Genomic DNA, 60,194 nt, shown 5'->3' with positions numbered 1-60,194 from the left:
GAGGGAGGAGCGAGGGGGCGGGAGGAGGGGGAGGGGAGGGCGAGGCTGGGGCACCTCCCCCTTTATAACGCGCCCCCTCCCGGGCTCTCGGGCCGCCTCCTCATCGGCTCTTCCCGTCCGGCCCCCTCGCCCGGCCGCCCCGGGCCCGGGCCCGGCCAGGGAGCCCCCAGGCCGCGGCTCGGGGGCCGCCCCCCCGCCCCGCTCCCAGCGCAGCCTGGCGGAGGCGGTGCCGTCGGAGGAGGAGGAGCAGGGCACTGCGGCTGGCCCCGGATCGGGCGCCAGAGCGGCAGCGGCTTCGGCAGCGGCGGCGGCCCGAGCCAATGCAGCGGGACGGACCACCCCGAGCCCCAGCCCCGGCGCCCCGGCTCCCCGCGCCCCCGATCGGGGGCGCCGCCAGCAGTGGCGGCGGCGGAGGCGGGGGCAGCGGCGGTGGCGGAGGCGCCTCTGCAGCTCCGGCTCCTCCTGGCCTCTCGGGAACTACAAGTCCCAGGGGGCCTGGCGGCGGGCGGCGGGCGGAAGAGGTGGGGTCGGCGCCGCGAGGCCGGAAGTGGACGTGGAGGCGGAAGTGGCGCGGCCGCGGAGGGGCCTGGAGCACGGCGGCGGGACCCGGAGCGGGAGCAGCGACGGCGGCGGCGGCTGGAGGTGGCGGCGGCGCACTGGAGGCGGCCATGGCAAAGCAGTACGACTCGGTGGAATGCCCCTTTTGTGATGAGGTGTCCAAATATGAGAAGCTCGCTAAAATCGGCCAAGGCACCTTCGGGTAAGGCTTGGCCCCCAGGGACCGGGAGCCCTAAGCCTGCACCCCTCCGGGCAGACGTTGGGACGCCCAGGCCCGGGCCCAGTTGGTGGGGAAGCCATTTAGTCACAGACTTGTCCCGTGGTCTCGCTAGGCCGCGCCGCAGCCCGCCCGGGCCTGACAGAACTGGCTGGCGGGGAGGAGCTTGAGGCCCTTGATGGGGGGCAGGGAGGGGTTGCAGAGAGGAGCATGTGAGTGGAACGGTATCTCTCCGTGAGACTCCCGGGTGAGGAGAAGGGGCAGAGGGAAGGAGGTAGAGGCTCGGAGAGGGACCGAAGACACCGCGTGGTGGGGTAGCCGAGTGCCCTGGGTACCCGGCCCAGCCCCGCCCGGATTCCCTTTCCTGTTCTCCTCTGGTGGGGGAGGGGCGGGCCCTGCGGAAATGGCCTGAAGAGTCCTCTTGGGTCCCCCTCTCGGCCTGCAGGGAGGTGTTTAAGGCAAAGCATCGCAAGACCGGCCAAAAAGTGGCTCTGAAGAAGGTACTGATGGAGAATGAGAAGGAGGGGGTGAGTACGGGTGAGGTGGGCAGGTCGGCCAGCTCCCTTGGGCGTGAGGTTGGGTTTCCACCCTGCTGCTTCTGGGACTCTCACGTATAGGTTCAGTTTACGTGTTTGGAAATTTCCATATTCCAGGGAATTTGACTTCCAAGTTAAATCTTTTAATTCAAATGTTTTAAAGGCGCTTCATAGTTCATTCATAGGTGAATATGGTTGGTGGCAGGAGGGGGAGCCCATGCTTGCACGGAGTGCACCTTGGTTCTTGAAGTTAGGAAGGCTTTGAGCACTTTTTCTTTAGGGTTTAATTTTGTTGAATGTAAAATAATAATAAGTTATATGCAATGACTTTAAAAGGGTGACTGGTATTCATTTGAAAAACAACAGTGCCTTCCACCCCCCACCCCATCTTAGCTCTGGTCCAGCTTTCAAGAGACTTGCTTCTTTATTTTTGTATTTGTTAACCATCTCACAGTTAAGCACAGGCATAGAGCTAAAACTTATAAGGTTGAAGAAACTTACAAGGTTGGAGCATTTAGTAACTAGTAATAGAGCATTTGTGTGAAGTATCGCTATTTCAATTCGTTGTCTGAAACCAGCTCCTTGAGGGATGCATACTATTACACCCATTTTACAAATGTGGCATTTGAGACAGCTAATTTCAGAGCCTACGCTCTTACTCTGTCTCCCAACCTTTGACCCTTCCTGTGGACTCCCTGGCCAGTTCCTTGGTTTGTGGTGCGCTCACCCACTTCTGACCTTCTCCTGTCTTTTTCCCACCCAGTTCCCCATTACAGCCTTGCGGGAAATCAAGATCCTCCAGCTTCTAAAACACGAGAATGTGGTCAACTTGATTGAGATCTGTCGAACCAAAGGTAAGTTGTTCGGATCTCATCCCCATTTTCAGATGGAGGAAATGAGGCTTATTGCTTAAGGTTTTGTTTGCAAAAGTTGGAACTGGACATACTTACATTGCCTCTTCTTAACCCAGACCTACCAAGTGTGACTGCTTTCTGTGGCCCTTTCATCAGAGCAGGTGCCTCCTCGGGGCCTGCCGCAGTACCCAGTCCAGAGAAGGTGCTCAGAAAATATTTTACCGTGAAGGAATTCGCACCTGGATATCCAGGGGTCCATAGGTTGGAGAGGGTAGGAGCTGCTTGTGGGAAAGTGAGTTGCATATGAGATTTTTGATTTTTTTCTTGTCCCTCTCTGTCCCCCTCATTCTTCCGGTCTCAGCTTCCCCCTATAACCGCTGCAAAGGCAGTATATACCTGGTGTTTGACTTCTGCGAGCATGACCTTGCCGGGCTGCTGAGCAACGTCTTAGTCAAGTTCACACTGTCTGAGATCAAGAGGGTCATGCAGATGTTGCTCAATGGTCTCTACTACATCCACAGGAACAAGGTGGGGGCCAGAGTAGGGGAGGAGAGACCAAGGCTTGGGTTGGCCTTTGCTCTCACTGTGGGGTGGGTGTGGCTAAAGGACCCTCGGGAACCCTCGCCTTTGTGCTTCCTGCAGATCCTGCACAGGGATATGAAGGCGGCTAATGTGCTCATCACCCGCGATGGAGTTCTGAAGCTGGCAGACTTTGGGCTGGCCCGGGCCTTCAGCCTGGCCAAGAACAGCCAGCCCAACCGCTACACCAACCGTGTGGTGACGCTCTGGTACCGGCCCCCGGAGCTGTTGCTCGGTGAGGACTCTCCCGAGCTGGCAGAGGGAAGCAGGGGCTGGGCACTTACCCGGCCTCAGCCCCCCGCTGCCAGGGCTTCTTGAGCCCCCGACCCGGGGGCATTGCCTCTCAGGAGGCTGTCGGGCTCAAGGGGCCCTCCTGGTGTGCTCTTCTTCTCAGGGGAGCGGGACTACGGCCCCCCCATTGACCTGTGGGGCGCTGGGTGCATCATGGCAGAGATGTGGACCCGCAGCCCTATCATGCAGGGCAACACAGAGCAGCACCAGCTTGCCCTCATCAGCCAGCTCTGTGGCTCCATCACTCCTGAGGTACGGAGTCGGGCTGCAGACAAGTCTCCCTGGCAGGGGAGGGGTGGGTGCTGGATAGAGGAAAAGCTCTATTCTGGAGAGGTTGCTGGTGGTTGGTTGGGGTCTGCTGTTTAGAGCCACACAGACTGTTCAAGTCTCGGCTGCATCCCTTTAGTTCTGTGGCTTTGGGGAGAGCGTCTGAGCCCCTCACTTGAGAGCTGAGCTGCTCTGCTGTGAGACAACTGTGGTTCTATCAGGCTTGGTGCATATACGCCAGACAACTCGTGTCAAAGAGCCCGGTACTTGGCGTTTGCCAACTATGTTGTTCCTGCTGCTTTCACCTTGGAGGGGTCAAGTTTGCCTTCCAGGGGCGGTCTGGGAGCTTCTGAACGGAGAGCGTTTAGTCCCTTCAAGTGCTTGACCGGTGGACCAGCCTCGCACCCCCTGAACTGACTACATCCTCTTTTCCATGCCTCCCACCCCAGGTGTGGCCAAATGTGGACAAGTACGAGCTGTTTGAGAAACTGGACCTGGTCAAGGGCCAGAAGCGGAAGGTGAAGGACAGGCTGAAGGCCTATGTGCGTGACCCCTACGCACTGGACCTCATCGACAAGTTGCTGGTGCTGGATCCCGCCCAGCGCATCGACAGTGATGACGCCCTGAACCACGACTTCTTCTGGTCCGACCCCATGCCCTCGGACCTCAAGGGCATGCTCTCCACCCACCTGACGTCCATGTTTGAGTACCTAGCACCACCGCGCCGGAAGGGCAGCCAGATCACCCAGCAGTCCACCAACCAGAGCCGCAATCCCGCCGCCACCAACCAGACGGAGTTTGAACGCGTCTTCTGAGGGCCGGCCGCTGCTGCTTCTCATTAGGGCCGTTGTTTTATTTTTCCTTCTGCTCTGTGACTTGTGTTGTGGAGATTTGGGGGCATTTGAGTTTTTTCTCTAGTGCATATTTTATTTAATCCCCACCCTGGGCATCAGGAACCAGCCGAGCAGACTGGAGCAGAGCTTTGGCTGAGAGTCCGGGAAGGCACTTGGGCTGCCTCACTTCGTTCCCTGGCTTTTGGGGTGATGCCCAGAGGGTCTCCATTTACCTTAGGACAGGAGTGAGATGGGAGGAAAGGCGCACCCCACCGGTGACTTTCTAAGAGATCCCAGCATGCTGGGAGGAGGGGACAGGTCCCTCACCCATCCCCAGCCCTTCTCACGGGATGAGAAGCTGGCGTGGGGGACAGAACCAGCCTTGGGAATGGGCTGCTCTTGGCCTAACCCTCAGAAGCTCTGGGGCTGGCAGAAACTCTTGGTTTCTTCAATAGGACAATTTTATCGTGTTTGTTCAGTTGTTCAGAGACATTCCTGGATGCAGATTGGTCAGTAACAATTAAAGTTGACTCTTTTTCAGTAAATGACTGTGTGTTCTGTGCTATGTTCAGACCCCCAGCTCTTAACCCTGTAGCTGACCTTTGAGATTTGATCTGTCAAGTCTTGGTTCTTTTCTTTGACCCAGTTCATGTCCCGTGACGTACCTTCAGAGGACTTTGTCTTCTCTGTTTTTCTCTTGAGTACCTACCTTCCAGAACATTTGCCTTCATGCTCCCCGCCGGGCAGGTACCATGATGCTCCCTTGCTCCTCCTCTCCACTCAGTGTCCGAGGAAGCGGGGAGACATGAGAAATGGGGCTCAGTCTGCTGATGAGGGAACTGGAGGTGGCCTGCTGTGAGCTACATCTGCAGCGGTGACCGGGGTGGGGGGGGCGTGGGGGTGGAGGCACAGTCCGCTGTGGCTGACACACGTTCAGACTTGACTCACGAGCACGGGAGGCTGCGGAGGCTCCTACTCAGTGGAATGACAATAGTCAAATCTGTAACTTGCAAAACTTCTCAGGCTGCTGAACAGAGGGTGCAAGAGAGGAAATAACCAGAGAAGCTGAAGGATCCCCAGGGGCTTGGGGAGGTGGCAGTAGCCTGGATTAGGGTGGCAGGTGGGCAGGAGGACAGAATAGTTAGTGGAAGATTGGATCGTGAGGGTTCAGAGCTGGGACCCTTGGAGGAGCAGCACATTCTGGGGGATACATTTCCTGCGAGTCTGAGGTTGGGGACAGCCACGCATGAGGCAAATTCTACATTCTGTCGGGTGGGAGTCCTCTTAGAGGGACCTGGGAAGGAACGTTGGCAAAACCTTTTACCACAACTCTCCTTTGCTTGTAGGTATTAACTTAGACCACAGCTTCACAAAAGGCCAGTGAAAGTAAGAAAAAAAATCTTGACTAGTATTTGTTTCTTGGGGCTGCCAAACATGGTGGCTTAAAATAACAAACTTATTTTCTCAGATCTGGAGGTGAATTTCTGAAATCTGTAGGTGTCATCGGCAGGGTTGTTTCCTTCTGGAGGCTCTGAAGGAGAATCTATTCTAGCCCCAAGCCTAGGAAGCCTTCAGAGTACTCCACAGAGGGGGACACAATCATGATTTTTAAAAACTCACGGTGGGAAACAGTATGGAGATTCCTCAAAACTAAAAATAGAACTACCATATGATCCAGCAATCCCACTCCTGGGCATATATCCAGACAAAACTATAATTCAAAAAGATATATGCACCCCTATGTTCATAGCAGCACTATTCACAATAGCCAAGACACGGAAACAATCTAAATGTCCATCAACAGATGAATGGATAAAGATGTACGTATCTACAGTGGAATACTACTCAGCCATAAAAAAACGAAATGCCATCTGCAGCAACATGGGTGCAACTAGAGGTTATCATACTACGTGAAGTAAGTCAGGAAGAGAAAGACAAGTGCATATGTTATCACTTACATGTAGAACCTAAAAGAAGACACAAATGAACCTATCTATGAAACAAAAAGAATCAGGGACGTAGAGAATAGACTGGTGGTTGCCAAGTGGGCAGGGGTGGGAGAGGGTTGCATTGGGAGTTTGGGATTAGCAGATGCAAACTAGTATATACAGAATGGGTAGACAACAAGGTCCTACTGTATAGCACAGAGAACTATATTCAATACCCTGTGATCAACCATAATGGAAAAGAATATGGAAAAGAATATATACATATATATATACACACACATATATATATAACTGAGCCACTTTGCTGTACAACAGTAATTAATACAGCATTGTGATTCAACTATACTTCAATAAAAAATAAATTTAAAAAAATACCAATAAAAAATGAAAAAACTCACAGTGACTATGTTGAGAAAAACTAAGGAGGTAAAGATGGAAGCAGGGAGATTGGTTAGGGCTATTGTAATAATCTGGGCAGAAGATGATGGTGGCCTGGACCAAGCTGGTCATGAAGCTGGTGGTGAGGAGTGCTTGGATGTATAGGTTACTGTGAGGGCAAATCATTCAGATTGGATGTGAGCTTGAATGAATGAGGAGTTGAGAGTCCTAGGCTTTGGCTGGAAGGAGGACGGAGCTACCATCCTTGAGACAGAGAAGGCTGCAGCTGGTCAGGCTGGATTGTGGTTTTTGGGCAGTTTTTGTTTTTCTTTTGGCCACGCCACATGCATGTGGGATCTTAGTTCCCCGACCAGGGACCAGGGATCGAACCTGTGCCCCCTGCAGTGGAAGGCAGAGTCAACCACTGGACCACCAGGGAAGTCCCTGGAGCACGGTTTTTCAATGGTAAATGGGAGGTTGACAGATGGACATCCAGGTTGAGTTGGCAGGTATATACCTGAACTATATATATAATTCAGAGCCCCCCAGAGTCTAAACACACCTTTGGGAGTTGCCAGCCTGGTGGTTTTTAAAGTCCCAACACAGGATGAGATCACGTGGGAAGAGCGGAGTAGGGAGACGTGGTCCACTGGGACACTCCAGTGTTCAATGTCGTCAGGGAGTTGAGGACAACAGATGAAGTAAGAGACCACTGAGGGAATTCCCTGGCGGTCCAGTGTTTGGGACTCCTCACTTTCACTACCGGGGCCCCGGGTTCAATACCTGGTCAGGGAACTAAGATCCCACAAGCTGCACGGCATGGCCAAAAAAAAAAAAAAAGAGAGAGAGAGACCATAGGAAGAGTGAGTTCCAGAAGCTAAGGGACAGAGGGTGTTTTTGAGACATGGTAGTGATCACCTAGACAAGTGCTTTCGATGGGCCAGGAAGATGCGGGTGAAGACTGACCGTCAGGCTTAGCCACACTGACCTCAGTGATGACTTTGGCAAGAGCCGTTGGGTGGATTGCTTTGGATGAAGCCCTGCCGAGAGGAGTAGGCTCACTGGAGAACAGGAGGAAGGGGACCAAAGACAAGAAGTAGCAGTAATCTACGGTAAAGGAGGGTTAGGGAAGGAGCTGGTCTTGTATATTCTAAGACGGGAGCCAGCACGTCATGGAATGACCCACTAGAGAGGGCACGTGTTGATTCTTGTCCTGTACACAGAAGAGCCACGTGGCCCAGTGTACAGTGGCCACACCAGGACTAGAACCTGAAAGGCCATGCTCCAACCCTGTTCTCTGCTACCTCCACCCAGTGTGTCCATGATGTTCAGGGCAGCCTTGCTTGTGGAAAAGGTGGAAAAGCATAAACCTCCACCAGCTTCAATAAGTTAGAGCGTGCAGAGTCACTGCACATCCGACCCCTGACTCACAGGTCTGGGTGGGGCACCTCTAACAAGCTGATGGGCGATGCTGCCTTGCTGGCCAGGATCTGGGCGGCACAGGTAGAGCACGGCCCTGTGATGGGATGCTGGGCTGCCACGTGAAAGGACGAAGTATATACACTATGACAGAAAGACGTTCCAAAGACAACAGGTGGATTGGGACTTCCCTGGTGGTCCAGTGGCTAAGACTCCACGCTCCCGATTCAGGGGATCCGGGTTCCATCCCTAGTCAGGGAACTAGATCCCACACGCAGCAACTAAAGATCCTGCGTACCACAACTAAGACTTGGCACAGCCAAATAAATAAAATAAATATTAAAACAATAACAATAACACAAAGACAACAGATGGAAAGAGCAGGTTACAAAATATCTCCTGCTTCTGCAGGAGTGTGATGGAAGCAATCACACTGAAACGTTACCCATGGTTATTTGGGGTGGTTCTGTCCTTTATGCTTCTCTGTGTTTTCTTATATTTCCTGAATTAATATTTTTACTCATGCAATTAAACTGTATTTTAAAACGACCAAAACAGGCCCTAAACCCTGGAGCTTCTGGCTCTGAGCTCTCCCCAACCCCCCATCTCCCCATAGAACACCCCAGAGAGGAGGCTGGGACTAGCCGGGTAGGTGTGGGTATGACCCCTTCAGCCTTGCACCCTGGGGTGATGTGGTGTCATCCCCATCTGTGGAGGGAGGTGCGGAGCCAGGAATAAATGCTCCCAGAGGGCAGGGCCTTGTGGAGGCATCACCCGGAGGCAGCCTGGCACCTGGGAGTCTCCCAAGTGCAGGAGTGAGTCAGCTAGCGGTCACACAGATGGAAATGGGAACGGCCTTTGCCAGCTCGTCTGGACAGGCCCTCGATGTCACCCTGCAGGCCGAGGACTGGGTCTGTGTCCTGGCATCTTTTTGATCAAATGATTTGGTGACACAGCCCTCACCCTGGCAGGCTTGGACGCCTTAGGTCAAGGGCACCCCGTGTCCTATCCCCCCTCCCCAGGGATCCCAGCTCGGCAGGGCCAGGGAAATGGCCATAACGGTAAGGAGAGGTAAGGAGAGGGGTGGGCTGTGATAAGAGAGGCCAGATAAAGCCAGCCCCACTGGGCAGGAAGCCCAGCCCCAAGGTCCGGAAGTCTCCCAAGTGCCCCCTCCCTACACACCCCGTTCTGCCTGCTCACCTTTAACCTCTGCGGGTTGTTATTTAACTCACAGGGAGGTCCTGACTAGTCCTGCGCTCAGAAAACAGCCAGGGAGGCCGAGAGATCCCTGGGCTGATCCCGGGATGAGAGCAGAGACCTATCAGGGAAGACCTGCCTCCCAGCACACTCCCCACCCCCCTCACCCAACATCAGGGTGGGAGAAGGCTACGAGGTCTTAGGAATCCCCCCGACTTCCCCATCCCCTCTCTGGCCCAGCCCAGGGCAGGCTTGGCAGGCGTACCCACACCTATGAGTCACTTCGTGCCCCAGCCGGTCATGGAGCAGGAAGCCCAGGGATGAGAGGTGCCAGGTCCCTGGCTACCTCCTGGCCAGCGGCTGAGAAGCTCTGGTGGGAAGCACCCATGGAGTGGCTGGGCCCATGCGGGGGTCCTCTCTCAGCTAAAGCTGCCTCCTTCCAGGTAGGAGAACACGGTGACCTTGGACAGGGGGCCTGCCTCTCTAAACTCTTCCTTTGTACAAAGGGTGTAAATAGCCCCCAGGGATCCAAGGCCATTAGTGATGATAGTAACCCCACACTTTGCGGGGCCCCAAGGGAAAAATCTTGTCATCATAAGCCTTGTTCTGAAGGCCTGGGGTGGTCAAGGGCCGCCCCCCCCCACCAGGCCTCATAGCCCCCCTTCCGCCCAGCTGGAGGCGTCACAGAAGCTCCCACCCAGTGTGGGCGTGGGAAGCTCTGGAGGGAGGTCTCTAGGGGAGACCCGGCGGCCGGCGTGGGAGGTGGCAGAGGCCGTCTCAAGGGTCCTCCTGCGTGCCAGGCCCCGTACACACACTGGTTTTCTTCTGATTTAACTCTCCGGACTGATCCGTGAGGAAGGGCTGTTAGCTCCATTTTGATGATAATAATTAATAATGATAATAATAATAATGGCAACATTGATCGAAGTGCTTACTACCTGCTGGGCCCTGTGCGCATTGTCGTCTGCGTTTCATGGATCTGAGACCATTATTATCTGCATTTCATAGATGTGGAAGGTGCAGTTAAGAGCATTTAAGGACTCGGCCTGTTAAAGATTCCTAACCTCGCTCATGTGTGGAGACCTTGCTCTGTGCTCTGGGCCCAGCCCTCCCTCATTCACCTCCTCCGGCCCTCTGAGGCAGGAAGGACTGTGTCCACCTGCTTTACAGATGAGGAAACAGGGTTTCAGGGGGCGAGGAGACTGGCCGAGGCCGAGGCCCGCCAGCTGGGAAGCTGCAGAGCCAGTCCCTGGCGGAGACCAGCCAGAGCTGGAGATGGGAACCCTGGGCTGGGCTACAAGAGTCTAGGTTCTGTCAGACACTAGACAAGTTGCTTTGCCTCACCAAGCCTTGGTTTCCTCCTCTGTAGAATGGGCACCACGAGGCAGTGCCTCCCTCCCTCTTCGGGATGGCCGTCCGAGGCCCTGCAGCAGCTCAGCCAGCGTTCCCAGGGGCTGCACGCCTGGCAGGCCACTTCTCCCCAGACCTCGTGACAGACAGAGCCTTCTGCCCAGCAGCAGAGGAAGGGTAGCCCCAGAAGCCAGGGTTTGGGAGCTATGGCCTCTGCAAGTTCATCCAGGCCCCCTTACTCTAGAGGCCAGGACCCTAGAGAGGTGAGGTGACCTGTCACACGGTGTGACCCCCTCACCAGGGGGGAGAGAACTGAGGGTGGCCCCAGGGGCTGGGGAGGGTTGGCATTTCACAGGACTCCTCATCACCAGCAGGGCCACCCTCTGAACTGAGAGCTGGCTCGAAGCCAGAGCCCAGTTGACCAGATGACCAGGCACGTCCAAGGGCACAGGGCAGGTGGGGGCGGGGTCCAGGGGTGCCCTGGGTGCAGCGTGGGGTGTTACAGACTCCTGTGAATGACTAAGCCACTTCCCCTGTTAGGCCTTTGTTGCCTCCCCTGAGAAATGGGTCCTGCCCGGAACAGAACCTTCCTCACAGGGTGAGTGTGATGATCAAACGAAATATATGCGTGTAAATGTCTCCGCACAGCGCTGCTGTCTAGAAAGAATTCACATTAACTGTTATTTAAGAAAATCCATATTATATAAAAAAAAAAAAGCCAGGGATTCCCAGCTTGATCAGAGGGGCTAAGTGTGGAATCAAAAGGAGCTGGAGGGCTTCCCTGGTGGCGCAGTGGTTGCGAGTCCGCCTGCTGATGCAGGGAACACGGGTTCGTGCCCCAGTCCGGGAAGATCCCACATGCTGCGGAGCGGCTGGGCCCGTGAGCCACGGCCGCTGAGCCTGCGTGTCCGGAGCCTGTGCTCCGCAACGGGAGAGGCCACGGCACTGAGAGGCCCGTGTACCGCAAAAAAAAAAAAAAAAAGGAGCTAGAACTGAGCTGAATCCTTGAACCAACTTGCTAGTTGGTGACCTTCACAGGTGATTCCTCTCCTCTTGTCCTCAGTTTCCTCACCTGTAAAATGGCAAGGAAGAGGCTCAGTAAATCTTATACCCCAGGGAGCAGGTGCTGAGGACAATTGTGGTTGCAGAGTGTGATAAAAAATTGAGAAAAAATATTCCACACTTTTTTTTCCCTCTGAAAATTGGTAAGACACCTGCTCTCAGTTTGAGCAGAGAAGGGCTTGGCCAGCTTGGAGAGCATTTAGCCCCCTCGGAGAGGTGGCAGAGCTGAAACCAACCTTTCTGTGATGTGGCCCACCTCAAGACCCCAGGCCACATGTCCGGTGCCCTCCAAAGGGCCTTCTTGGCCATGAGTGGGGACCCCAGGAGCACCCCAGGAGCATCCAGGAGCCACACCTGCTTCCAGATCAATTCAGGCCCCTTGCTGGCCTCAGTGTCCCCAACTGCTGACCGAGACGGTTGGTCAAGGAGAGCTCTGAAGTGCCAGCCACCCAGTGTGGAAGAAATCATTCATTCTTCTTCCCACTTACGCATGTTCCCGGGGGAAGAATTATAAGACACATAAAAGTAAAAGGACGGTAAAAGTCACCTCTTGGGAATTCCCTGGCTTCCCAGTGGTTAGGACCCGGAGCTCTCAGCACTGTGGCCCAGGTTCAATCCCTAGTTGGGGGACTAAGATCCTGTAAGCCATGCAGTGCGACCAAAAAAAAAAAGTCACCTCTAAATAAATTTTTTTTTTTTTTTTTTTTTTTTGCGGTACGCGGGCCTCTCACTGCTGCGGCCTCTCCCGCCGCGGACCACAGGCTCTGGACATGCAGACCCAGCAGCCACGGCCCACGGGCCCAGCCGCTCCGCGGCACGTGGGATCCTCCCGGACCAGGGCACGAACCCATGTCCCCCGCATCGGCAGGTGGACTCTCAACCACTGCGCCACCAGGGAAGCCCTAAATAAAATTTTTAAAAAAGAAAAAAATATATATGTATATATTAAAAAAGCACCTCTAGACTCACCGCTCAGAGCTCATTACAGTTACCATCTGGGGAAGTAACACCCAGGCTGTTTTCTAAATTATAATTATTTTAACAAAAATGGGATCCTACTGTCCATACTGTCTCATCAGCAGGTTTGTTCCCTTAAGAGTCTTCTTAGATCGAGATTTATAACACTCTTAGAAAATGTTTATTTTGAAATACTAATACAATCACGGGGTTCAAAATTCAAAAGGTACAAAAGGGTAAATGGTGAAAAGAATGTGGCAAGAAGGTGCCGTTTGAGCAGAGACCTGGAATGATCATGAATCGGTCACGTGAACTTTGAGGGGAAGAACATTCCAGGCAGAAGGAGCCCCAGTGCAAAGGGCCTGAGGCTCTGTCACGCATTCACTCTGTGTGACCTTTGGCTGGCTGCGTAACCCATCTGTGCCTCAGTTTCCCGTCTTCATAAGGAGGATAATCACAGTACTCCTAAAGCTGTTGGGAGGATTAAATGCATACTTTTAATGCTAGGTGCTCACAGGTGTGGACTTTCACAAAGGGGGGCATGAGCTTGGCATGGTTGCGAATCAGAGGAGGACAGCAGGGCTGGGGGCGGCAATGGTTGGAGATGGTAAGATCAAAAGTGTGGACCTCATCCTAAGTGCAGTGGGAATCCACTGGAAGATTTGAAGCAGGAGAGACGAGATCTGGGTTTCTTTAAAAATGATGGAGAATGGTTATGGTTGTAAGGGTCGAGAGGAACAGCAGGAAGGAGGCTAGAGGGTAGACCTGCAGTGGCAGCCTGAGATGCCACTGGAGGGATGGGAGTGGCTCCTGGAGAGGCTGGGGTGGGGGGGCCTCAGGGGTGATGGGGAGGGAAACCCAGGGTGAAGTCCAGCTTTAGACCTGAGCCCCTTGGTGGATGGTGGAGCTGTCCTCTGTGCTGGGAAGGTCTGGGGAGCAGCAGTTTTAAGGCAGAAATGCCTGCAGACATCAGGAGGTCACCAGATGCTCATGTCGGTAGCTCAGCGAAGAGGGACATTTGAAAGTCAGACATCATCATAGAGCCAGGACAGCAGGGACCACCTTGGAGAAAGGCGTGAGCCCCTGGCCGCCAAGGTGAGGAGATTGGAAGGGAGAAGGCGGGGCCAGTAAGGCACAGCCAGCAAGGAAGAAGGAGAATGGGGAGGGAGGTGTCGGGGAAGCCCAGAGAACAAAGGGTTTCAGGAAGGAGGGCGTTGTCAGGTCATCAACCGTGTCACCTGCCACTGGAGAGCGATAAACAGAGCATGTGGGGCTCTGAGCACAGTTCCAATTGTTTGTTTCCTCAGGGTCATTTTTAGAAGTAGTAGAATTGCAGGGTCAAAGGGAGGCCCATTTCTAAGGTTCTCTGCCCTCCTAATAAACTAAATCCATTAAACACCTTTGTAGCCAGAGTCGGGGCAAGGATAAGGAGAGGCTGTGCCGCTGAGGATATGGAATTCTGTTTAAGGCAAGTTTCTTTTCACCCAGTGACAGAAAAGTGTTTTCTTGTAGGTCACTGGATATGAATTGATATTCAGAGGTGGGGAAGTCCTTATGTATATCGGAGGGACAGAACCCTGGTGTGGCCATCAGAAATGTACCTCCCTTCTGAATGCTAGGCTTCTGCGTAAACCTGCTTATGATCTTGAACCTCCCTTGGTCTCCATAGAACCCTGGATGGGGGTGGCGAAGGGGCAGCAGGACTCCTCTAGTCCAGGCTCTCCGGAGTGCGGTGGCCTTTGGAGGCTCTTGTCCTCATCAAGACCCCCCTAGAAATTATGACCTGGGACAGAACTCATTTCAACCCTTGTTCTGCTAAGGAGGAGACTGAGAGTCAGGATCAGAGAGAGGAAGCGAATTGCCCAAGGTCACACAGCGCATTGACAGCAGAGATTGACCAGACAAGTGGTAGAGAGTAGGGGCACGTGTTAGAGGCAGAAAACCTGGGTTTGTATCTTGGCTCTGCCGCATACTGGCTGTGTCACCCTGAGTGAGTTGCTTACCCTCTGTGAGCCTCCATTTCGTTACCTGTAAAGTGGGGATAATCTCTAATTCGTACAATTCTTGTGAGGATTTAAAAGAGATTGCAGGGCTTCCCTGGTGGCACAGTGGTTAAGAATCCGCCTGCCAATGCAGGGAACACGGGTTTGAGCCCTGGTCCGGGAAGATCCCACATGCCGCGGAGCAACTAGGCCCGTGTGCCACAACTACCGAAGCCCGCACGCCTAGAGCCCGTGCTCTGCGACAAGAGAAGCCACCGCAATGAGAAGCCCGCGCACCACAACGAAGAGTAGCCCCTGCTCGTGGCAATTAGAGAAAGCCCATGCACAGCAAGGAAGACCCAACGCAGCCAAAAATAAATAAATAAAATAAACAAATTTATTAAAAGAAGAGAGAGATTGCAATGCCAAGTACAGGGATAAGTGCTTAATAATAGCTAAGGGCTTCCCTGGTGGCACAGTGGTTGAGAGTCCGTCTGCCGATGCAGGGGACACGGCTTCGTGCCCCAGTCCGGGAAGATCCCACATGCCGCGGAGCGGCTGGGCCCGTGAGCCATGGCCGCTGAGCCTGCGCGTCCGGGGCCTGTTCTCCGCAACAGGAGAGGCCACAACAGTGAGAGGCCCGCGTACCGCAAAAAAGAACCCACCCAATAAAGCAAAGAGGGAGAGCTTAGGGGAAGGGTGTTTCAGACAGAGGCAAATGGAGGTGGAAGAGGCCAAGGCCAATTTCTGAAGTCCTTTCCAGCTGTCATGATGAGGCAGGAGAGGGGATAGTAACTCAGGCAGATCTGAATTTAGAAAGCCCAGCATGGTGCCTTTGCTGACCTCTTGTGTGGCTCCAAGCTGTCTCTGTCCCTCTCTGGGCCTCAGCCTCCTGCCCCTACAGCCTCTAATCAGGGGTTGCAAATATTCGTTCTTCACAAGTTTCATTCTTTACTATTCTCTTGCCCCCTGGACAGGGCACTTCGAGAGCAGAGCCTTGTCATCTGTCCCCAGAACACAGTGTCCCCAGCACCCAGCCCAGGTCTGGCATAGAGACAATTTCTCATCAAATGAATGAGGGAATGGATGGATTCATGTCCTTTCCCCTTGGGAGGGTGTGGGTTGAAGCAGGAGCCCTGGCCCCTCACTTACCCTCCACACATGCCTGCAGACCTGCCTCACGTGGGTGGACACTGACCTGCTTGCCAGTTTCTCTGTGCCCTTGTTTTCTTTTCTTTGCTCTCCAGACAATGGCTTTGTTTCTATTGTTCTTTATGGAGAACGAGAACACCTCAGTGGCTAACAAAAGGCTAACAGTGGCTCTCCAGGTGCCCTATTAAGATGCCTTTGATTTTCTCCTTTATACATTTCTCTATTTTCTTCTACAAACATCTGTGGCTTTTCAGATAAAAAGCAATGATGCAAAAGAGAGGAGTGGACCGCTAAAGAAATACAAATGACTTTTAAACATAAGAAAATGCTCACCCTCCTTCACAATAAAATAAACGCAAATGATAACTACCCTGGGAATCCACTTTTCCACCCATGCAATTGGCAAGATCAAAGTTGGCTAACAGTGTGTGTTGGTGAGGAAGCAGCTGGCTCATGCCCTGCAGGGGCATGGGGGTGGAAACCAGTCCTGTCCCTCTGGAGGACAGCGTGGCAATCTGTATGAAAGTGTCAAATGCAAATCACCTTTGACCTAGCCATTGCACTTCCTGGAATTTATCCATCAGATGTGCTCACACATGGAAGGAATGATGTTACCCACCGTAACATTGCTTGTGATGGCAAAATATTGAAAACCTAAATGTCCGTCAGCAGGAGACTGGCCAAATACACGACAGTACTTCTTCAACAAGGAGTACTATGCAGCTTTGAAAAAACAAATTAGCCAATGGGGCAGCTCTTATGTGCCAACACAGTCCAGAATAAGGTCCAGGATATAAAGATATGTGGGAAAAGTACAAGGCAGACTCATGTATATAGTCTGCTGCTATCTTTGAGTATAAAAGGGAAATCAAAATATATTCGTATTTGCTTTTAAGTGCATAAAATGTCTCTGGTAAGATCACAAGAAACGTAACTTTGCTTTTGGGGCGTGGAATAAGGATGCTGAGACCTGGAGTGGGAAGGAAGCTTTTCTCCTTTTTGTACCTTTGACTATTTGAATGATATGCTGTATCATCCATCCAAAAAAAAAAAAATTTAGAATTTCAAAACAAAATAAAAAGTAAGGAAAAGTTTGAATAAGGAAAAGAAAATAAATCTATTCTGTCCCCTCCCCTTTTAAATTTCCTGGCGTCACTGGCTATGAAAATTGTCGTTGGAGGGAATTCCCTGGTGGTCCAGTGGTTAGGACTCAGCACTTTCACTGCCAAGATCCTGCAGGCCACGCGGCACGGCCAAAAAAAATTTTGTCCTTGGAGACCATGGAGGAAGCAGAGGTCTAGGGGACAGGTGTCATGCCCAAGGCCACCGGGTGACTTTGCCAAGGCTCCAGTCACCAGTTATAATTTCCTGCACAACTGGGATGATACCAGATAGGATCCCTGGAATTTTCTGTGCTGTTTCTTGCCTTCTGTGTCTCTACATCTATTTCTGTTTCCAACTTGAGCTGAGGTGTGTAGTTCAACGATTTTTTTTTTTTTTTTTTTTTTTTTGCGGTACGCGGGCCTCTCACTGTTGTGGCCTCTTCCGTTGCGGAGCACAGGCTCCGGACGCGCAGGCTCAGCGGCCATGGCTCACAGGTCCAGCCACTCCGCGGCATGTGGGATCTTCCCGGACTGGGGCACGAACCCGTGTCCCCTGCATCGGCAGGCGGACTCTCAACCACTGCGCCACCAGGGAAGCCCCTCCACGATTTTTTAGGACTGTTGAGTTCACCCCACCCTAGAGAAGGGCTGTATCAGGCCAGAGGGGAGAACTGACAGGACTGCTTTGCTCAGAACAAAGGGAAAGAAATCAGTTAAGATTCAGGAAAGTAGGCAATGGGATTTTCCAATAAGAAATTGAATTACATTTAGAAGACAATAAAATGGTTCTAAGGAGGGATGAAAAGGTCAGATTTGCACTTTGGAAGACTTGCTTCCAAATCATCCAAATGAGGCGGGAGTCTCCCCCCCTGGGATCTCATTTTCCCGGGGATCTTATTCTTGGAAGAATGGCCGAGAGCCCCAATACCCGCTGTTACAAATGAATCAACTGGGGCCACCACTAATAGATCAAGAAAAAAATACTTCCCATATAGAGGACAGAACTGAGGACTCACATCTGTGATACCCAAAGTGCTTTATAATTGACAATAAGGTGCTGAACAGACGTTGGAAATATATATAGGCCAAGGATGAGTGAGAGGCAGTTTACTAAAATAAATGCCTGGAAAGATGTTCAACTTCACTGCAGCCAGGGAAATGCAGAGTACAAATGACAGGGTACTCTACACCCAGTCGTCTGGGGGACATTCTGGAAGAGGGGGGCTCTCCTCACACTACACAGCTGGTGGGCTGCAACGTTTACAAGTGTTGGCGGGAAGGAATGCAAACACCCCTGGACCCAACTGTCCCCCTCCGCGCAATCTCACCTGCAGAAATATAAGCCCCTGGTGTAGATGTTATCCACTGTGGCAGAACACTGCAGGCAAGTGGGGGATGCATTAGGGTACAGCCACTGTTGCAGAGTTAGCAGTGCCCCCTCACCCCCAGTGGGGGAGGGCAGCAGGAAGGAGGTACAGAGGCTAGGAATAAGGACTCCAGGGCCAGAGTTCAAAGCTTGAGTTTGTGACTTGAGCATGTGTCTTTATTCCTTTGTGTCTCAGTTTCCTCACTTGTGAAACAGGATATAATACTAGCACATGTTTCATAGAGTTTTGTTGATTAAATGAGCAACTATGTAGAATGTGTTTAAAACAGTGCCTGGCCCAGAAAGGTGCTACTTAACTATTTGTTAGGTAAATGTCTTAGAGGGATCCCTATGAGCTTATTGTTGAGCAAGAAAGTTAAGATACAAAAAATCTTGTCTGCATCAACAAGGCCCTATAAGGAGTTCCCTGGTGATCTGCTGGTTAGGATTCCTTGCTTTCACTGCCGTGGCCTAGGTTCAATCCCTGGTCTAGGAACTGAGATCCTGGAAGACAGGTGGGGTGCGCCACCTCCCCCTGCCACCAAAAAACCCCCAAAACTAAAACCAAAAACAAAAAAGATCAAGGCCTTATAGATGTCTAGGTGTGACCGGGATTTCATGAGCACAGACAACCGTGGGACACACACTTGGCTGTCAATAGAATTACCAAAGGAGAACCGGGGTTGGAGATTGGGGGCGAGGGTTAAGCAAAAGAGAAATCATTTAAAGCCTCTTTATGATTATTTTTTATTCAGTTTTTGAATTATAATGTATAAAGAAAGTTTCAATGATTTAAAAAAAAGAACACCGAGAGAGAAAAGGACTTGTCTGTCTCCCATGTGGCAGGGGTGGGGCACCCTGCAGTGATATGAAAAGTGGAAGTCCAGCCAATGACAGAGTCTTCTCAACATATTTGTTTATTTCAAAATCAAACAATCTCTGATAAATATCCCCAATGCCTGCAGGAAAGAGGGAGGGGCTACTGGTACTGAAACCCCATCAGTTGTTAAGGGACTGCCTTTTATCTGAGGAAACTTCTCTGGAGGGTTTTTGCAGCAATTCCCCCACCTCCACCCAAACACACACACCTTTCCAGATCTCAGCTGTAGAAAGGGAATCTCCATACTACTTTTTTCCATGCTAGTTGGGGCCAAGAAGGTCATAGACAGAAAAAGGTCTGAAAACTCCAGGACAAATGGGAGTCTTCCACCCCCAGGTAGGACAGATTATTGCCCCCTCCGTGGGTGGCTCTCCCATCCATTCCATTTGATCAGATGACGAATCTGATCTTGTCATCCCTCCTTAGAACCATTTTATTGTCATCTAAATGTAATCCAATTTCTTATAAGGCTACAAGGTCCTGCTGGATCTGGCATCCTGTCACCCCAGGGCTCTCTGACTGCGTCCCATCTCCAGGCCTCGTGAGGCCAGGATGTCGCCTCTTCCAGGAAGCCTTCCCAGGCTGCCCAGGAACGGTTAGGAGCCCCAGTAGCGTAGGTGCCTGGTTTTTGGCCTATTGCCCCACAATCGAGCTCTCAGATTCGACAGACCAGAGGCCGCATCCCCGCCGCCCTGGGTCTCTGCGTTGGGTCGGGACGTTTGGGGGCCAGGATTCAGCGACCTCCCTAAGGTGTCCGCCAGTTCTATCATTCTATCCCGGCTCGAAGCTGGTTCTGGCCTGGAGCAGGGCTGCTGACTGGGACTGGCTAATTTGCGGGGCGCGGCCGGGTGCTTGAGAGGATGATGACGAAAGGAGCGCGTATTTCTCTAAGGCAGTGGACTCGCTCGGTACCGTGCCCCTCATAAACATGAATGAAGCTCTCCGCCCCGCCCCGGGGCCTGCCCCTCACAAGGATGGCGTCCCGCAGATTCTTATTGGTGCCGGTGGGCTCGTTGGGCAACGCTGAGTGGCGGAGGGCGGAGGAGAGTCGGGGGCGGGGCCAGGAGGGGGCGGGGCGTATTCGGTCCGGGCCTAGCGTGCCGCCGGTTGCATCTCTACTATGTCGCGGGCACGCTGCCACCTGCGCGCGGCTCTCTTCCTGGCAGCGGTTTCTTCGCGTGGTGCAACAACCGGGGTCGCAGCGAGGCGAGTATTGAGCGCGTGGCCTGCGCCGCAGGAGCCCGGCATGGAGTATCAGGTATTGGAGGGAGGTCCTGCAATGACACGTGAGCCGGGCCTGAGGCGCTTGGCATCTGGCCTCCGCCAGCTGAGAGAGGGGCCAAGAGCCTGGGACTGGGGGACTCGGGGGGGCGGGGACATCCTGGATTTCGGAGGTGGGGACAGGCACCAGGAAGTTGGACCCGGGGTACCGGATTTGGGAATTCTGAGGCTGAAGTGTACCGCGTTAGAGAGTGGGAAGGGACGCCGTGTGATAGGACCAAGAGATCCAGTGGCTCAGCTGAGGTTCTGGAGTTCCAGTGTCTCCGGACTCAGAACCAGCAGTTGGGGTGGGGGAGGGGAAAGGGATTCAGGAGTTCAGACTTGGGAGATCCAGAGTATAGGTCTGGGTTGGCGTCTCTAGGATTCAGGAGATGAAGATCCAGGTGCCTGGAAGTGGGGAGCAGGCAGGACTCGGAGCAGTGGGGGTGGTGCAAGAATCTGGAAAACAGAAAGCTTCCTCCTGGCTCTGTGCCAGGGGCCAGTTGCCAGAGACCAGAACCTGATGCTGGCCAGGCAGGTGGCACCGGTGTGATGAGAGTGGGTCCTCCAACCAGCCACTGAGGCCCTGAGGGGAAATAAACATCACCCCCACTTCCACCCCCACCCCAAGTGGAAGTATAGTATAGTCCTGAGGTTATACCTACTTGCCTTCTTGTCTGAGTGACCCTGACAAACCCTTCCTCCCCCTGAGACTCCTCTTCCCCATGTGGTTGCTTCAAGCAACTCTTCTCTGGGTCAGAATGTGGAACCCCAATCCTCATGCCCAATCCTGGGCATGGAAGCCTCCAGGAATTCCTAGTTCTAATCCCTTCAGTTCTAAGACCCCACCCTTCTGTTCTAAGACCCCACCCTTCTATAGTTCTGGCCCTGCCCTAAGAGGGGCCCAACATAGTGGTGGACCATGGAGAGAATGAGGGCAAAAGCCTGAGAGTGAAGCCTGGGGAGGCCGAACAGGAAGCAAGGATAGTCCCGTTAGTCATTTTGCCTGCTTTGCCTGACACTCCCTGGGTGGGTCTGAACTGCCCCAGGCTCCCATTTCTGCTAGAACTGGAAAGATGCCACTTCTTTCTCACCGGTGCCTAACCTCTAGGCTGGGGAAACAGGGCTGGCACGGCAGGCCTGGCCCCTGGCCTGGCCACTGGTATGCTGGCTTCCCCTGTCCCTATGGATCCCTAATGAGCCTTAACCTGCCACCTGGGGACTCATTGCCAGGATGCCGTGCGCACACTCAACACCCTGCAGACCAACGCCAACTGCTTGGAGCAGGTGAAGCGCCAGCGGGGTGACCCCCAGACACAGCTGGAAGCCATGAGGCTGTACTTGGCACGGAGTGGGCTGCAGGTAAGGTGGGGAGGGCCTCTGACCACCCCCCGTTCCCATCTGTCTGTGAGTCCTGTGGCTGAGGCGGGGACCTTGTCCGTCTGTCCTAGGTGGAGGACTTGGACCAACTGAACATCATTCACATCACTGGGACCAAGGGGAAGGCGAGCCACAGGACCCAGGGGTAGGACGTGCACTTGGTGGGGTGGGGGTGGGGGACCTGCCCAGACAAGACCTTTCCTTTCTAGGGCTCCACCTGTGCCTTCACTGAACGTATCCTCCGAAGCTATGGCCTGAAGACGGGATTCTTTAGGTACTGAGGTACAGAGGGGTGTGGTGTCTCCTAGCTCTCTGGGGGGTCTGGAACCAGCCAGCACCTCAGGGCCAGGGTCACCCCCAGCAGCTCAGCTGCATGTCTCTCTGCCTAGTGTTCATTCATTCAACAAACATTCAATTAGCATTTACCAGTTAGCCCAAGTTTATGGCAATCTTTAATTTTCATAATGGAAAGAAATTGGGGAGGGGGGCAGCAACTTGAATGGATAAACGAAATACACAGCTGGAATTGTCAGATATCTTTTTATTTATTTGGCCACGCTTAGCGGCATGCAGGATTAATTAATTCCCCAGCCAGGGATCGAACCATGCCCCCTGCTTTGGAAGTGCAGAGTCTTAACCACTGGACCACCAAGGAAGTCCCTCAGATATCTTTTTATTAACTTAAATTCCTTATACAGTTTTTAAATCACATAGAAATATTTATCAACTAGGGCATCTTTGCCATAAGGAGCAGAAAACCAGGCTAGTAAGGGCTTAAACAATAAGCGTAGTTTATGACAGCTCTGTTGAGACCTCCCTGGTGAGCAGCGGAAGGGAGCCCTTCTGCTGTGCCAGCCTCAGCTGCTGCTTTGCCCTCCAGGCAGCACCCCCTCTTGGTTGCATTCAGGCATCTAAACTCACACCAGAGGATGGGGGGGCAGGGTGATTAGACATGGGTCTCCCTTCCCTGGAGCTGTACCTGCCTTCTTAAGCCTGTCAGCGGTAGAGCAGTGGGATTCACACGATGGTAGATTGCTCAGGATTTGGTCCTTAAGCTTGGGGCTTTCAAGAGTTTTGCCTCCTTTTATTTCACCCGTTCTGTCAAGTGACCTCTGTAAGCATCTGAAACCTGCTGACTGAGGTCATCTCAGACCAATGTGTTTTCCTTCAGCAGTTCTTCATTCAAATTAAAGAAATGGAGTGGATTCATAATACCAGAGGGCCTTTGAGGATTTAAATATAAGCCAACAATCTCTCTTCCAAAATAATGTTTGGGGTAAAAACCCAGCCTTTGACTTGGGCCCATGTGGCCTCATGGGCCAGTCTGGGAATGCAGCTTGAACACAGCAGATGGGGCCTTGCCCTCAAGGGCAGGAAGACAGACATTATGGGGGCAGATGTTGGCCGAGTTACTGATCGATGTGGGATGGGGGAAGCATGGGGGGCTGTGGGAGCCCAGAGAGCATGCCTGAGCAATCTGGTGGGGTGGGGTCCTTTCTCTTTTTTGGAGGAGCCGTCTTAGTTGAGACCTGTGGAGTAGACATGTGTATAGGCCTGGAGTTAGAAAATTTTGGTGGGGGGGAGCTGGAGGAACTAATAATAGTCCAGAGTGGCTGGGGCACAGGGAACTACCAAGGGATGTGTGAGAGGTGAGGCCAGTGGCATGAGAACCGCCGGGGCCTGGTAGGCTGAGATGTGGAGCTGGGACTCTAAAGGGCAGGGGGAAGCGACAGAAGGGTTTTCAGTAGGGCAATGACATAGTTAGATTTGTTTCTCTGAAAGACAGGTCTGACTGTGGGGAGGGGGACAGCCTGGGGGTCTTGGGAAGGGAGTCCTGATGACCCTATGTCTCTCGGTAGCTCTCCCCACCTGGTGCAGGTGCGTGAGCGGATCCGAATCAATGGGCAGCCCATAAGCCCCGAGCTCTTCACCAAGCACTTCTGGCGCCTCTACCACCGGCTGGAGGAGACCAAGGTGCCCATGCCAGAGGGCTTGTGGGTGGGCAGGGTAAGGGGCCCGGAGTGGGTGGGTAGACCCAGAGGGCACTGCACATCCCGGGACACCATCTTCCCCAGGGCAGAGGCTGCAGGGGCCCCGAGCTCTGATGTGATCCTGTCCACAGGATGACAGCAGCTGTGTCTCCATGCCTGGCTACTTCCGCTTCCTCACACTCATGGCCTTCCATGTCTTCCTCCAAGAGAAGGTGTGTGTGCCCACCACTCCCCAGAACCCTGTGTCCCAGGCCTTGGGAAGGGGAATCTCAGCAGACTAGGGGCTCCTGTGTGGTATTCGGGAGCCCCTGTACCCCCTGCCATGCCCTCTGATCCTCTTCAGGTGGACCTGGCAGTGATGGAAGTGGGCATCGGCGGGGCTTACGACTGCACCAACATCGTCAAGTGAGGGGGAGCGGCTTGAGGAGAGGGATGGTGGCCGGGAGCCCGGTGGCCGGGGTCCAGGGCATCATGGCTCTTTCATTTCCCCCAGGAAGCCTGTGGTGTGTGGGGTCTCCTCTCTTGGCATCGACCACACTGGCCTTCTGGGGGACACGATGGAGAAGATCGCATGGCAGAAAGGGGGCATTTTTAAGGTGACCAGGCAGCTCTGGGGAGGGAGGTACATGGATGGCCCAGGCCCCAAGATTCAGGGAAGTGGGGGCGGGTGTGGCACGGTTATTTGTATCCTCCTGACTCAGGACGAGGTCTTGGGCGTCAGTGGGGTCTGGGTTCTCGTCCCAGCTCTGCATGGGACTGGAACAAGTTGAGCCCCATCTCTGGCCTTAGTTTCCCCATCGAGGGGTCCCCAAAGGTTTGATGGGGGGGAAGGCTGAGTGGGCCATCCAGAACCAGGGATGTGGGGGCCAGTGATGGGAGACGGAGGACCCTGGGCTCACTCTCCGTGTCCTCCACAGTGTGGCGTCCCCGCCTTCACTGTGCTCCAGCCTGACGGGCCCCTGGCAGTGCTGAGGGACCGTGCTCAGCAGATCTCAGTGAGTCTGATTGGGACAGCTGGGTGGGGGTTGGCTGACTGGGGAGGTACTTTACCCTTTGGGGCCTCAGTTTGCTCATCTGTGCTCGTCCAGCTGGAGGACATCTCGGTTCTAGGAACAGGACTTGGTGGGTTGTGGTTGATGGGGAAAGATGGAAGGGCTGATGGCATCAGGGAGGGCCTGCTGGCCGAGGAGGCAGCAGCAGCTCCCCTGACCAGCTGCTGCCCATCTCCTCTGTAGTGTCCCCTCTACCTGTGCCCACCACTAGAAGCCCTGGAGGAAGGGGGGCCGCTGCTGACCCTGGGCCTGGAGGGGGAGCACCAGCAGGCCAACGCCGCCTTGGCCTTGCAGCTGGCTCGCTGCTGGCTACAGCAGAAGGGCTACCGGGGTAAGTGGGCAGGTGAGTGGGTGGGCAGGGGACACGTGGAACCTGCCTCTGAGGGCCCTTAGGTGAGGCCTGAGCACACTGAGTCCCACACAGCCCTCCCTCTCCCTTCCCAGATACTGGAGAGCTGAAGGCGTCCAGGCCAAGCCTCCTGGGGCAGCTGCCCCTGGCACCTGTGTTCCAGCCCACGTCCCACATGCAGCATGGTGAGTTGGACCTTCCTGCCCAGCCAGGCTGCTTCAGATGTTTCTTTTGGTCTCCTGTTTGAGGGGTGGGGACAATTCAAGATGGTGCCTTAAGAGAAAGGACTGAAGTCAGTGAGCTTCCCACACCTTGAGTTCATGAACTCTCTCTGAGCCCATTTCCCCACCTGCCAAATGAGACGATGATAGGGCGCACTGTGAGGTGACATCACTAAGGGGCTGAGTCCAGAGCCTGGCAGATACGGCATAAAGTGCCCAGCCACTGGTAGCTGTCAAACTACCATCCTTGTCACCATCATCACAAGACCATGAGGTTCTTGAGGACGGCGATATTGCCAAGCTTCTTGCTTGCCCCCGAGGCCTTCAGCACACAGTAGGTCCTCGTGGCTGTTAAGCCCCTTCAGCAGTTGGTTCCAGTGTGCCCACTGTGTGCTGGGCCATGTGTCAGGGCCATGACACAGTCCTGGAGCTAGGTGGATTACATCCCAACCCCAAGTGTCACTTGCTCTGTGACCTAATCTCTCTGAGCTAAGGGTTCTCTGCCTGAAACTTGGGACTGATATACGAGAGCAGCCCCCTCTCAGGGCCGCCTGGATGATTCCACCAGATGAGGCAGCCAAAGAGCTGATCCCAGTGGCTAGTGCCCAGTAAGAGGCTCCTGGGCTGTCAGAGCGGCCAGCAGCGGGGGCGGGTAGTGTGTGCGAGTTGAGGACTGGAGTGGGAGGATGTAGAAGGGCAGCCTCGCGGCTGCCGCTGTAGGACTACCTTGCTCCCCTCCCCCAGGGCTTCGGGACACGGAGTGGCCGGGCCGGACGCAGTTGCTGCGGCGGGGCCCCCTCACTTGGTACCTGGACGGGGCGCACACCACCAGCAGCATGCAGGCCTGCGTGCGCTGGTTCCGCCAGGCGCTGCAAAGCCATGAGAGGCCGGGCGGGTGAGCTGCGGACAGAAGCGGGGCTGGGGCGGGACCTCGGGTAAGAATGGGGAGGGACCGGGGACGGAGGCGGGACTTGGCCAGTGGAGAGGGGAGGAACTTTGAGGAAGGATGGAGCGGGGCCCCGGGCAGGACTGGGCCATTGGGGAGGGGCGGGGCCTCGGGGAAGGATGGGGCGGGTCGCAGGGACGGGGTCGGACTGGGACAGTAGGGAGGCGGGAAGTTTTTGGAGGAAGGATGGGAGAAGGGGTGGGAGGCGCCGCTCTGACCCTCCTCTCCCCCCGCTCCTCACCACTCACACAGCGGGTCTGAGGTGCGTGTCTTGCTCTTCAACTCCACTGGGGACCGGGATTCCGCGGCCCTGCTGAAGCTGCTGCAGGTGAGGGGCTGCCTGGGGGATGGACAGCAGGCAACCCAGCCCTGGTTCTGGCTTTGACCCCCAGCAGCGGTGCCTTCATCCCTGAGCCTCTGTTTCCTCAACTGTAGAATGGGAGTGATTTTTCCTCTCCCCCCTGAATTGTACTGAGGATTAAATGTGAAAGCACTGGGCACAGGGAAGTCAAGTCACAGGTCATTGTACTCATTCTCCTCCATGGTCACACTCCAGCCCAGGATTACAGTGAGGACCAGGTGAGTCGTGTAAGGCGCAGGCTCTGGATTCACCTGTCAGGCCCTTTGAGCCGCTAGCATGTGACCCTGGATAAGAGATGGCATTTCTGAGCCTCAGTTTGCCTCTCCATAGAACAGGGCTGCTACTAGGATACCTGCTTCTAAAGTTCCGTTTAAGGAGTCACTGGGCTATAGAGCATATAGGGAGGGGCCCTCCTCTGCCCAGGGAAACTGAGCCTACCCTAGACTGTCAGGGCTGAAATGGTTCCTAGTGATTGTTTCCCATTTCACAGACCAGGATGCTGAGGCTGTTCTTCATATCCTTTGTGCTCAGTAGCTGGGTCACCTTAAGCAAATGCAGCCCCCCGCTCCAGCCTCTGTCTCCCCATCTGTGTGGGGCCATGCGGCCCAGGCCACAGGCCAGGCAGGGTATATTGAGGTAGATGGGGGACACGGAAGTGTTGTGGCTCGGTTTATGCAACATCACTCCAGTTCAGCTGGTGGGGGGGCATCTCCAGAGATGGGGACGTGTATGTGGACTCCGGGGGTGCTGTGTGGAAGTTGGGATAGGGGGCATCCTCTCAGGGCTCTGACACTGAGCTTCTCCCCTTGGCCTTCTAGCCCTGCCAGTTTGACTATACCGTTTTCTGCCCTAACCTGACAGAGGTGTCATCCACGGACAACGCAGGTGAGAGGTGACAGGCCTGGTCCCTCCGGTGGGCGGGGGGCGGAGGGCCCTGAGGTGGATTGCTCTGTTGGTGACGGTGAGCGCTTTTGAACTGAAGGTCTTGGGTAGGAACTAGGTTTGTTTTATCGTATAAATAAATAACCTTTGGTACATTGTGAGTTTTGCACGTGACTGCAATACTGAAAAGAGAATTGTTGGTGAAACTATTTTTCAAAATGCAGGTTACAACCCAGGGATGGTTCTTGAAGTCAGTTTAGTGGGTCTCAACCAGCATTTTAAATTTTAAATAAAATAGAGAAGAGAGTGTCAGTGTGTCTCGCACAAAGTTAAGGGTAGGTATTATTTGATGAAGATTCTGTTCCAAACATATATGTACACATATGTGAGTACTGGGTTGCCACTGTAAAATGTATTTTTTTTACTGTGGATCATGTTAAAAGTTTTTTTTGAAATAATCTAAAAAATACAGATCCCGAGGCCCCACATCAGACTGTGTGGGGACAGTGCGGGAGTCTGCATTTGTAGAAATACTTATGCCCACCTGGTGATGGCTCCTGTCTGTTTTACAGATGAAGGCAGTAAGGCTAGGGCAGAAAGATGTGCTTGGTAGGCAGAAGCCCCAGCTTAGAAGCTAAACTGCCTGGCCCTGTTTCTCACCAGCTCTGTGATGATGGGCAATCACTGAACTTCCTGAGCCCCGGTTTCCTCATAGCACCCACTGTAAGGACGGATGATGCTTGTATAAACCTGGCATTGCGCAGGTGCTCACAGCGTGCTTCCCCCTCCCCGACCCTCGGCTGCCTCGCTGACGCGCCCGTCCCTGTGCCCCGCAGACCAACAGAACTTCACAGTGACCCTGGACCAGGTGCTGCTCCGCTGCCTTGCACACCAGCAACACTGGAGCCGCCTGCACGAGGACCAGGCCAGCCCGGAGCCTGGTGGGCCTGCACCCCTGCTGCTGGCACCCCGCCCAGCCCACACCCACAGCGCCAGCTCCCTTGTCTTCAGCTGCATTTCCCACGCCTTGCAGTGGATCAGTCAAGGCCGGGACCCTGTCTTTCAGCCACCCAGTCCCCCACGGGTCCTCTTTGCCCACCCTGTGGCAGGCAGTGGGGCCGTCGTCCTCCAGGAGGCTGCTGCCATCCACGTGCTGGTCACAGGCAGCCTGCACCTGGTGGGTGGCGTGCTGAAGCTGCTGGAGCCCTCCCTGTCCCAGTAGCCAAGGCAGTGGGGCTGGAGGTGGGCTTCCCCCACACCTGCCCTGCATTTCGCCATGAACTAAATCACGTGCTTTTCGTGCCTTCCTCGTTCTGTCTAGACTGGCCCCAGGGACTTGGGCTCTGAGCGGTGAAATAGAGGGCCGGGGGCAGGAAGCTGAGATCTGTCTCTGAGCCTCAGGTGCCCCTGGCCTCTCCTTCCTAGTTCTCTGGCTGTTGGAGTAGACCTGAGCCTCCAGCCCACCTCCCCTCCCACCCTGTCTGCTTCCTGCCTCAGGCGCAGCTGATCGGGTAAACTGCCTGACCTAGCCTGGGGTCCTGCCGGATACTGGCTGCTGGTTGATAGATTTCCTCCTCCCAGTGGCCTTCTGGGAGGGGAGAGGGTCCTTGCCTGGGGCCCCGTTGGGGCAGAGGGGGGCTGGAGTGATTTAAAGCCTTTAACTTTTTTTTTTTAAAAAAAAGCATTGGCTGAACATTTGATTGACTCTTGACTTCTAGCTCCCTCGGCAGACAGTAGGGGGCTGGGGGCTACAGCTGGTACAGGAACTGGGTTGTGTAGGAGCCTGGGCTTTGTGGCTTGGGACAAGCCCCCCCCCTCCCTCTGAGCCTCAGGTGGCCTGTCTGTGAAATGAGAAGAATGGATTGATGTCCGTTGACCACGTGCCATGCACCACTTTGCAGACCTCCTCGCAGAGAGACCTTGTGATCGCAAATTCTCATACCCGTTTTACAGATAAGGGAACTGTGCCTGGCTTAAAGAAGCCATGGGACCTGCCTACGGTCACACAGCCAATAAGTGGCAGGTCCAGGATTTGAACCCAGAACTGTCTCCCCCCGCAACCCCAGTTTAGGTGCCACTATCCTTCTCTCAGCCCAGCCCAGCACTGGTTTCATGGTCTGATTTATTGGTGGTGAGTATATAGGGGTGGGCCCAGGACAGGCAGCCTGGCTGCCCGGTGGGGGGTCTCTGTGTGACAGTTGCAGGGAGGAGCTAGGCTCCCCCACTCACTCCCAGGCTGGGCGCCGCTAGGCTTCTGTTTCCCCCGCCAAAGTTGGGCCAGTCCAGATGTAGAGGCCGATGGGAGCAGGTCCGGGTGGCTCTGGGCTGGCTGTTTCCATGGAGGAGGCGCCGTCAGCCTGGGTGGGCTGGGCTGAGTCCGTTTTGGAGTTCTCAGCTCCTGCCCAGCCCGCGTCACCGAGTACTGGGTCCAGGTTAAAATTACAGGGACTTGGGTTGCTACAGCAATGTGGACATATAGCGCAGCGGACTCTCTCTCCGTGGTGCTGGGCAGCCGTACCCCAGGCCCACTGGGTTTGAAGGTTCGTGCTGGGGTGGGGGGACGCCAAGGTGTTCCAAGCTGGTGCCCCCACTGGCAGCAGGCCTTGGAGAGGGAGGCAGGAGGGGTGGGCACAGAGGGCCTTGTCCATCCTTGCTCGAGTGGAGGGGTTGGGGTCCCAGGATAAGTTCGTGGCCACTGGTTCCCAGCTGGTGGCTGCTCAGTCTCTCCTGTTGGGCGAGGGCTGGCTGGGCGGCCCCCAGGACTCCGGGCTGGGCACTACGCCATGCTGCTGGTGGAGCAGGGGGTGCTCTGGGTGCTCCCGATGCTGTGGTTGGTGCTACTGCTCTCCGAGGAGGCCGGGGCAGCCACCGCCACCACGGGCTCCCGCTTGCCGGGGTGACCTGGGGGCAGGGGCGGAGGTCAGGGCCCCGGCCAGGGCTCCCCACTCCCGCAGAGGCTTCGCCGGGCTCCCCCAGGTGGTGGTGGAGGGGTCCTGAGCACTCATCGTGGGGGCCTGGGATACTCACGCGTGTGCAAGTAGATGTACCAGAGCGCGGCGGTGAGCAGGGCCCCGATGAGGAAGGCGCCAAAGGTGATGCCCAGCACGGCGGGCAGGACGAGGCCTTTGTCTGCGCAACCAAGGGCAGGACAGCTGTGGTCAGCACTGCCGCCCCCTCCCTGCCCCCCTACCCTGTTGTGCTGGCCAGGAGCACAGGCTTCGCTGCCAGTCTCAGCTCAGCTACTGACCCTGACTTCTCTGAACCCCAGTTTCCTCACCTAGCAAATGGGTTCATCACACCCACGCCTGACACTAAGCCGTGGTTGCTATGACCATCCACCCGGAGGGCCCAGCCAGGCCTTTGGGCCATGCCTCTGCCTCCCAAGGCTGGTAGAGATGCATTTTTAGGGAGGATGCATGGTATAATCTGAGCAAAGTGTGAGTGGGGCCGGAGAGTCCACAGTCCCGCTGTGTGCCCTTAAGTCAGTGCCTGCCCCTCTCTGAGCCCTATACCATGGTAGGGATAAGCCGGAGCACCTCTGAGGGCTCTTCAGCTCTGCTCTTGGGTTTTCCCAACCTTCACTCTTTCCACACTCCCGATCCCTGTGTGACTATGGGCCAGGCAGCCTCCCCTTAGGCCTCTGAGTTCCCATCCCTGCAATGGGGTCATTAGCCTGCCCTGTTGGTTGCAGGCTGGGTGTAGGGGCTCCATCCAGGCCCAGGTGGGATGGCAAAGAGGCAGATGCCTCTCCCACCTCTGCCTTCAGTGTCAGGGACTCTTCTGCCCAGGCTGGAGGGAGCTGGGCTGAGGGCTGAGGCGTACCCTCCACAGTAGGGGCCTTAAGGAAGGTGAGGTCAGTGCTGCCCCAAGTCTCATCCTAGGAGGCCCCATCCCCCGCCCCCCAGCAAGGTCAGCCAGCAACCTTGGGGATCAAGAAGAACCAAAGGCCTGGAACCCGGGCCCATGGGGTGGTCACGAACAAAGGCTCTCCATCTGGAAGATGCAGCTGTGGACCCTACTCTCTGGGGTCCTCCCTGCTGTGTGCCTAGACCCATCCCTCTGGGCCGTCCATCGTGCCCCACTCTGACCTCAGCCCCTGGAACCCTGGAGAGACTTAGAACTCACCATGCAGGCCAGGGCTGACAATGTTCAGGCGTGTGGAGACAGTCCTCTGGACGTCCTTGGGGAGGAAGAGGACACAGTGTGTGACACAGCCTTCGACAGCAGCTTCCAGGCTTACTCCCTGCCTCTGTGGCCCTGGCCTGTCACAGCCCACCCTGGGGCCTTGACTCTGAGCCCTGTCTCCACCACCTTCTGGCTGCTGCTGGAATGGTTCTTGTGAGTTGCTGAGAGGGCCCCAGCTCCCGTGAGGATGATGGGGGCACTGTGTCCATCACCCTTGTGAATGCCTGGGTGAGAGGAGCCAGGTCAGCCCAGAGGCCCAGGCTCACTGTGGCTGGGGGAGAGGCCCACTCAGGAGCAGCCTCAGGGGCTTCTCCAGCTTCATACAACCAGAGAGGCTTTTAATCCTGGAGACGCTTCTGAGTGCAAGGGCCTGGGGATGACTGTGTGAGTGTGCCCGGGGCTGAGTGTCTGAGAACAGTATCCACCGGAGGGTGAAACGTGACCAGTAAGTGCAGAAGATCAGAACTTTGTGTCCTTTGTACTAACCCTCTTCCCCGAGGCCTCCTGTTTGTTGAGATTACACTGGTGATCATACTACATGGATAGATGGGTGGGCGGATGGATTCCTGGGTGGAGAGATTGATGTATGACTGGGTGGGAGCGTAGAGAGATTGATGTATGGCTGGCTGGCTGGGGGACTGGGCTGATGGAAGGACTGTGGATGAATGACTGGGTGGGATGGTGAGAAGTAGCAACTGATAAATGGATGACTGGATGGGATAGTGGGAAGATGGATAGGTGACTGGGTGGGATGGATGGATGGATGGATGGATGGATGGATAGCTAGCTAATGGTTGCAGCTGCATACCCTACCAATGTCCAAGACACAGCCATCAGAAGGCTGTAGGGTGGCAGAAAGAGTGCCCTTGGTACCCAGAGGCCACGCGCCTGCCTGTGGCTGTATCTTTCGCCCACTGGTCCCACATCCTCATGGTCTATCACATCCCTTCCTGAAAACTCCAGACCCGGAAGCCACCCTTGAAGCTGGGGTTAGCCCCGCCCCTACTCACCAGGGACCAAGTGCTGAGACGCAGGGCTACAGTGCAGCTGAGGATGCCAGTCGTGGGCATGGGCACCATGTAGCCACGGAGGAGGAAGCTGAAGCGCATGTCGCCACCAGGGCTCGGGGACAGCAGGCTCACACAGCTGCTCTTAGCCGCCTGGCTCTGGATGAGTTCCACGATCTCCATGTCAGGCCCCAAGTTCAGCTGGCAGCTGTCCAGCTGGATTGTGAGCTCAGGGATCGATGGGGACACGCTCACCTGCATGGGTAGGAAGGGGGACGAGGCACGGTCAGTTACTCTTAACGCTCTGCCCTGCCTGTTCTCATGAACTAAGCTAGACTCATTCTAGAGTTCCCGCTCCGGAACCTTGACGGTGGAAGGACAGTCGTAGGCCTGCCTGGAGCAAATGAGGAAGAAGAGGGGACATTCCAACCAGTGTCTGAGCTCTGCCTGTGCTCTCTCCCCTCCATCAAGCACCATGGGGGCTCCCTCCTCCCTCTGGGAAGTCAAGTTCCATTGGGTGGGAAGAAAGGCTCTGAGAAATCCCAGGCGTTGGCAACGCCTAAGAGGTCAAGTCCAGTACCTGCACAAAGCCCTGCTGCCCCAGCTCGATGGTGCTGGAGGCCTGGAGGAAGTGCGGGCTGAGGTAGAGGCCCAGTTGGAAGGAGAGGCTGTCCATGTTGACGCACTGCACCTTTTTCTGTGGGAGATGGGAGGGGGGCTCGGTCAGTCGGGGAGGCACCCAGCCAGGGAGGTAAGGGGTGGGAGCAGGAGTCATAGTCCAGAGTTGTTGCCTGACCTTCATCACCACCTTAAACCACCCCCCACCCCAAACTGAGATTTATCAAGAACTTGCTCTGCACGAGACCCGTGTGAAGTGCTTTTCATGCGTCCTCTCAGTGATGGCTCATCCCGTATGGGGATCCTTTCCTATGCCACTATTAACAGGACCTTTGGGCCCAGAAAGCTTATGTGATTTGCCCAAGGCCGCACAGCCGATATGTTCATGAACCCTCTGACTTGAGAGGCTGAGAACATAACCCTAAACAGTACTGCTCCCATTGCACGGAAGGGGAGACTGAGGCACGCTGGAGACACATTGGCTTGCCAGGATCAGGGCCTGAGTTTCCTGAGGCCTGCTCCCTCCCAGGCCAGGAATGGACCCCGGGACCAGATGGGTTAGCACGGTGATCATCCCTCACCTGCTGTGGTGATGAGCTTGACAGGAGGTTGACAATCACCTGCAGGAACAGAGCCAAGGAGCTGGTCAGAGCCAGAAAGGAGCCCAGAGAGTATCCCACCCAACGCGCCCATTTTTGTGGATGGGGAGACTGAGCCAACCAATGGCTGAACTTGTCTTCCTACTGAGCATCATACCCGCTCTCCCAAACGCCCCTCAGCCTGGAAGATCCAGGGGGCACCAATTAAGCCGGCCCTGATACCTTTCCCACCACAGCTCTTACCTCGTTACTGATCACATTTTCTGTCACTATCATGCCACAGCTGGAGTAGCCGCTGCGCAAGACAAGCTGGTCATCTCTGTCCTCAGCCTGGCAGCTGGAGTCCCAGAAGGTCAGGCTCGTGATGGTGCACCTCAGAGTCTGGGCCAGGGGTGGGAGGTGGGGGGAACGGTCAGGAGGCACGGGGCTCCCGGGGGCCTGTCAATCACACCCCAGCACCAAGGACTGACCACCCCCCAGGGGTCCCAAATCACAGCCATGCATCTGCTCCCTTCCCCATTTTTGTTAGTTTTCATCATCCCACACCATTTAAGACTACTTTTCCTGTACTCGACAAACACTTTTGTACTTAGCAATAAGATCTGTGACATCATGAGTGTTTCTTTCTCTACAGACATATATACTCAGAGAAATTGTGTGGCTTTGTTGGTTTCTTTTTTCCTTTTTTTTTGGCCGTGCTGCCCGGCATGCGGGATCTTAGTTCCCCCTGCAGTGGGAGCTCAGAATCTTAATCACTGGACCGCCAGGGAAGTCCCTTCTTTTCCCCTCATTTTTAACAAATGGCATCATACCGTCCTTCATGCTTTAGTTTGGTTTTCTCACTGAACAATAAATCACAGACATCTTTCCGCATTTATACTATAGATCTACAACATTCTTTTTAACTGGAGTGTAATGTTTCAAAGATCGAGGGATTACAGTGTATACATCCAGACCTCTTGGGACAGGACAGCAGTAATGCCAGCCATCGCTGGTCCCTCCACCTCCCAGACATCTGTTTGGCCATGCAGAGGCAAGGGAGGAGGGGGAGATGGGCCGCAGACAGGTGGAGCTTCACCTAGGCCCCAATACCCCACACCCCATAAATGTAGAGTTAAACGTCATTCTAAAAATCCCTGAGAACGTGCATGACTTGTCAAGGCTCTGGCAGAGAGAGTTCCTGCCTCGGAAAAACTAGAAAAAAAATCACAAAGGAAAAGATGACCAGCTAGGATGGCCCAACGTTTTCAAATGTCCAAAAAATTAAAAAACCCTCTGGCCAAAATTTAAAGAACTCTAACAAACTGGGAGAGATTGTTTCAATAAGAATGATGGACAAAGGGCCACAAATGTCTTTCTTCATGTAAAAAGCTAATAAAAATCATCAAGAAAAATACCAAGTTACAACGCACACAGAGACTTTGGTTACTATCAGTCGCACGAAGCCAAGCCCAAACTCACTACTAATCAAAGAAGTAGAATTCAAACAAGAACAGAGGGCTTCCCTGGTGGCGCAGTGGTTGAGAGTCCGCCTGCCGATGCAGGGGACACGGGTTCGTGCCCTGGTCCGGGAGGATACCACATGACGCGGAGCGGCTGGGCCCATGAGCCATGGCCGCTGAGCCTGCGCGTCCAGAGTCTGTGCTCCGCAACGGGAGAGGCCACAACAGTGAGAGGCCCGCGTACCGCAAAAAAAAAAGAATAGAACACAGTGTTCCCACTCTCACATCAGCAAAAAGTTTTTTAGACAAAAAATAATAATTTTGGGAGAGAGAGAGTCAAAGTGTTCTCATTAATCAGCAATGAAAATTGGAATCATCTATTGGAAAGCCGGTTGGCAACATGTATCAAAACTTCCAGAATGTTCACTCATTTTGACCCAGAAATCTCACTAATGTGGAAACCTATCCTAAGAAATTAATCCTATTTAAAGAAAAATTTCATATGCACAATGACACTTTCTGCATATTTATAATATTACAGAATTGGAAACAACCCAAATGTCTAACGAGGGAGGAGGAGTTAATTATGGCATGTCAGTATCATGGGATTGGATGTGCTTTTAAAGTGATGTTATTGGGGCTTCCCTGGTGGCCCAGAGGTTAATAGACCATGCTCCCAATTCCAGGGGCCCGGGTTCAGTCCCCGGTCAGGGAACTAGATCCCGCATGCAAGCCTCAACTAAAGATCCCACATGCCACAACTAAGAGCCCGCCTGCCGCAACTGAGACCCAGCGCAGCCAAATAAATAAATCAATGTTAAAAAAATAACCAAAAAGTGATATGATTAAGTACATATGTCAAAGTTTTAAAAATACATTAAATGAATATAGCAGGAAACAGACAATTGCATCCAATATGATTAAACTGTATAAGAAATACACAGAGAAAACATTCCAGAAAGAAATCCACCAAATTGTTGGTGGCCATTGTCTTTGGATGGGGTGACTGAGATTTTCTTCTAATTTTTTCCACATTTAAAAAAGCCTGTGTTATTTTTATAATAAACATCTTTGTTCTTCAGTTAGGCAGAGATCATACTGTATAGATATTCTAAGTGGCCACTCAGCTCAGCCTCCATTTAGGATTAATAAGGACGCCTACCTAGTATCTATTTATTGAGCACTTACTGTTCCACACCTGGCTGGGTCGTCAGACCTCATGTAATTCTCACCACACGGTAGGGACCATTATCAACCCCATTTTACAAGTGGAAAAACTGACGCTTGCCGAGGGATATGATCTGTCCCCCTGCCTGGATTAGGACCCCAAGATTCTTGGGCTAGAGGAAGGACCAGTTGCCCATGTCAGCTGGGCCGGAGGCCAGGAGTTCCCTTACCGAGATGAGGTCTTTGTTGAGTACCAGCGTCATGACGTCGTCGGAGCACTTGGGCTGGATCAGGGACAGGAGCAGCTCCTGGTTGCAGCCCTCCTTGGGAGGGGTGGTCTGGACCGGTGTGGGTGAGGGCTGCAGCCCACTGCCTGCAGGGCAGCAGAGGCAGCCGGCAGACAGTCACTGCGGGCTCGCTGTGCTCTTAAGCACTAAGCACTTCTATAGCTAGGTACTCTCAGTGTCCCCGAGATGCAGGTGAGGAAAATGGGGCTCTGACCAGCGGACGCAACTTGCCCGGCACACACAGCAGCTGGGCATGGCTACAGATCCAAGGGGAGGGCAAGGGAAGGGAGGGGGGCGAGGAAGGGATCCGGGTGCTCACCACAGCTGGGTGCCCTCAGAGAGACGACACTGGCCAGAGGGAGCTCCACAAAGGACGCTACTACACTGGCGTTGAGCCTCCGGGCCTCCCCCAGCAGGCCTTGGGTTGTGTTTGGGAGGTGGAAGCCAGGGATGTTCTTCTCCGGAAAGATCTTGAAGGAGTATTCACCAGTGGTCTAATGACAGGGAGAGAGGCAGAGCAGGGAGCTACAGACACAGTCAGGGGGCACACGGCCTGGCGGGGGCACCTGCAGGCCAGTGAGGGTCTGCCAGGCCTCGATCCTGCTCTCTCCTTCGCTCCTGCTGTTTCCCCTGCCTGGGCCACCTCCCCTCATCTACTGGTTCCTGTTCGTCTTTCAACTCAGCTTGGAGTTCACCTCTCCAGGAAACTTTCCTGACCCTGTGGGCTGGGTTAGGGGCCTCCCTAAGGGATCATGGAAGACTTCCTGGAGGAGGTAACATCTAGGTGAAGGTCTGAAGGAAGAATAGATAGTGCACAGAAGGAGAGGTTGGGGGCAGAAGGATCATCACGTATAAAGCCTCAGGGCTGGGGCGATGGTGCAGGGAGTTTGGTTTCTTTCTTTGGGGAGCCTTGGGGAGACCTGAACGGGGTCTCACCCAGATCTGCATGTTGTGGTTGGCGTCGATGAGCCAGGACACGTAGGGTGGACCCTGAAGGATGAGCACGGCGGCGTCGGGATCCCTCGAAGCACAGCTCAGCTCCACCTTCACGGTCACTGTCCGGGGCCTGTGGGGAGACAGACCCCCGCATCAGAGCGGGCGGTAGTGCAGGGTGCAGGGGACGGGGTGTGGAGGGTTGGTGCTTGACCTGGACTTGCGGGGCAGGGGCAAGACCTGGGGTCGGGTGGGCAGCGACTGCGCTCTTAACCTGGTGGGTCGTGGGTCCGTGGGGTGGACGAGGAAATGCGCGGGGCCCCGAGATAGGTGGGGGTGACAGTACTCTGACCAGGCCAGGGGTGGGGCTGAGGCTTGGACAGAGGCGGGGCTTTATAAGGGGTGGGGCTGGGGGGGGCGGGCACCCTTACCAGGCCTCTGGGCCCGGCAGGACCCTCAGGATGTGCGCCTCCTTGTGGCCAGCCACACCTTCCAAGCGGCAGCCCCGGACGGAGGCCTGGGCGTTAGGGCTCCATTCGAGTGTGTGGCCCATGTCCTTGTGGGGTTCCAGACTGCAGGAAGACGGTGACCTCGGGGCTGCGGAGACAAGCGCACTTATGTCTCCTCCTCGAGCAGCCTGGCATCTAATACAGACGCCCACCCTCAGCCACAGAAACGGTGGGGGAGGCAGGATGGAGGAGCAAAGAGTGAGGGGCATGGGGGGACCGGGGTTCAAATCACCCCTCCACCACTTACAGCAGAGGGACCCAGGGGAAGTCCCTGGCCTCTGTTTCCTCATCTGTCAACACAGGGTTAATTTAAGGTATGAACTCATGGCATAATGCTAGGGATGCAGCCCTGTAACCACCAGCACATCATCCCCCTTTTATCTTTCTTATAGAATTTACCATGACCTGAAATTATAGAATTTGTTTGTGTACATATCTATTATCATCTCCCCACCACAGGGCCGGCTCCAGGAGGGCAGGGTCTGGGTCTGTCCGCACAGAGTCCCCAGATGCCTAGCATAGGGCTTGCTGCCTAGTAGGTGCACCACAAATAATAAGAAAGAGCTGTTTTTATAGTTCAAGAAACTCACAAAGAGCAGCAATTTCACATGGTTCAACCTAACATTTGGTGAAGGGGTAACCGCTGTCCTGAGAGCGCGCTGACTTGCTACGTGTGACCTGGGGCAAATCACATCCCCTCTCAGTGCCTCGGTGTCCACATCCGAGGAGTGAGCCAGAGGAGTTCACATTCCTCCAGAGCCGCGTCCTGAACCCAGAGAGGCTGTCGGGGAAGCTGACCTTGGTCCAGACGGAGGAGGATGCTCTGGGGATTGTTCAGCTCAGCAGCAGAGGTGATGGGGCCCTTCGTATCCGCCCAGTTGAGGAGCTCACCCTTGGTAGCGAAGGGTGGCAGCTGTGTGGTGTTGACCTTGGCGGGCTCTTGGAAGATGACCAGGTTGGGGTTCTGGGGAGATACGTGAAGGCTCAGGGTGCTGTTCCCGGGCCTGAGTCCCCTCTGTCCCATGCAGGAGGTCAGGAGCTAATCTGAGGAGGCAGCGGTTTGGCCGAGCAGAGGAGGCCAGGCCTGAGGGTGCTGAGGCTGGTGGACCTGAAGTTAGCTCACAGTCCCCTGACGAGGGCTCCCCCAGAGCCGGATCTGCCCATCTCCTTTCTACACCTGGGGAGCTGGATGGACACACAACCACGTGCCTCCACCTGTCCAAACATCACCCTCGCACCCCGCCATAGGCATCCTCATTCAGCCCACACTTAACGACATCTGTGGTCACTGTCTGTTCCCCCCACACTCTAAGGTCTGTGAGGGACAACGCCTGCCTCGCCCACCCCTGCAGGGGACTTGACACGTAGTAGGCACTGAGGAATATGTGTCTAACTTCGTGCTGGGCCTTGGGCCCAGCACTGGGATCCTGACATGGCAGCTTCTCCCTGATGCCTGGCACATGGCAGGTGCTCCCTGCACGTGGGAAGGGAGAAGGCAAGAGAGAAGAAGTGGATGAATGAATGAAGGACAAACAGGGGTGGTCCCTGCTCTGGGGGATCTTACCATCCAGAAACTAGTCACGCCTCAAGTCATTTGAAACACAGAAGACAGAGCATATTATTTAATAAGAAACAAAGGAGCAGGACACGTCCCCTGGATGGGCAGGGATGAGAATCCGGGTGGCTCCAGCACCTCACTGCCTCCACTGCCCACGCCTCAGGAGAGACTCTGCTGGGCTGGGGAAGGAAATAGGAAAGACTTCCTGGTGTAGGTACTCTGGTGAAGTCAAAGGGTTCAGAGGAAGCTGTTGGGGCCACAGACTCAAGAGAGGTCCTTTTCCATCTGTCTCCAAAGCCAGAGGCACTGCGCTGAAGCAGCAGCAGCATAAGGGCTTCAGGCTAGATACTAAGGGGGACTGCCTGACAGTGGCAAGAGGCAAGACACCATAGAACGGTCCACCTGGAATGGAGCAGGACTGTAAGAGGGAGGCAAAGCGATGAGCACCTGGGTGAGGAACCCAGCGGCCGCCCGCATGTAAGGGCTGGGGCAGTGGATCAGAGCTGGAGAGTCTGGGGGTGGGGGGACTTGTACCCATCTGACCCTCAGGGTCAGCTCTGTAAAATGGGGATGTAATGGGATTAAAGGGCAAGGCGTTTCTCAGTCGTCTGGCACAGGGGCCTGCGCCCCCGTGAGGCTCTCTGTCCCTCCAGCAGCGTCCCGGCTCTGGCTGCGGGGGCCCGGCTCCGGAAATTGCGGGCCGAGGCCGCGCGCGGCTCCGGAGGCGCCCCCGGCCCGGCCCCCCGGCCGTGTATTCTTAGCGTGGGTGGGGGGAGGGAGGGGGAAGGAAGGCTTGGCGGAGGTCGGAGCCGGCGGCTGCTGCGACCTTCCGGCCCGGCGGGCGGGCGCTTTTCACGGGCCCTGCGTCACCCGGAACCCCGCCGCCGGGCCTAGATCCCGGGGTTGGGCCGCCAGGGCGTCCGGGAATGGGAAGGGGAAAGGGGAGAGTCGAGAGGAAGGAGGAGCCGTGGCAGGATCTCGCTTTCCCGCACTGGGAGCCGAGGGATGTGCCGCGTGGGGTCGGTCGGCTCTGCCCTCCTGGTTGGCTTTCGTTAGGCTTGCAACTTCCCTCCCAGGGCCGTCCGGGCTGGCCAGCCCCGTCTGCCTCTGTGCTGCCCCTGCTGCCAGTCCCGCACCCCCTCAACTTCTCTCCGTGTCTGGGCCCGTCTCCCAGGCAGCCCTGGATCTGGGCCTCTCTTCAGGTCCCCAGCTCCTCTCTCCCGCTGCTGGAACTCTGTGGTCTCTCTGAGAGTCTGTCTATTCCTCTCACAACAGGCCCGCCCTCTTTCCGTTGTCATTTTTCTTCCTGTGTCTCTCTCGCATTTGTTATCTTTGCTCTCCCCCGGGCTCTGGCTCCCTCCCCTCTGCTTTCTCTGGCTGTAAACAACAGCTGCTCGCATCTGGGGATCACCTCCCAGGGCCTTCCATGTGGAGCGGGCAGTGCCGTGGTCCGCCCCACCTCCTCCAGCCCTGAACTTCCTTTCTGTGGGTCCCGGACAGTGGACCTCCTCTCTCTGGTGGATGTGTCTGACACTTACTATCTGAATTTTTTTTTAAATAATTTTTCTCCAGCTTAGGCCATGCTAATTATAGCAAGTCTTGCAAATTCAACAAAGTTTAAAGAACAAAACATATCTCTCCGAATCCCACTCCCCAGCCATGAGTACTGTCTTGTTTTGTTTTTCACCAGGGAATTCCCCATAACTACCCATAACGCATTGTTAGGTTTCTTTTGTTTGGTTTTGGTTTGGGGCCACTCCGTGCAGCATGCAGAATCTTAGTTCCCTGACCAGGGATCAAACCCGTGCCCCCTGCATTGGAAGCGTGGAGTCTTAACCACTGGACGGCCAGGGAAGTCCATCATTGTTAGGTTTCTTCCTGGCCTTTTTCGTCTGCACTTAAATATTTTCAAATTTATGTCTTGTAACTTTCTCAAAGACAGTGACAAGGTTATTTTATGGGACTATCCTCAGTTCTCCCACTGCACATGTGGGAAAACTGAGGCTATGAGAGGGGATTGGAGTTGGCCAGGGTTGCACATCAACCTGATTCCCACCTCCAGGTTTGGGCTCTTTATCCCAGGTTCTGTTGCCCTTTGCGTTCTCCCTGTCAGGGCCCCATGGGATTCACCAGGCAGGGCCCTGGTGAATAATGTCAGAATGAAAACGAGAAGTAGGGGACCCTGGCCCACAGACGTGGACAGCAGGCCCGTGCCTGAGGCTGGGGCTGGAGGTAACACACTCACGTAGGCCAGGTGGAGTGGGATTCCCGGAGCCTGCAACTTCAGGAAGATGGTCTTGTTAGTGCTGAGGACCAGAAGCACCTCTCGGGGCAGGGTGCCATTGTGCTTGGATGTCTGCAGAGTCAGCTCCAGCACTGACACCTCCTGGAACGGGGGCAGGGGAGAGACACATACAGAGACCAGTCAGATTGCACAGGCTGTGCCACCAGATCAGTAGTGACGACTCATTTACTGTAAGCTTCTGCTCCACTCTCCCTGCCCAGCTTGTCCACTCCTGTCTCCCAGAGCCCAGCACAGTGCCTGGCCCTCAGGAGGTACCCAGAAAAAATATTTGCTGAACGAATGAAGGAGATGAGTCCCAGCAAATCCAAGGAGATGTTTCTTTAAGGGTAGCGGGGAGGGATAGATTGGGAGTTTGGGATTGACATGTACACACGGCTATATTTAAAATAAAATGCCTTGGGCTTCCCTGGTGGCACAGTGGTTGAGAGTCCGCCTGCCGATGCAGGGGACACGGGTTCGTGCCCCAGTCCGGGAAGATCCCACATGCCACGGAGCAGCTAGGCCCGTGAGCCGTGGCCGCTGAGCCTGTGCGTCCAGAGCCTGTGCTCCGCAACAGGAGAGGCCACAACAGTGAGAGGCCCGCGAACCGCAAAAAATAAATAAATAAATAAAAAGTAAAATAAAATAAAATGCCTTTCCATGAAAATAAATAAGTAAATGCAATGAACCTGAACTTTATCCAGTAGTCAGTTGAGGTTTATTATTTCCACAGAGCACCTGCTGTGTACCAGGCCTGCAAAGGCCTGTGTGACTTAGAGAGTACCCTGTGCCCTTTCTCTGTCCCTATGCAACAGCGTTGAGGCATCAAACCCTCCCCAGTTTGCAGTATTCCTGTTTGCTTTACTATTTTAAAGTACTAAATACTCATATTTTGTTGAGTAATACCATTATTTTGATATTTTATAAGAAATGTAAGTTGAAATCATTTATGTCTTGAGAGATACCGACTGCATTAAAAATTTTAATTGATCATGGTGTATGCATTTAGAATGCTTTCATAACAACGACAACAACAATAATTAATACCTCACACTTATATAGTGCTTACTAAGTGCTTGGACTATTCTAAGTGCTTTACACATTGACTCACTTAATCCCCACGACAACCCGAAGAGGTAGGTACCATAGTTATTCTCACTCACAGAGGAGGAAGTGGGGCACAAAGAGGTGAAGTCATTTGCCCATCATCACACAGCAAGTAAGTATGGAGCTAAGATCTGGACCTGGGCAGGCCTCTACTCTCAACCGCTATCCTGTCCCATCACGTTTTTCTATACCTCCTTATTCTCAAGAAGAAAAAGAACACAGCAATCCACAAGGCAAAGCTTCTATCGAAAGAAGAACCCCTGCTCTGCTCAAAGACTCTCTGAACCAACGGAGTATGAACAGGTGACTCCTGAAACTGAGACAGGTATAGGCCTCAGAAGCCCCGTCCTCACGAGGACAAAGACAGATGGAAACACTTGACTGAAACACAAACTCCAGAGGCTCTCAAAAGCTGGCAGTCTCTCCAAAAGACAAAAAGCTGACCCTCCCCAAATCTCCTCAAACTTATCAAAAAGGAGACAGATATTTCAAGATGAAGACATCAGTGGAAAGTTTTTAGATTTAACTTCTAATTATCTCCGGGCCATTTCCCCAACTGATGTCACAGAGCCAGAGAGTGTTTCAGCTGCTGGAAAAATCTGCCAGAAATATTTCCGTTACCTAAAAATGACACCATAATCACTCTTTGTAAGTTTGCTCTTTGAAACAACAACAGAAAAGCAAATAATGTTTCATTTTCAATGTTTCATAAATAATTTTTTTCATTTTAGTGAGCTATTTATGTTGCCTATTTTTTGAATAATCACTTTTATACTAATTTATAGTAGAATGATGTATCTCAAACTTATGTTTGTATAAGTTCACATTTTTGATTAATTTATGTTTTCTAATGGGTTTATAACTTTTGGATTTTGAAATATCTTGTTTCATCAATTTTTAAAAATATTATGCATTCTAAACACTTGAAGAATTAAATACTGGATTTAATATCATATTCTGGTAAAATATGAAACACCAATCTAAAGGTCAGAACTGACATTTTGTTCCAGGATTTTGATCAGTACTTGAAATTAACCGGAGTGAAGGAAGACCCACCTCCGCAGTGTCAGGAAAGGCCCGGGCACTGCTGACCTGTCTGAACCATCAAGAATGCACCCACCCCAGCTTCCTTACCTTAGTTGCCTGTGTAGCATTAGCTTGAACAATCGAATATGATTGCACAACTCTGTGTATTTGATAAAAACCACTCAACTGTACACTTTAAACAGGCAAATGTTTTCACGATAAAGCTTTTAAAGAAACAACAATCAAATATCAGTAATTTCACGTGGTTCAACCTAATCTGTGCCCGGTCCTGTGCTGTGAAAGTTGCGCGTGCTCTCATGAAGCAGGGTCAGGTACTCTCCCATTTCACAGATGCAGCCATCGGAGACAGGGAGGTCACATGCCAAGGTGAGTGATGAAGCCAGGCGCCCCGTGCACGTCAGCCTGGTGCCAGAGTGGGTGCCTGGACCCCTGGATAGCTCACCTGGACCGTGTCCTTCCTCTCAATCCTGCCGCTCCCCAGACTGCCCCACAGTGCATCACTGTCCAGCCCCATCTGTCTGTCCTCCCACAGAGGAGTAGACCTTGAGGCCCATACATGGTGAATAGATGGGCCCCATGGTTTGGAGGTGCCACGGCTGCTGCAGATGAGGAGATCCCTCCTCTGCCCTTGGGTGGGTACCCACAGGCCGAGAGTGTTGCAGGTGACAGAGCGACTGGGAGCGCAGCCCCTGAGCTGGGAGGAAAGAGCCCTGTGAACATCCGTTCCTGCTGCCTCTCTGTAACTGTCCCAGTTTCTCTGTGCCTCAGTTTCCCCATCTGTGAAATGGGAGTAAGACAGGGTTGGGAACCAAAACCAGGTGGGGCTCGGGACAAAGGAAGTTAAAAAAGAGAAGTAGAGGTCAGGGTCGGGTCATGCTGAGGGTGAGGGGGTTAGGAGGCTGGAGCTTGGTGACGTTTGTCATGACATCTGGCTGTGCTCCCGGGGCTCACATACCAATCACCCAATTCAGTTTTCACCAAGTCCCTCCCTGTAGAGTTGGGGGCTGGGAAGGGGGTGGGGGCTGAGGCCCAAAGAGGGGCAGGCAGGGGCCAGGGCCACACAGCACGCGAGTCATGTGGAAACTCAGCTGGCTGGGCTCCCTGGGGTCTCTGAGCCCTTGGGCCGAGCCGAAGGCCAGCTGGTTACCAGAAAAACCCAGTCAGGGTTTCCACAGCAAACATTTCCATCTCATGCCTGACTCATCAGCGTGGTAACTCACACGCTGACTTCCCTCTTCCCTCCCAGCCTGGAGCCCAAAGGCAAAGAAAGGGGCCTGCCTTGCCCCCCACCCCAAGCTCCCAGTCTTCCCAATGTCATCCTGGGAATTCTGGGAGCCCAGCCGAGGCGGGCAGGCCAGCCAAGCCCTCTCCCCCAGCTCTGCAACCTGGGCCGGCCTGGGCCCGCCCCGGCCCCCTCCCTGAGCCAGTGGGCGGGAGACCATGTTTCTATTTTTGTGCCCGTGTCCCACAGATGCCATTGTTGGCCCAGCAGTCAGTGGCGGGAAGGGGAGATTTCGGTGAGGAGGTCCTGAGTGCTAGTAGCCACTTATAGAAAGCCGCTTCCAGCAATTCTTCTAGGAGTGGAGCCTCGGGGCTGCCTGCAGCCCGCCCCCCCACTCCGAGGGCCAGACTGGAGCCGGCCAGATTGGAGCCAGCCGTCCTCTGTCCACCCCAGCAGACTCAGACGGCACATGCAGGCAGGGTAACGGGTGAAGGGGGTCAAAGCCAGACTGACCTGAATTCAAACCCAGGCTCAGTCATTCGCTTGTGACCCTGGGCAGTTACTTCCTCTCTCTGGGCCTCGGCTTCCTGATCTGGAAAATGGGCTGAACAATATACCCACTTCATAGACTTGTGAGGATTCAGTGAGAGTCTGCCTGCAAAGCGGGTTGTCCAGTGCCCACGGTAGTACTGCTAGATTGGCTTTCACGACCGCCGGTTCTCTCCCTGCCCGCTCATCCAGAGGAGTGCCATGGTTTGGGAGCTGAGGAGGCTGGCGTTATAGCTGGGCAGCAGTTAGCTGGAATTGGGACCTACTTCAGCCATGCCACCCTGCAGCTTCCCCTCTCTGGGCCTCAGTCTCCCCATCCGTGCAGGGAGGAGCTGGGCTCAGTGACGTTCCATCTGGCCTCCTGGGGCTCCTCCTGGCATCTGGGGGTCATGGTCTCCAGCCAGGTGGCTACAGGGTGGGCTTCCAGAACACCCAGGAGAGGCATGCTCCTCTCCCCAGCTGAGGGTCCCTGGTCAGCCCGTGTTCTCCCCATATCCCCAGTTCATTTGTCTGAGAGACCAGCACTGGGCCCAGCCTGGGGCTTCTATGCTGTCAAAGGGGGACAGGAAAGAAGGCACAAGCCTGTCATCCAGGAGCTTGGCAGAGAACAAGAGTAACACCCGCAAACTGTCAGTGACACCACTAACCTCTTGGGGATGGACAATAGGCAAATGCTTATACACACGTGTATTTCCCCTTCCTTCCGTTATTCACCCACCGACCCATCCGTCCATCCATCCATCTGTCCAGTACCTGGACTGACCCTGAGCTGAACACTGGGGATACAGCACTGAGAGAGCAGATGCAATCCCTGTCCAGTCTGTCTGACCCCCAGCCCATGCCCCTCCACCAAGCTTGCCCCTAATATCTGCAAGGCCTGGCACAAGAACATATATGACAGCCCCTGGCCCCAGCCCACCTTGCTTCTCTTCACATGGACACGTGTGGAAAACCAGCCTGGATGCCCAAGCTCTGCCATGCTCACTCCTCCCAGCCCCCTGTGCCCCCCACTGCTGAGTCCATCACTCAGTACCAGGGCTGCTGACGCCCACCTCTGCCTCCCCCAGGAGTGGCTCCAGGGCAGGGGCCAGGTCTGCTTTCTCTCTGCACCATCAGTGTCCACCCTTAGTCACCTCACCCAGCCTTCAGGTCTAAGGGAGCTGACCCCAGCCGTGCAGTGCCCCTTCTAGAGGAAAGGGCAAGAAAGAGCCCCATCCTACCCTGGGAGGAGGCCCAGCGCATTTGGGCAGGGAATTCTGGAGTCCTGGGTTCCCAGGGTAGGGACGCAGGTCCCTTCGGCAGATTCCCCACCCAGGGCAGGGGAGATGCAACTGGACAAGGGCCAGAGAGGGGCTGCGAATTGTGGGTGCCAGGCAAGGACCCCTTGCCCAGGTCTGAGGGCGGCACTGCCTTCCACAGCCCTTCACAGCCTCCCAGGACGGTCTGGGGGAACCCGTGGGCCCCCTGCCCTCCCTCTGCCCGAGCAGCCTTGTCTGCCCCTCTCCCCAGGAAAGAGTCGGTGCCAGAGCCCCGTGAGTCGCGTGCTCGGGGGTGGGCAAGGCAGCGTCAGTTCCCTGAGTTTGCCCAGAAGTGGGGTGAATCAGCAGCCGCTTCAGCTCTGGCTGTCTGGGGTTTGTTAGGAGGACAGCAGATCAGTGTAGTCGGTCTGACGGGAACTGCTGAGACACCAGGCCGGTTTCCTGTCTCCGCAGGTCAGGATATGACCCTGGGCCCCCTCCCGGAATCCAGGCTCCAGCTTGCCCTTCGGGGACCCAGCAAGATAGAGCCCCTGCCCAGCGGCCCCCTCGTCTGTCTGCAAACCCTCCCAACACACACACATCCCCCTCCGAACCTCTCTTCCCTGAGGCTCTTGGCCGCCACAACTCATCTGCCGCCCACCCGCAGGAAATCTAAGGCTTCAGAGGCCGCGCGGGGATGCAGGGGAAAGCTGTTTCTCTGTGCCAGGGTTTGAAGGCAGCAGCCATAGGTTGGGAGGGATTGGGCCCGTTGCTGAGACGGTCGCCACCCACGCCACCGCTGCCCGCTCGTGTTTCTTGCCTCTAGGCCTTTGCTCACAACAGTGCCTTCTGCCTGGAATGCCCTTGACTCCCCTCTCGGTCTGGCTAGACACTGGGAGTCGTTCCCCGAATGCCTCCTTCCCTCCACACTCAGTGATCATCCTCCCGGGGCCGGCAGGCCCCTGCATCCCCTTCCCCAGCTGCCGAGTCCATCACTTGGTGCCAGGGATGCCAGTGCCCACCTCTGCCTCCCCTGTGAGTGGCTCAAGGGCAAGGGCCAGATCTGCTTTCTCTCTGTACCATCAATGCCCAACATAGGCTGGGCACAGAGCAGGCACCTGGCGAGGACTGGTTGAGGGGGACTGTTGAGCTGTAGACCCCCTTCTTGGGGGCCGCCTGGGGAGGAAGATGTCTCCCAGGGAAGCCACGGGTCTTTCGCTGTCACGGTAGTAGATCTGGTGGGATCATGGGCTCGACCCTTGGGGCAAGAAGCCAGGAGCACCCAGCTCCGTCAGGCCAGACCTCAGCTTCCCCCTTTGCAGATGGACTCACAGTCCCTGTTTCAGCCGCCTCGTAGCAACAACCTATGAGGATCAAATGAGTTGACTGACGTGAAGATGTGCTGCACACTGTAGCGTGCTCAGCTGAATGAGGGTGTTGACAGGGGAGACGCGGAGCCCACAGAGGAGACGTTATGATAACAACAGGCAGAGCTGCTGAACATCGAGAGTGGCTCTGGGCAGGCCCGAGCTCAGGATTTTGCCTGTGCTACCCCACTGGATTCTCACAGCCCCCTGTGAGCTAGGTACGATTATCACCTCCATGTTTCCCAGGGAAAACCAAGGCTTGGAGAGGTGGCCCAAGATCGAGCCCCTGTAAGTGGTGGGGGATAAGGTTCAATTCAAGGACTGTCTGGCTCCAGAGCCCATGCTCTTAACGCTGGCCTCAAGGTCACGTGGCAGTGCATTCATTCATTCATACATTCAACAAAGAGTCATTGGTATACTCCAGGCCCTGGGCCAGCTTCTGCTACTCCATGGTTCTTCGGTGAGTCCCTTAGCCCAAGAAGTGTGTGTCTACTGGAGCGTGGGGAGGAGTCCCTCCTGCATGCCAGGCACGATACGAGGTGCTCCAGGACTGGAACCCCCATCTCCCGAACCCTGGCTCTCTCCATCACCCCCTCAAACAAACAGGTCCAGCCGTCCTGGAGCCTGCAGCCTGACTCCTTGAGTTAAAAGCCAGACACTCCATGGACTGAGTTCTCTGGAAGAGGCAGAGTGTGACAGGGAGATTCTGTTGTCATGAGCTCTAGGACGACGTATTACAGCAGCACCCTGTCATGCCCCTAAAAACCCTCCAATGACTGTCACTGCCCACAGGATAAAGACCGAACCCCTTCCTATGGCAACGGGGCCTTGTCCATCTCCCCAGCCCTGCCCCGAGGTGAACTGTAAGCTCCGATGCAGTGAGTCACATGCCAGCCTCAGCTGAGTCCCACTTTCCTGCCTGTACGTTCACTCTACCCTCTGCTCTTCCCCACGGCCTCCTTCATTCTGTGGACTCTGGCCGTTCTTACTGTTCCTGCTTCCTCCATGAAGCCCGGCCTAATCCCATATCAGCTGGCCTACCCCTGCCCTGCGCCCCCCGAGAAAGCACCAGTCATCTGGGTGCTGGCTGTCTGTCTACATATCTGTCTCCAATAGACCTGGGTGCTTGGCCAGGAGCCTTCTCTGACACTGGCTCACTGTTGAGTGATTGGGGCTTGGGGGGTCCCAGTGTCACCCAGGCGAGGCACAGAGACCTGAACATCCGAACACACGTAATGAACTTACAGAGGGCAATCTCATTTTCCATATCATGAGCAAACTTGAAAAAAATTACAATGGCTATGGAAACCACACAACGTGTGTTTGGCGCTATCTTCGACTTGGGGATTATCGAGACCCACAGTCCTGGTGGCAGGCAGGGTGGTGGGGAGCAGGCCCCCCGATATTGGTGGTCTTGGCACTGTCTTATCACTGCACAAATGCAGGGCAACCTAACAGTTTTGGGGGCCACAAGTTCACCCCGAGCTGACACCACTAAATCGCTATCAGGACCTGAGGCCGCGTTGGCCAGGTGTGGCTGCCAACCCCGGGCAGGCCAGGCGCCGGCTGAACACTGAGATCCACTGGAGACCCAGGTGACGGCCTAGCTTGGAGTCTTGGGGATCTAGCGAACTCTGGCCTCGGGCATGTCGCTTCACCTCTCTCAGCCTGCCACAGGTCTCTCCTCCGAAAAGTGGGGAAACAGACCCTGACAGATGGGCCCTCAGGAGGTTTAATACACGAAAGGTGCTTAACTCTGTTCCTGGTACTTAGCAGGCCTAGCACAGTACCTAGCACATAGTAAGTGCTCAATAAACGTGTTATTATTATCAAGAGGGACTTAGACAAACTCATGGTGGACCTTCTTGGTGGGGGGAGAATGGTCTCTGAGGTGACATCACCGGCTTCCAGTCTCTGGGGGGCTGCCTGGCCGGGTCACAAGATCTTCAATGAGTGACATTCCAGGGAGGTAGATTTGCGCTCAACTGAGGGAAGCACTGTCTCAAGGTCAAAGCTGCCTAGAGCAGAGCCGTGTCACTGAGAAACAGTGAGCTCCCCATCACTGGAGGTACATGAATGACAGCTCGCCTGGCTCTTCCCCACTCCACTGCCGGCCAAACACAGCCCTTTCCACCAGGGTCTTGTGCGGGCATCCAGAAGATTGCCCCAGAAATGCCACCCCCTACAGGCCCTGTGAGATGAGATGCCGATGTCACACTCCTGACAGGGGCCCTGGTGAGGACTCAGCCCACTGTCCCAGGGACAGCCACAAGGAAAAGTTCCCCTCATCTCATCGGCCCTGGGCCATCTGCTGGGTCCCCACCTGACCCTGGCATCAGGCACTCACCTTTAGGAACTCCAAGAAGAGGATGTGGACTTCCAGGGTAGCATTGGGGCTCTGAGCCACGCAGCCCTCAGAAACCTGGCTGGTGATGTATGTCACCTGTGGGTCCACAGGCTGTAGGTCGCAATAGACTGTTTCTGCAAGACCTGTTGGGAAAGCACAGCCAGAGAGTGGGCCAGTTAAGAGCAATGTGGTGACAATTGCTCCCACTTTCCAAATGCCTACTGGGTGCTTGGCACTGGTGAAGGGCTTTATTGCATCTTCAGAGCTACCCTGCAAGGTGGATATCATTATACCCATTCCACAGATGAAGAAACTGAACCTCAGAAACGCAAAGTCTCTTGCCTGAGGTCACAGTGCTAGTAGGTGTAGGGTTGACAGATGAAATGCAAGACATCCAGTTAAATCTGAATAAATAAAAAAATGAATATTTTTAAAGAATAAGTATATCCCACACATTGCGTGGGATATACTTATACTAAAAAGTTTTTCATGGTTTATCCGCAATTAAAACTTAAACTGGGCATCCTAAATTTTCATTTGCTACATCTGGCAACCCTAACTGTGTGGCAGGACCCACCTGTGCACACAGCCAAGCCTCTGGGCTGGTCCCCTCCAAAGGATCAGGAGACAAAAATTCCCCTCTTATGCCTCAAGGAGACCGGGAGGAACGGGCCAAGGAGGGTTGAGAGTCTCCTGGCCTCGACGGACAGAGTGAGCCCAGGTTCAGAGGGCAGCTGCCGGAGTAGGCTGCAGAGCCCGCTGCCCGGAAGCGCAGGTCCTGAGGGAAGGGAATGGAATTTCACCCTGACCCAGCAGAGGAGGAAGAGGAAATGAGGCCCCTACACCTCGTCCTGAGGAATGTGCCAGGGAAGGGGGGGCTCTGGAGGAGGGAAGGAGGACAGAGAAGGGGAGACTGTTTGGAAGTTTGTGTCTCCATCTTGTCGCGCTCACTTCCTGTTTTCTTGGAGATCAAAGATGGGTGCGGAGGGCCTGGCCGCACGTCCAGCCGACGCCAGCTCAGAGGAGGGGGGAGGGAGGCTTCTTCTGAATCCCGGGCTATTGGGCTGTCTTTGGCCTAACCCGGCCTCCTTCCACCGCCTGGTTGGCTCAGGACCCCCAGGGGTCAGAGAAGGACGGCAGACGGCCACCCACTGGCAACACCTTGGTAAGGATAAGTCCGGGACAAGGACATTTGGCTTATAAATCCTCACCCTGGCCCTGTCCTACGTGCCAGGGACTCCAGAGTGCCTGCATTTTCATTAAAAGCAAGGTTCCTGGAGCCAGGCCGACCTGGGTTTGAATCTCAGGCCCAGCACTGATGCTGCTTTGGCAAACGATTTCACTTTGGGGCTTGGTTTCCTCGTCAGTAAAGGGACAGTAAGAATAGAACCCACACAACGCACAGAGGTGAGATAGGGTGTGTGGCAGTTCTTTTTATCACAATTCTTTGACTGACTTCAGCCACGGGAGAAGAACTGACTGTCCTAGGTGGGTGGTGATGTGGTGGAACAGGGTGGCCTGCAGGTGGGGGCCTCTGTGAGGGAGGTCACTGATGGCTCAGGCTCAAGTAGACTCAAGGGCTGGCACAACCTGCTGCCGACCCCCCGCGTGGGACCCACCAAGCCCCTCCCGCTCTCCCTGTCCCTGATGGTGAAGACAGACTTCCTGGCTGCTTCTTAGTCCTCCTGTACAGATGGGGAGACCGAGGCCCGGAGACAGGAGATGGCCGGGCTCGGACCTACCTCTCCCCACAGAGACCCAGGGTCTGGCTTGCAGATTAGTGTAGCGCTTTCCTCCTTCCCTTCGCACTTACCCCGCCCCCTCCCCAGACTTCCAGGAACCCCAGTTCCTCCGGATTGCTGGGGCCGCCTGGGGCCACCTCCTCCATGCCGTCAGCGTGTCAGCCAGCGGGAGAGGCCACAGGCCTAGCCATTATGTAATGATCAGATAACAGGCCAGGCTGGGAGATCAGATAAGAGGTCCATTTATTTTGGGGCCTTTTCGAGTCCTGGCCGCCCCCACTCCGCAGACGAGAATGGGGAGACAGGAGGGAGTGTGACGCCCAGGGCCTGTCTCCAGGAGCCAGAGGCGGGCCCAGACAGAGCTGAAAACAATCCCCTGGCACCACGGGAAACTCTGGGGCTCCCGGGACCTGGGCTGGAGGAGGCGCCGCTGGGGCCCTGGGTGACCGGGTGAGTGAGAGACTTACCAGCTGGGGGGCCACCTCTCCACCTCTGTTGCCTCCCTATCCTCCCCCACCCACAAGCACAGAGCCACCTTGGGGGCTTTCCAAATGGCCACCCCCAGCGCCTTGGGCGGCCAAGAGTTTGATGGTCAAGCAAAGCCAGCTCTGGAGCTGGATGGTCTGAGTGAAATCCCATCTCTGCCTCTTAAAAAAGCTGGTCACCTTGGGGCTTCCCTGGTGGCACAGTGGTGAAGAATCCGCCTGCCAATGCAGGGGACACGGGTTCGAGCCCTGGTCCCGGAAGATACCACATGCCGCGGAGCGGCTAAGCCCGTGCGCCACAACTGCTGAGCCTGCGCTCTAGAGCCCGTGAGCCACAACTACTGAAGCCCACGTGCCTAGAGCCCATGCTCTGCAACAAAGAGAAGCCACGCAATGAGAAGCCCGCACACTGAAACAAAGAGTAGCCCCCGCTCGCCGCAACTAGGAAAAAGCCCGCGCGCGGCAACGAAGACCCAACACAGCCAAAAATAAATAAGTAATTTAAAAAAAAAAAAAAAGTTGGTCACCATGAGCAAAAGCCTAACTTCTCTGAGCCTCAGTTTCCCTATTTGCAAAACAGCTTCCATCACGCTTACTGGGCGCCAGGTACTGTTTTGTGGCTTTCTGTGGGTTCATTCATTTAATGCTCATAGCAGCCCTACGAGGTAGGTGCAGTTATTATAACCGTTTGACACAAGGGGAAACTGAAGATTAGGGAGGTGCAAGAATTTGCCTGAGGGCACGCAGCTGTTAAGTGGCAGGGCCCGTATTGGAACCCAGACAATCCGGCTTTAGCGCCCAGCACCCACTTTGCAGGCTATATATCAGCTGCATGAGGTAACCCATGTACAGAGCCTGGTACCCAGTAAGTGTTCTGGACACAGAAGCTGTGATTATTTCATGAAACCAGGGCCAATCCCCTTTGACAAGGATCTTTTCTGCATTCCCTCTTCTTCAGTTACCCAGCCACCCTTTGCTCCTTTCAGGGGCCAATCGTGGCCTCAGAGATTTCCCTGTGTCCAGTCCAACCACTGCCCCTGGGCCTGGCCACCAGTGAGGCCTCAACACTCCTTTCCCTAGTCTGTCTCCGGCTGCCCCATGTCTGCGGGCTAAGGCCATACTCCACAACCTGGAGTGGAGTTAAAAAGTGCAGGGATCTGAGAGACGCTGAAGGTTCAGATCCTGATTCTGCTACTTGCCAGCTTCCTTTCCATGCCTCAGTGCTATTATCTGTAGAATGGGGATGGTGATCATCAAAATACCTTCCTCAACGAATTGGTGAGAATATTGGAAAATTGACACGTGCACAGGGCCAAGGAGGATCCTGATGTGTGAGGAACTGGCAACCGCCGTCACGGTTATTTATGTCCAGCAGTGGGGAGAAGTGAACTTTTCCTTCAAACACACCTTGTTCCTTGCCCTTGCCATGCCCTTTCCCAGACTAATAGTCTTCCTTTATTTGACGACTTCTCTTCAATTCCTATTCATCCTTTAAAACCCTGTTGTGAAAAGCTTCTCACCAGAACCCATCCAGGGACTTCCCTGGTGGTCCAGCGGTTAAGACTTCGCCTTCCAATGCAGGTGGTGTGGGTTTGATCCCTGGTCGGGGAGCTAAGATCCCACATGCCTCGTGGCCAAAAAACCAAAACGGAAGCAATATTGTAACAAATTCAATAAAGACTTTAAAAATGGTCCACATCAAAAAAATCTTAAATAAAAAAAGAACCCATCCAGTTGTGCTCTAGGTGGGAGGGTCACTGCAGGTGTAGGAAAGAAACCTAATGCGTGGGGTGAGAGGAGTTGGCAACAGAGAGCCTCATTGTCTTCCCTAAGGCACTATGGTGTATGGCTAGGTCCAGGGCCCGAGCCCCAGCTGCTCATTTCTGAGCTGTGTTACTCAGGCAAATTCCTTCACCTGCCAGTGCCCCAGTCTCCTCAGCTTTAAAATGGGGGTAACAGGAGTGTCAGCTTCATCGGGCTGTTGGGAAGGTTAAGTCTGATGGGGCACAAAACAAGCCTAGAGGAGTGTCTGGCATTCACCCCCACCCCGTCACAGGTATTGAAGTCAGCTCAGCCTTGGACGAGGGTCCTCTTCAGCCTCCAGGGCTGAGGCTCCAAAGCTGGAGCTAGAAGCGGGAGGTTGCTCCACAGCCAGGGCAATCAATGCTCCAAGCCTTCCACACCCACCCAGGCCACCAAAGATGCAGAGGAAAGAAGCCTGGACCTGTCACTTGTCCCGAGACTTGATTTCTTCGTCTGTAACCTGGGTATAAAGACAAAGGGCTGCCTGATGCACTGGGGACACAGAAGAGGAGGTCCCTCCCTCTTGCCCAGATCCCTCGTCAGGTCCTCAAGCAAATAAATAGACCAGGCCTGTCCTCAGAGGGCCCATCACTGACCCATCTGTGCGCATGAGAGAGACATCAATTCTTTCTCTCCCTCTGGGTCTTAGTGTCACCATCTGTCTGGCTGAAGTGAGAACCTTAATGGTCATGCCCCCACTGTCCCCAGGGACCCACTGTCTCCTGGTTCACACGGCTCCTGCTTCAACCTCCCTTTCCTCCGGGCAAATGGGAAGCTGCCCCAGTGCAGGCTCTAAGAGATGGATATTTGTCCCTAGCAGGACATGCCCTGCCCCCCTCTCCAGGGAGTCCCAGACCCTCACACGTGTGGCCAGCAGTACAGGGGACTTCAAATCTCACCTCTACCCCATCCTCCAGCGAACGCTCATCCACACTTAGGAGACACTCTTTGATCCCAACCACCCAACATGGGCCACGAACCCCTGCACCTCCACTTCTGGGACTCTATCCAAGTGAAATACTCCAAAATACAGGAAAAGATGCATGTACCAAAAACGTGCATGGAAGTGGTATTTATAACTGGCCCCGAAGGGGAAGCCACCTAAGTATTCAACAATAAAGAATTCATTAGGCAAACGATGAGATGGCACGTTTGAGGGAGAGACTATTCTAGAACCACAATGGGATGGTTATGGAGTCCACATGACAACACCGAAAACTTCTGGGACCTAAGAAGGGTACACAAGATTTCCAAATTTGATCCACCTGCATTAAAATTACCTTAAAAAGCTAGACAAAAACTAGTAACCAATCCGCCAGCATGCTAACTGTACCCACACTAATAAAGGAGCCGGGGAGGTCATTTTTCCCCCTCTTATCTGTTTCCTTTGAGGAGTGGACTAAAGCGAATATATGGTTAAATTGCTTTTTAAAAATCTCTACATATTTGTTCTTTAAAAATCAACTATACTTCAATTAAAAAAAAATTCCAACAAGACAAAAATGTGTGTCTTAGAAAATGAAAATCCTCTAGAGGAACCCAGAGCTAAAGAGCAGTGATGTGGGGATTTTCTTTGTGCATATGGTATATTATTACTATTTTATTCTTACAGAAATGGAGTCATTGATGTTTGCACACCTGACCATGTGTCCTAGACATATGTCACAGCAATGTGGATCCGAGCTAGCTTTTTCTTGGTAACGGCTGTGTAGGGTTCCACTGCATGGTCATCCACTTCACAGGGCCCAGGCTGGCAGACACTGGGTGGTCTCCAGTTGTGCGGTTTTTGTTACAGGTACATACGGACCACCCATCTTTACAGAGTTGGGCAAGTAACTCCACGGGGTTGACTTCTGAAGATGAGTCTGTTACACAAGTTATGGTTTTGAAAGAGTCTGCCAAGCTGTGTTCCCAGAAGGCTGGACTTGTCTGGGACATGTTTTCATGCCATTTTGACCCCCTCCAGCTTTAACGAGGATGCCTGGGTCACTAGCACTCCCACCTCCTCCCCTGGCGTGGAGGTCTGGCTCCCACACCCTGACCCTGGTCCCCATCTGCCCTCTATGGTCCTCAGTTTCCCAGACTGAAGATGAGCTGGGCTGGATGCTTTGGGATGCCCTTGAGCCCCATGATCACTGGGTGCTAGTACCTGCTCTCAGAAGCAGGTTGATACATTTTCAGGCATTTTTCCAGTTGGCTCTTACACAGCCATTATAAAAAATTAAATTTTATAAGCTTACAATTACATCAATTATATATACTTAAAAGTTAATAAATATCAAAACTCATTACTCCCTAATTATTTTATTCCCTTTTGTATTATCTGTGCTCTTGAGGTTATCTACGTCTGTAATATCTGTGTGGTGGAAATAGTAGATAAAGGTTTATTACTGTGCATCCGCCCCAACGCTGAGTCTGCCGAGTTGATAGCTTGAAATCAGCCCTGTGGGAACATTTACACCGTGGATATTGACAAGTTACCCCACCCCACCCCCCACTCCGCTGTTCTTTATTCGCCAGCACACCAGTGCCTTTGATCCTATAAAACCAGGCCCTAAAGAGCTTCCAGGATCTTTCTCTGATGACCTAGAGGAAGAGAGTGTTATCAAGCTAGAATGTGGGGGGAGGTGGGAGAAAGGCAGGGTGGCCTGGGGGCCTATCGTGGAGCTCAGGTAGGGCTTCTGTCTGAGGTGTGTGAACTTAGCAGGTCACAGCCTCCACTTCTCCTCCTGTAAAATGGGGCAATAAAGGCCGCAGTCTTGCAGGGTGACTAGGAGCTGTATCAAGAGGGGTCGCCGTATCACCCGAGGTCAGGAGCAAGTGCTCAGGGGAGGCCCAGGCCTGGGGCGAATCCCTGCTGGGTCACTTAATATCTGAGACTCATTCCTGTCTATCAGTGAGGCAGTGGTAAGAGCTTTAGAGATCAAGGGTTAGGGACTTTCAAATGCTGCGGGTTACGGTAGGGTGGGGAGGGGGTGGCCACCGCTGCTGCTGTTCCCATGCTCACCCCCCACCCCCGATCCTTTAAGGAGGTCCTGGATGTGCCAGAGGTGAAGGGGTGTCCACAGGGCTGTCCCGGGGCTTTAGGCGGGTGAGGGGCAGGGCACAGCGAGGCCCACAGTGAGTGGGATGAGGGGCTGGGAGTCACTGCCCCCCATCTGCTCATTTCAGAAGACAGCAGAGGCCAAGACCACCTGGAGAAGCCCCCAGGCTGAGGAGCCTCCGCAGAACACCTCGTCCGGGCCTGTGCCCGCATCTTGTACTCTTTTTGAGGAGTAGAGAACTGGGTAGAAGCAGAGAGAGCACCGCGTCCGAAGGGTTCTGGGAGCCATTCACAGATCCCGGGGAAGGTGAGGGTAGAGGAGTTTAAAACTAATCCTTAAACAACAACAACACAGAAACAACCAGCCTGCCTCTCTCTACAAGCATTGCCTCACCACGACTTTCCCAACAGCCCCGAGGGGAGTTCTCCTACCATCCCCACTCAGCTCAGAGGCCGAGATCACACTGCGAGGAAATAATGACATGAGATTTGAACCCAGAGCCCACGATCTGACTGTGAGGCCGCACACCCCCTCCCATCCCACACGTTCCTCAGATGGGAAACTTAAGGCCCAGAGAGGGCAGGAGAGTCTCCAGGGGCTGCACAGCACTCTGGGACCTGGGCTTCTTGGGGAGAAACTGGATGTAGCTGGGAGGGCAGAAGCCAGGGTAGCCAGAGTTAAGGTAAATAACTCATCCCTGTTTGCCTGAGATTTTTAGAGCTGAAAGATCTTCGCCCTGCCAAACCGGGATGGTTGGTCACCCCGTGGCATCTGTCTTGGGCCGTCCAAACGTCCCAGGACAGCTCCACTGGACGTGAGCTCGGGACACACGGAGGAGGCCCGGAACACTTGGGGCCTGGTCTGTGCCCTGGCGGCCGAGTATCCCCACCCCGGGTCCCTGGACACCTACTTGTGGGTCCGAGGCTGCAGAGAGCCAGCAGCAGGGCGACGGCCTGGGGGAACATGCCGCGGTCCATGCTGTCCACCTGGGGATCTGTGCGCTGGGCCTTAGCCGGTGTCCAGGGGCAGGGCTGCAGGCGGGCGCCGGGGCCGGCGTGGGCTGTCGTGGGGACCCAAGGGGAGCAGGCAGCTGGAGCGACGGCGTCCCTGCTCCAGCCTTCTGAGGTGGCGGCCAAGGGGTCAGGAGAAGTGGGCACGGGGGCGCGGGGCCAGGCCGGGGGTCGCTGGCCAAGGGCTGAGCGGGGAGGGGCTGCGGGGCTCCTGTGGACGGCGGCAGCAGTCACGGCCTGTGGATGCAGATGGAGGCTGGGGTCTGAGCGTCAGCAGTGTGGAGCTCCCGGCTCATCAGCCTGGCTCGGGGAGGCAGGAAATGCGCTTCCTTAGACAAGGGGCCGGGCCAGGCGGCCTGCCAGGCGGGGAGAGGAAGTACCACGGGCTTTGTCGCTGGGTGGGGGGCCCTGGGGCGTGGGGGAGGCAGTGGGGTGGGAGGACCCAGGCTCCAGGCTCCTCTCCCCACACACCCAACCTCCCATCCCACCCTGTCCAGGGCTGGCTGGTGGGGTGCATCTGGCAGCCCCCAGGGGGCAGATGAAAAGAATCACCCCAACAGCCCACCAAGGGGAAATTTCAGGGGCCAGGCCTGGCCAAGGCGCTTCATGTGGAGCTCTGCTCCATGTACTCACTGTTCCCATTTTGCAGATGAGAAGACAGAGGCCTGCAGAGGTGACATTATTGGCCCAAGAAGATGGTGGAGCTGGAATTTGAACAGGTCTCATCGAGCACCAAAGGTGGCTTACATAAGTGTGGCACCCAGCTGGCGTTCCTTTGTTTTGTAAACAGGGAACCTGAGGCCCAGGATACGGGAGGAACACTCCAAAATTGGCACAGCCTGGCAGCTGGGAATGAGGTCTCAGGGCCCAGAGAGGACAGGGGATGGGCAGAGGGCCACTTTCTGTCTGTCCCCTCCGTGGCTGGAAAATACTTCAGGGACAAATGACAGCCCTAAATGAAAGCGTGTGTGTGGGGTGGGGGGACACACTTCAATGGCTTTTTTTTGGCTGTGTTGGGTCTTTATTGTGGTGAGGGGGCTTCTCATTGCGGTGGCTTCTCTTGTTGTGGAGCACGGGCTCTAGGCACGTGGGCTTCCGTAGTTGTGGCACACGGGCTCAGTAGTTGTGGCTTGCGGGCTCTAGAGCTCAGGCTCAGTAGTTGTGGCGCACGGGCTTAGTTGCTCCGTGGCATGCGGGATCTTCCCAGACCAGGGCTTGAACCCATGTCCCCTGCATTGGCAGGAGGATTCTTAAACACCGCGCCACCAAGGA

At 54.6% G+C, this 60,194-nt stretch overlaps 3 protein-coding genes across 7 annotated transcripts; 2 read left to right on the top strand and 1 right to left on the bottom strand.

The window, feature by feature from the left end:
• The first annotated feature begins 98 nt into the window (after window positions 1-98).
• Window positions 99-4,680, top strand: CDK9 (cyclin dependent kinase 9). Of its 2 annotated transcripts, none has more exons than XM_027104774.1 (7): window positions 99-760; window positions 1,221-1,302; window positions 2,075-2,165; window positions 2,282-2,457; window positions 2,808-2,979; window positions 3,139-3,287; window positions 3,752-4,680. In XM_027104774.1, exons 1-7 carry the CDS (start codon window positions 321-323, stop codon window positions 4,115-4,117), a joined length of 1,476 nt encoding a protein of 491 aa, XP_026960575.1. In that variant the 5' UTR covers window positions 99-320; the 3' UTR covers window positions 4,118-4,680. The 2 variants fall into 2 exon arrangements, with proteins under 2 accessions (XP_026960575.1, XP_026960576.1); XM_027104775.1 differs by lacking the exon at window positions 2,282-2,457 and adding an exon at window positions 2,527-2,693 and having other exon boundaries at window positions 104-760.
• A 15,317-nt stretch (window positions 4,681-19,997) lies between these two features.
• FPGS (folylpolyglutamate synthase) lies at window positions 19,998-29,065 on the top strand. 3 transcript variants are annotated; one of them, XM_027104772.1, is made up of 15 exons: window positions 19,998-20,188; window positions 21,424-21,552; window positions 21,642-21,695; window positions 21,780-21,844; window positions 23,430-23,544; window positions 23,693-23,773; window positions 23,905-23,966; window positions 24,055-24,157; window positions 24,479-24,556; window positions 24,797-24,944; window positions 25,058-25,147; window positions 25,928-26,078; window positions 26,382-26,457; window positions 27,309-27,375; window positions 28,209-29,065. In XM_027104772.1, the coding sequence occupies exons 1-15, from the start codon at window positions 20,051-20,053 to the stop codon at window positions 28,592-28,594; spliced, it is 1,743 nt and encodes a 580-aa protein (XP_026960573.1). In that variant the 5' UTR covers window positions 19,998-20,050; the 3' UTR covers window positions 28,595-29,065. The 3 variants fall into 3 exon arrangements, 2 of the variants coding, with proteins under 2 accessions (XP_026960573.1, XP_026960574.1); XR_003432490.1 differs by lacking the exon at window positions 28,209-29,065 and adding an exon at window positions 26,565-26,708 and having other exon boundaries at window positions 20,026-20,188; XM_027104773.1 differs by lacking the exon at window positions 21,780-21,844 and having other exon boundaries at window positions 20,026-20,188; window positions 21,642-21,715.
• Window positions 29,066-29,476: 411 nt separating this feature from the next.
• On the bottom strand, window positions 29,477-59,189 carry ENG (endoglin). 2 transcript variants are annotated; one of them, XM_027104771.1, is made up of 15 exons: window positions 58,823-59,189; window positions 50,839-50,981; window positions 41,923-42,063; window positions 38,918-39,083; window positions 38,042-38,207; window positions 37,614-37,743; window positions 36,997-37,171; window positions 36,621-36,763; window positions 34,025-34,162; window positions 33,764-33,802; window positions 33,145-33,261; window positions 32,568-32,819; window positions 31,498-31,552; window positions 30,400-30,501; window positions 29,477-30,273 (listed from the first exon to the last, which is right to left on the bottom strand). In XM_027104771.1, exons 1-15 carry the CDS (start codon window positions 58,887-58,889, stop codon window positions 30,149-30,151), a joined length of 1,959 nt encoding a protein of 652 aa, XP_026960572.1. In that variant the 5' UTR covers window positions 58,890-59,189; the 3' UTR covers window positions 29,477-30,148. The 2 variants fall into 2 exon arrangements, with proteins under 2 accessions (XP_026960572.1, XP_026960571.1); XM_027104770.1 differs by lacking the exons at window positions 41,923-42,063; window positions 50,839-50,981; window positions 58,823-59,189 and adding an exon at window positions 40,814-41,446.
• Between the last annotated feature and the right edge of the window lie 1,005 nt (window positions 59,190-60,194).

The sequence above is a fragment of the Aethalodelphis obliquidens genome, unplaced genomic scaffold (assembly GCF_003676395.1).
Source record: "Aethalodelphis obliquidens isolate GAN/ISIS:26980383/991018 unplaced genomic scaffold, ASM367639v1 scaffold7, whole genome shotgun sequence".
Lineage (NCBI taxonomy): Eukaryota > Metazoa > Chordata > Mammalia > Artiodactyla > Delphinidae > Aethalodelphis > Aethalodelphis obliquidens.
The sequence above is the reverse complement of the archived record's forward strand: the minus strand, read 5'-3'. Positions and strand labels throughout refer to the sequence as shown.

Bases quoted from the DNA above. Each gene is read 5' to 3' on its own strand.
- CDK9 (XM_027104774.1), top strand. From the start codon at position 321: ATGCAGCGGGACGGACCACCCCGAGCCCCAGCCCCGGCGCCCCGGCTC. The intron at 1,303-2,074 runs GTGAGTACGGGT...TTTCCCACCCAG, and splicing joins TGGAGAATGAGAAGGAGGGG to TTCCCCATTACAGCCTTGCG. The intron at 3,288-3,751 runs GTACGGAGTCGG...CTCCCACCCCAG, and splicing joins GTGGCTCCATCACTCCTGAG to GTGTGGCCAAATGTGGACAA.
- FPGS (XM_027104772.1), top strand. From the start codon at position 20,051: ATGTCGCGGGCACGCTGCCACCTGCGCGCGGCTCTCTTCCTGGCAGCG. The intron at 20,189-21,423 runs GTATTGGAGGGA...ACTCATTGCCAG, and splicing joins AGCCCGGCATGGAGTATCAG to GATGCCGTGCGCACACTCAA. The intron at 24,158-24,478 runs GTGACCAGGCAG...TGTCCTCCACAG, and splicing joins AGAAAGGGGGCATTTTTAAG to TGTGGCGTCCCCGCCTTCAC.
- ENG (XM_027104771.1), bottom strand. From the start codon at position 58,889: ATGGACCGCGGCATGTTCCCCCAGGCCGTCGCCCTGCTGCTGGCTCTC. The intron at 37,744-38,041 runs GTAAGGGTGCCC...GTCTCCCCACAG, and splicing joins CTGCCGGGCCCAGAGGCCTG to GCCCCGGACAGTGACCGTGA. The intron at 34,163-36,620 runs GTAAGGGAACTC...CCCCTGGCCCAG, and splicing joins TCAACAAAGACCTCATCTCG to ACTCTGAGGTGCACCATCAC.